A 72,089-nucleotide genomic window follows, 5' to 3' on the forward strand; every position below is an offset into this window, starting at 1 on the left:
CTGCAAAACTTCTGGTATGAGACCAGTGTGTAACACTATTGTTCAATACATGTCACTCATTCACTTGAAGTGAGAAGTAGCACAAGTTTGTGTACTGGTCTACGTAGTTCACCTTTTAGTGTTCTCAACACTACACTTCTCACATGTCCTCGTTTGTCTGATTCAGTTGCAATCACTCGACCCATAGGCCACTGCAGTCTTGGTATGTTTTGGTCCATGATCAGAACAATATCATCTACTTGCATGTTGCGTTTCGATTCATTCCATTTTTGCCGCACTTGTAAGTTCAACAGATATTCTCTCCGCCACCGAGACCAGAATACATTCGCAAGATACTGGATCCTGCGCCATCTCCGCCTCATGTAGACATCGTTGCGCTGAAAATGACCTGGGGGTGGAATAGACACATTTGACTTCATCATCAACAGATGATTAGGTGATAAAGGATTCAGATCATCAGGACTGTCAGATACAGTGGTGAGGGGTCGGGAGTTTATAATAGCTTCAACTTCGCACAATAGTGTCCGATATGACTCATCATTCAAACGTTCACCAAACTCGTTGAGAAGAGGAGAAAGTACTTGTCGCACGGACCTGATGAGTCGCTCCCACACGCCACCCATGTGACTTGCTGATGGAGGATTGAATTTCCATTCAATATTACTTTTCAGCAGATAAGACTGAATGCGTTCCTGACTCATTTCTGCTACTGCCTGTCTCAGTTCTTTAGCTGCACTGGTGAAGTTAGTACTATTGTCACACCAAATGACATGGATAGGTCCTCTTCGAGCTATGAACCGACGTAAAGCATGAAGGAACGAGTCTGTATCAAGAGAATTTGCTGTCTCAATATGGACTCCTCTGCTCACAAGACATGTAAACAATGCCCCGTAACGTTTGGCATATTTCCGTCCTTCCTTGATAACGTGAGGGCCAAAGAAATCTACCCCTGTGTAGGTGAATGGTGGAGTAGGTTTGACTCGAATGGACGGCAGATCAGCCATCTTCTGTTCACAAGCTGGTACTCTCAATTTTCGACATGTGACACAGCGAGACAATATGGTACGAACAGCAGAATTAGCTTTAATGACCCAGTACTTCTCTCTTAGTGCAGATAGGACGTGATTCCGTCCAGCATGCCCAAGTCTCAGATGTATGTCAGTGATGATCAGTGATGTGACAACACTTTTGTATGGTAGTAAAACTGGGTATTTCATCTCCTCTGGAATCTCTGCTCTGCTGAGTCGACCGCCAACTTTGAGTAGTCCATTGTCTAAGAAGAGGTCTAGTCTGTACACTGAGCTACTCTTGGGTACTCGGCACCGTTTGCTACTTGAATCCATTTCCTTGTCGAAATGCTGTAACTGTATGAACTTGAGAATAACATTCTCTGCTCTGTCTAGTTCCTGTACTGTGAAAGGCTGATTGAATCGTCCGCATGAAGACTTGTTAGTTTGCAGTTTTCGACTGTGGAGAATGTCAAATAATCTGTGATATATCACTACAGCTCGCTTCAAACGATACCAACTAGAGTAATGATCCATCAGTTGACACATAGTGTCTTGGGTATTCTTTGATAGTGTTTCTGTTGCAGTGACTACTTCTTCAAAAGTACAATCTTTCAGAACAGCTGGCTGTTGCAAGGACCACTCGGATTCAGGTTTCATAAGAAACTGGGACCTTTGAACCAGTCATTGCACCCAATCAACTGTGAAGGAGTCACGCCACGAGATGCAACATCTGCAGGATTGGTCTTAGAATCAATGTAGTTCCACTGACCAGGCTCTGAAAAATCTCTGATTACTTTCACACGATTGGCAACAAACACTGGGAGCCTTTTCCGTTCACTGTTAATATAGTGCAGAACAGTTGTTGAGTCAGTATAGTAAGTTACACTGTCAGGTTTGGTGTCAAGCTGGAGTTGACCAATGTGTACTGCTACAGTTGCAGCTGTTAACTCTAAGCGAGGAATGGTGACTGTTTTAACTGGTGCAAGTCTGGATTTTCCCATAAGAAATGCTGTATGGATGTTGTCCTTATCATCACAAAGACGAAGGTATGCTACACACCATACCCCATGGTACTTGCATCTGAAAACACATGAAGCTGTTTAGACACTCCAAACAGATTTCCAGCCTCAACACGAGGCACTGGAGTCTCTTAGACATCAGATGAGTTCTGCAGGTATTTTGTTCCAAGCTGCTTGTTAGTACATAGATCTTGTAAGACTTTCTTGGCTGGCAGCATGACAGGAGCCACAATACCTAAGGGATCATATAATGAAGACATTGTTGAGAGTAGTCCTCTTCGAGTAAATGGTTTTTCTTTCAAGTCAACCGTGAACCCAAACATATCTGTATTGATATGCCACTGCATCCCAAGATCTCTTTCAATAAGGAGATCGTAATTCAAGTCATGAGTTTGAATATGTTTTGAGTGATGCTCCGATGGAATCGAATTGAGAACATTTCTGTTATTAGATGTGAACTTGGTCAGCTGAAATCCACCTTCTTCACATGCAGACCTCAAATTGTCAACTAATTTCACAGCAGTGTCCTCAGTGCTGACTGATTTGAGGCAATCATCAACATAGAAATTGTTCCGAATAGTGTCAGCAACAGGGAGTCCATAAACATCCTCCGCTCTGTCAGCTGTAGCCTTCAAAACAAAGTTAGATATACTGGGTGAAGACACTGCTCCAAAGATATGAACTGTCATGCTTTATTCTTGTAGTTCTGTACTTAAATCGCCATTGGGCCACCACAGAAACCTCAGGAGATCATGCTGCTGGGGAGGAACCTTTACTTGATAGAACATGGCTTCGATATCAGCCATGAATGCCACAGGCTTCGCTCTAAATCTGGTCAGCACTCCAATCAGTGAATTTGTGACATCTGGCCCTTGAAGGAGCATATCATTCAGCGATGTCCCGTCATACTTGGCACTACAATCAAATACTACACGTATCTTCGTCGGTTTCTTTGGATGGTAAACACCATGGTGGGGTAAATACCACACCTTCCCTGTTTCTGTTGTCAACTTATTGTTGGGGATCTTATAGGCGTAGCCTTTCAAGATAAGGTTGTCCATGAATGTTGTGTAGTCCTGATGATATTGTTCGTTCTGACACATTTTCTTTTTCTGCCACTTTGCTCTTTTTTTCAGCTTGTTCTCTGTTATTGGAGAATGTTGCATTGGGATCTCTAAGGGGCAATGGTAACTCATAATGGCCATCAACTTGCTTCACGTTGGTCTTTGCAATCTCCATGAACTTCTCATCCTCTCTGGAGTAGCCTTGTTCACCCGGTACTGTTCCAATGTCACGCTCACTAAAGTCCATTTCAAACATCTTCAGAATGGCGTCTCGAGTACGATATTCTTGGACTGCATGGACTTCTTGGAAAATTGCATGATTGCAGGTAAGGGAGTTATCAGATCGGTTGTACTTAATATGGAGTGGTCCACTAACTGTCCATCCATGTTTATAGCGTACCGCAAAGGGGCCATTACCTTGTGATGGAATGACTTCCTGTGGCTGCAGGGCAAGAGGGCAGTTGCTTCCAATTAGCAACCCCTTTATCAAGATCAGGCTGGTACTCTGGTAGCTTGCTTGCCATATCACTAAGATGAGGGAATGTTAACAAAACATCGGGATTAGGTATCTGACTGTGACCAACTGGTATCTCTTCCTTAGTAAATGTCCTTGGTAATAAGACTGCATTTTCCTCAGTTATATCTGACATGATGAGATCCTCCACTGCTAAGGTTTCTACTGTACTAACGCCATGCATCGTTCGAAGCTTGAGCATTGATTTGGTAGACTTTGCTGCAAGTTCATGTTTCAGATCTTCTGTGATGAAGCAACCGGTACTGCCATTGTCCCACAGTGCATATGTCTTTACTGATTTCTCGTTGCCTCTCTGTTGCACAATAACAGGGATGATAGGTTGCAGCACCGTATCCATTGTGTCCGATTTTGTATGACTGCAAGATGTGTTAACAGAGTCAGCTGTGGCATGCGTTGTGCCATGCCCATCTGCCTTTGACATGATGCTACCTGTATCTGTTAATCCCTCCTGTCTATTCCGTACTGGACGAAAGTCGTCATCATCATGTAAAGCTGTTGGATGGCACTTGCCACACCGTTTACAGGTCCGCTTCTTCATACAACCTTTAACAGCATGGTTGTAACCATAGCAACCGTAACACATTTTATTGTCCCTCAGGTATGCTCGCTTATCTGTTAGAGACTTCTGCGCAAATTGTTTGCAGTCATCCATATCATGTTGCTCTTTGCAGAAGTAACAGGCAAGCCTTCTGCCTTTATTGTGACGATCTGTCGAATCTGGGTAGTTGCTACTTATCACAATACTGTTTGACTTGAGTTTGTGGACAGTCTGTTTATCCCTCTTGGCATCTTTGCCTTGCCTTCGTAAGTGGACCTCATTTTTAGACATTGCATCCTTACTGTAAACCGGCTCGTTTGCAGACTTGGATGCAAACTCAATGAACTGTACAATATCCTCAAAGGCAATAACAATATCCCTTTGAAGCCGAGCTTTAGTGACGTGATCTCGCCATTTATTCTGCAGATAGATTGGCAGCTTCAGAACAACAGCTTGCATGTTTGGAGCATGATTCAGCACATTCATGTGAGACATACTTTTCATGGCATGGAGGCATTTGATGAGGAAGTAGGAAAACTGCTTTAATCCATGAGAGTCATCATATTTGATCTCTGGCCAAGCAAGAACCTTGTTGACATAGGCTGTTGATACTGTGTAAGGATTTCCATATTCTGTGATCAACAAATCTCTGGCCTTTTGATAACCATCAGCAGAATTCATATACAGACAACCCGCTATCAAATCTTTAGGTTCTCCTTCCAGCTGTTGATCAAGATAATACAATCTATCTGTATTATTGGTAGTATGGGGAACGACGCGTGCATCAAAGGACATCATGAAAGTACTAAATGCCATGGGATCGCCTTTAAATGTTGGTACCTTTGGTTGTGGCAAAAGCATCGCTGTGGCCATCTGTTTATGCGTTTGAAGAATTAGTTCATTCTGTCTTTGCATAGATGGAGATTATTATGAGCAGGCATCGTGGCATCCTCAGGTGAGGCTAAGTGTGAAGGCTTAAAGTCTTTAACATTGGGATTCAGCTGCCGAGATGAAACATTTTGGTTAAAGCCACTTTCATATGGAATATTCCCTCGTGGTCTACCATTACCTGGATTATCAAGCATGGAAGAATGAACATTGGGGACAGTAGCATTACGAGGCATATTAACTTCAACGCCAAAGCTATCTGGTACCTCATGTACACGGGGTTTAACATCAAATACATCTGAAATTCCAAGGACACTAGGTTTTGCATAAAATTCACCTGGAATTCCAGAAACATTGGGTTTAACATCAGAAATTGGCTCAGGGATGTATCTGTGCCTCAGGGTTGCATCTTCTACATCAGCATATGCCCTTTCTCTTGCTTGCATTTTGGTAATTTCAATGTCAAGCTTAAGTTCCTGAACTTTCTTAGATTGTTCTAGCAAAGATTTCTCAGCATAAAGTTCTGCTAACCTTGCCCGTTCCTTTGCATAAGCAGATCTAGTTGAACGCATGGAGTTCCGAGATGACTGCGAGTTCCTGTGGGATCCATTGTCTCCGATGTCCATCAGTTGATTCTCCACCCGTTTCATCCATTGTTCTACCTCATTTCGGAAATGCAAGATTGAAATTTCTTTATCTTCATGTCGCTTATTCTCAACATCTCTTGTCTGCTGTGAAACAATCTCATCATAATATGAAGTGAAACATTTTTCATACTGTTGGCACAAATCAGTAAAGTCAACATAACTAAATTTCACCAAGTGTAAACTTTCACTAGTACTACTTAACATTAGCCTATAAAGTTCATTTCTCTTCCTTGTGATGGCTCCAAGTACACCTGCTTGTCTATTCTTTAACATTCGTATTCGCTCAGCTTGTCCCTTTTCAGTTTGTGTCCTAGTACGAACTGACCTTGTATTTCCAGCATCAACACCTGACCCCAGTTGCTGTTCACTATCAGGAAACTGCTGGCCTGGTGTTGTATCAGATGTGCTTCTCGTCTCTGTTGCTTCACTGTTACTTTCTGTCAAAGGGTGTCCCTCCGTTTCTGTTACAGGCTGTTCCTCCGTTTCTGTTACAGGCTGTTCCTCCGTTTCTGTTACAGGCTGTTCCTCCGTTTCTGTAACTGTCTGGTCATCTGTTTCTGCAACACTATACTCAGCCAAGTATCTGGATAAAGAATCCTGAGAAGCCATATTACATTCAGCACATAACAGTCAACAGTGTTCCAAGTGTGCTGTCAGTTTCCAGTTAAACACACACAAACTATCTAGTATTGAGAGCCTCCAGTATTCTTCATATGTATGAAGATTTTCTCTGAACTAATGTTGTGGCAAGAAACACATTAGTCTGATACACTCTCACCAAAGTTTATTTCCGTTTTCGTTATGTCTATCGTTGTTGTAGCTTTGCATTAAGTACATACGTTGTATCGTTGTATACAAACAGTTGACGAGAGGTTCAGAGAAACTATAAAGGAGAAACAAAATACGTGTTTAGTATACAATCCAAACCTGAACCTAATAAAGTGTACAAATATTCAAAATCCATATTTTCTAAATAAGCATTAATTGAATCAAATGTATTTTCTCTTAACTCGTTTTGGACATAGAAGCAACATAAATTCAAGAAATAACTCACATCTGTGTTCTGCCATAACTCAATGTGTGCTGCTGTCAACATGGAGGCCTTCTGTCTGACTGAGCCCATGTGCTTCTGATCATGTGATCAGATTGCCAGGATGTGAATTATGTTTTAAATTTGCAAAAGTTTAGGCAGCAACCTGGCTTTGAACTTGCAACCTGTGTGTTCATGAATATTAGCATAAGCGGTTCCAGTGAACAATCCTTTACACCACAAGCACTTGTACAGATGTGTTGACAATTTTAAAATATTAAAGTTAACTTTTACTTTAAATTAAATAAATTAAATTGAGAGGCTAAACTTAGTGTTCTGCACGTACAGAGTATGTGGGGATTTTTTTAATTGGAGATTTAATAATGGAGGTGACCCAGGTTGATTTGTTTGTGTTGATGTTGTGTTGGAAGCTTGAATTTGATATGTTAGTTTTGATGAGTTTTTTTATTTCTGATTTGGATGTGTGGAAATTGAGATTTGGTGATATATGGGATGTGGCGAGTTTGGCTGCGGTGTCTGCGGTGTCGTTTCCTGTGATGTTTGAGTGGCTGGGTATCCAAGTGAATGTGATATTTTTGTTTGAGCGTGCGAGCGAGTCTGTTTGGATTACTATATTGTGTATGAGGTCTGGACGAGATTTAGAGTGCATGTTGTGAAGTTGTTTGATAGAATTGAGTGAATCAGTTAAGATGAGGAAGTTTGTTTGGGGGAGGGTGGGTATTAGGTGAAGTGCAGTGAGGATGGCAGTGAGTTCAGCAGTGTTTATTGTGGTGTGGTTGGTATAGTGGAAATGAGTTGTGATGGGAGGGGTTTGTTGAACATGTATGCCTAGGCCTGTGGTTTTGTTTGTGTTGATTGATGCATCTGTATATATGTGAGTGTGGGTGGGGTAGTTTGTATTTATGTAGTTTTTTTGTGATATTAGTTATGTTGGTTTGATGGGTGTCTTTGGGTAGTTGTTTGAGGATTGTGTCAAGGGACATGTCTGTGGTGGGTGGGGGTTTGTCGTGAATGTAGCTTGTAATGGGAGGTGTGTGTTGAATGGTGTTTAGCTGTTGTGCATGTAGCAGACTGTATAAGTGAGTAAGGCATGATGCTTTAAATGGGTTTGATTTGAACTTTTTAAGTGTAGATTTCTTAATGTTTTTATATTTGTTTGTGATTAGTTTAAATATTGGGTTGTGTTGGGCCCCAGCCCAGTAAGTGAGTGTGGTTTGGTTTATTCTTTGTGTGATTGAAGAGGTGCCTGTGAGTAGAAGTAATGTGTTAAGAGAGGTACCACTCCTCGCGCCGAGAGCTAATTTGAGGGCTTTAAATTGAATGGAATTAAGTTTTTGAAGATTATGGGAGGTGAGGTTGTGGAGAATCGGGGCGGCGTAGTCCAATCTCGATAATATGAGAGTTTTATATATGTTGATGAGGGTATGTTTGTCGGCACCCCAGTTTGTGCCGCTGATGGCTCTCATTAAGTTTAGATCTTTTTGACATGAATTGACCAAGTTATTAATATGGGGTGTCCATGTCAGATGGCGGTCGAAAGTTACTCCTAGAAATTTGGCTTCTTTTTTTAATTCAATTTCTTGGTTATTTAGGTGGAGTTTGGGGGTATAATTTTGCATATACTGTGTTTTGAATAATATGCCCACGGTTTTTTTAACGTTGATGTGAAACCCCCAATTTTGGGCCCAGTTTTGAATGGAGTTTAGCATTTTTTGAATTTTGAGTGATGCCTGTTTAACTGAGGTGGAGGAGGTCCAAAATGAAATATCGTCTGCAAATTTGGCAGTTGTGATTTCTGGCCATTTATCTGGAAAAATGTCATTAATCATGAAGTTGAATAAAGTTGGGGATAATATGCTCCCCTGGGGGGTTCCATTTTCTAGGGGGTATGGGTCCGAGATGGTGTTGTGAGATTTGATTGTTATTTGTCTGTCGTTTAGGAAAGAGTGAATGAAATTTAAAATTCGACCGTGTATGGCATGTTTTTGAAGTTTTTGTAGTAGGCCGTTGTGCCAAACCATGTCGAATGCCTTACTGAAATCAATAAAAATGGCCATAGTGTATTGTTTCTGAGCTTGTGCTACTTTGATATCTTGTTCTAAATGTAGAATGTGGTCTAAAGTTTGTCGATTTGGAGTAAAGTCGCTCTGGTCCTCCTTAAGTAAGTTGTTTGTTAAAATAAGGTGTTTGAGCCTGTTGTTTACAATTGTCTCTAGGGTTTTACAGAGGTGGGAGGTAAGAGAGATGGGGCGGTATGAGTCAGGCTCGCTGTTGGGTTTCCCTGGTTTGAGGATTGGTACCACTCTGGCTGTTTTCCTAGTGTTGGGGATAGTTCCTGTGGTCCAGATATGGTTAAAGAGGGTAAGTGTGAGGTTATGCATGTTGGGGGGTAGTTTATTTAGTATTGTGTATGTAATGGTATCTGGACCTGGGGCTGAGGCTGATTGTTTGTTTTTTAGTGCGGATTTGAGTTCATGTATGTTGATAATTTTATTTATGGGTTGGTCAGTGTGAGGAGGTTGTGGGGTGTAGGGGTGGTGGTTTTTGATAGTGTTTTGGAAGGTGGGTGAGTAGTTGGTGGAGCTGCTTGTAGTCGAGAATTGGGCAGCAAATGCATTTGCTTTATCTTTGTTTGTGGTTAGGTCTTTAAAGTTGGGTGAAATGGGTTTTTTAGAAATGCCCTTTATGGCTTTAAATTTATTCCACATGGTCCTGGGATTTCGATGCGATTGCCTGAGGGTAGAACAGAATTTCCTCCAATGGGTGATTTTTGCTGCCTTGATAATTTGTTTAGTTTTGTTACGTAGTTGTTTAGCTAAATGTAATTTGGAACGGTCCCTTTTTGATTGATTAAGGGCCTTTTTTCTAGCCTTTCTGGCATTTATAATTTCATGGCTCCACCACGGGACTGTTTTTTGTGCGGGGTTAAACCGAAAAGTGGGAATGCATTTATCTGTGATATTTAGGATAGTGTTTGTAAGATTACTGTTAAATGTGTTTATATCGGGGCTGTAGATGGATGAGGTGTTTACTTGGTTGCATAGTATTGTGAATTTTTCCAATCTGCTTTATTAATGTTGTATCTAGTTTCTGTGGGTGTGGGTGGAGGAGTGGTGGTTGGTGAGGTGGGGATGTGTGAAGTTATAGTGATTTTAATGGGGCAGTGGTCGCTGCCCCAGGTGTCGATGTGTACCTCCCATATGCAAGCTTGTGTTAGTTTGGGTGTGGTGAAGGTGAGGTCTATGGCTGTGGGTGAGAGGAGGTGGGAAAGAGGGTAACGGGTGGGCTGGTTGTCATTAAGTGAAGTGAGGTTGTGTTGGCCTAGCCAGTCGGCGAGGCGGGTTCCGTTAATATCTGTGTGGGGTCTTGTGCCCCACAGTGGGTGATGTGCATTGAAGTCTCCGAGTAAAATGGTATTGGGGGCTATGAATGTGGAGAGAATTGCCAAATCTTGGGGAGTGATTTTGATATTAGGCCTTCTGTAGACATTAATAATGGTGATTTCTTTGTCGTTTAGTTTAGTGTTTATAGCCAGGACTTCGAGGTTGGTAACAGGAATTTGCAAAATGGTATAATTAAACTTTTCTGCAATGTAAATGCCCACACACACACACACACACACACACCCCCGCCAGGGGGGCCTGGGTGATTAGGTGGCCGAGGTCTATCCTTCCGAATGAAATTGTAGCCTGGTATTTTGAAGGCGTTTTTGGGTGATAATCTGGTTTCTTGGAGAGCTATAACATCGGGGGAAATTTTGTTATGGGCTATGAGTGCCTTAAGCTCATGCCCATGAACTCGGAGACTATTACAATTCCACTGAATGAGTGCCATGGTAACTGTAATTTGAAATAAAATTTGAATAAATACCATGGTGTGGGGCATGAATTTGGAAAAAAGGGGATTTAGTGCTTTAGTAGAGGTTGTTGGTGTTTAAAAGGTGTTTTGATGGCAATAAGGAGACTGGCTAGGCTTTTTATGGTACAGTTTGGCTTTGTGGGCGAGAGTGTGTAGTTTTTGCTGTGGGTTTGTCCATGAGTGTGGCTGCGGTGATGAATTCCACTATTATCTTGATTTTGGTTTTGTGGTGTGAGTGTTAGTGTGGTGTGAGGGCTGGTGGTGGGTTTGGGGGTGGGGGCTGGGTGTGTTTGGACAGTGGGGAGGGAGGTTGGTGATTTGTGTTTGGATGTGGGGAGTTTGTGTTGGGGAGGGTTGGGGAGGGGGCGCAGTTTTAGGGCGTGTTTGTTTGGGGGCAGTTGGGATGGGTGTGGGGAGGAGGGTTGTTTTGAGGGTTTTGTGGATTGGGGTGGGCGGGTTTGGGTGGGTTGGTGGGCGGTAGGTTTTGCGAGTTGGGGGGCGGTGTTTGTTGGGTTTAGGTGGGGAGGGGTGAATAGAATGACGAGTTGGGGAGGAGGAGGTGTAGGGGAAGATGATGATGCTGAGAGGATGGAGTTGTATGCGAGTATTGGGCGTGCTGGTTTGGGCAGGTCGGTGTTTTTAATGTGTTTGTTGAGCCTGAGTATGTGCTTTTGTTTAATGGGACATGTAGCGGTGTGGCCGGGTGTGTTGCAGTGAATGCAATATTTTTGTTGGCGACATTCATCTAGTGTATGAGTGTCCGACCCGCATTTTGGGCATAACATGGGGAGTTCTGCATGAATCTGAGATGTGTGAATATGAAAAGCAGTATTTACATTGTTGTGGGTTTTTCGTGTTGGGTGAACTTTGTAAGAGAGGCGCCAAATATAATGTGGGTGGGAAGAGTGGTGGTTTCGAATGTAAGAAAGGTTGTTTGTGTGTTAGGGTTATAGGTGGTGGGTTGTCTGTTGTTGATGGCTCTGAAGTTGGTGATTTTTGGTTGGTTGGGGATGGTGTTTGCGATGTCAATGTATTGTTTGATGTCTGTTTCCGTTTCTCTTGTGTCTATGTAGATGACTCCTTGTATAGATGTTTGCCAGCGTGGATATTGCCAATTTATCTGTTTGCCGTCAATCAGGGTGTGTTTAAGTGTGTGTTTTAGTGCTTGTTGGTCAGTGAATGTGATTTTAAAGCCCCAGCCACAATTGTTTATGTTTAGTATCTGTATTGTATGTTGTGCTGTTTGAGGCAAAGGGCGAATTTGTTAATAGAGTATGTGTGATTGAGCGGAGTGTGTGTGTTGGTGGCGAAGGCTAATAGTATGAGCTTGGGTTCTTGGGCTTGGGGTGGGGGTGGCTTGGTCGCATGGTTTTTGTTAGATTGTGTGTGTTTTCAGAGGGGAGAGATGTGTAGGGCTTAGTGGATTTGGTTTTGGGGCTTGAGGGTTGTGGCGCTGGGGTGGTGGTTTTGGATGGTTGTTGAGTTTGAGAAGGGAATCAATATCGACACAGAAATTGATGGGGATAGGGTCGATTTGGTTTGGGAGGTGAGGGTGGGAAGTCTTTGGTGGGAGTAGAGAAAAAGCGAGGCCGAGGGGCTGGGGAGGCCATGGTGAAATGAGGGGGCGGGGAGGGAAAGTGGGCTGGGGTAAAATATACAATACACAAATGATAATACAAACAAATTTAAGAAAGAGAGCATATATACAAAATGAAATGAAAGAAAAGGTATGATATAGTAGCGAGCTACAGTTCGAATGATTTTTTTGAGTCAATGATGGTCAGTATAGCACAAGTAACACTTGCGTGTATTCCAGACCCCGGGGGGCCACGGTGCGGCGACCAGCAGGGAGAGTTGGGTTGATTTGTGGTCAGTGGCTGGTGTCGGTAGAGAGGAGGAGGATAGATAGGGCGAAGCCAGCTTTGTGGTGTGAGTTTGGGATGGCGATCGGTGCGAGGCGTCAGATAAGTCCAGCTCCAAGCGCAGATCAAGAACGAACGATGGGAAGATACATGATGCGATGATTTGGAGTTTAACGTCGGCTTTTGGCTGAGCCAATGTCGCCGACGGGGTAGGTGGTAGGTAAGATAATAATAAATAGGTTTAAAATAGGGAGTAAAGCACCATACCCAAAAAAATATAAATGATGGGGCATTAACCTAAGTGGGAATTTGGAATGAAAAACTTTAAAAACACGAGAAAAAATAAATAAAAAGCCGATGTTAAGGAGGGAATGGGAGAGAAAAAGAAAAAGCAATATAATTGAATTTATTAGTGGTAAGAGATAGGATTATAGCTGAGTAGTAGTGGTAGTGAAAATGTTGGACCTATGGAGTTGGGGTAGTGAGGGGGAGGAGATGAAAAGGAAGTATAGCATAGTGGGGCATGTATAAGACTGCAGGTAAGCTGCATAATTAGTATAGGGGGATTTAATAAAGAAAGAAAAATGGGTTAAGTTGGTGGGGGTGGGGATTGGGGGTGAGGGAGCCAAGAAGGCTGTGGGTGACGGGCCGAGGCTGTAAAATGAAGGTTGGAGGTAAGCTGGCTTGGGTGGATGGCATTGACCTTACGTAAGAGAGGTTGGGCTGGTTTGTTTATGTTTTAGTGGGCTGTGATTGGCTAGGGATGGGCCGGACCTCGCAGCAGATTTAGAAGCACTATTGATGAATGAAATTGACCCCAGGTCTAAATGTGTAGGCTTGTGCTGGTGATAAGTGATAGTATGATTGAATTAAATTTTGACGCCTGGTCTAAAATATATAGGCTGGAAGTGAGTGGAAAAAGAGAGGGTTTGTTCGGGAGGTCCTAAATTTTTTGGAGTAAGTTGGAGTTTACAAGGAAGGTGGCTATGGCTTGGAATATATTGGGCGGGTTGTTGGGGGTTGAGAAGGAGGTGGATGTTATTGTGGTATTTGGTGGGAATGTTGTTATGTAATTGCTTAATGTTTGTTTGTTGCAGCTGGCAGTGTGTGAATATGTGGTTTATGTCTTCTTGTGTGTTGCAGTGAGTGCATAATCCGTCCAGGATGTCTGTTTTGTTTATACAGTGTGTAGTTTAAGTTAGTGATGCCTGTGATTAATTAGTCTGGTAATTGCCCTGTGTCAATGATTTTTGATGTTGGAATATGTGGGAATTTTTCTTATTGGGGATTTGATAATGGATGTGGACCCAGGTTGATTTGTTTGTGTTGATGTTGTGTTGAAAGTTGGTATTTGATATGTTTGTTTTAATGAGTTGTTTTATTTCTGCCTTGGAAGTGTGGAAGTTGAGGTTTGGTGATGTATGGGATGTGGCGAGTTTAGCTGCTGTATCGGCGATGACATTTCCTGTGATGTTTGAGTGACTGGGTATCCATGTGAATGTGATATTTTTGTTTGAGCCGCATGTGAGTGAGTCGGTTTGAATAATTATATTGTGTATGAGGTCTGGGCTGATTTAGAATGCATGTTGTGGAAGTTGTTTGATAGAGTTGAGTGAATCGGATAGAATAAGGAAGTTTGTTTGGGGAGGGAGGGTATTAGGTGTAATGCAGAGAGAATGGCAGTGAGTTCGGCAGTGTTTATTGTGGTGTAGTTGGTATAATGAAAATTTGTTGTGATGGGAGGGGTTTGTTGAACGTGTATGCCTAGGCCTGTGGGTTTGTTAGTGCTGACTGATGCATCTGTATATATATGAGTGTGTTTGGGGTAGTTTGTATTTAAGTAGTTGTTTATGATATTAGTTAAGGTGGATTGTGGGGTGTTTTTAGGTAGTTGTTTGAGGATTGTGTCAAGGGAGATGTCTGTGATGGGTGGGGGTTTGTAAGTGAATGTAGCTTGTAATGGGAGGTGTGTGTTGTATGGTGTTTAGTTGTTGTGCATGTAACAGACTGAATAGGTGGGTAAGGCATGATGCTTTGAGTGGGTTTGATTTGAATTTTTTAAGTGTAGATTTTTTGATGTTTTTATATTTGTTTGTGATTAATTTGAATATGGGGTTGTGTTGGGCCCCAGCCCAGTAGAAGTGAGTGTGGTTTGGCTAATTCTTTGTGTGATTGAAGAGGTGCCTGTAAGAAGAAGTAGTGTGTTCAGAGAGGTATCCTCCCTCGCCAAGGGCTAGTTTAAGGGCTTTATATTGGATAGAATTAAGTTTTTTGAAGGTTATGGGAGAGGAGGTTATGGAGAACCGTCTTAGCGTAGTCCAATCTCGATAATATGAGAGTTTTATAAATATTAATGAGGGTATGTTTGTCGGCACCCCAGTTTGTGCAGCTGATGGCTCGTGATTAGGTTTAGATCTTTTGACATGAATTGACCAAGTTATTAACGTGGGGTGTCCATGTCAAGTGGTGGTCAAAAGTTACTCCTAGAAATTTTGCTTCTTTTTGAATTCAATTTCCTGGTTGTTTAAGAGTAGTTTGGGGGTATAATTTTGCATATGCTGAGTTTTGAATAATATGCCCACGGTTTTAACGTTAATGAGGAACACCCATTTTGGGCCCAGATTTGAATGGAGTTTAGCATTTTTGAATTTTGAGTGATGCTTGTTTAACTGAGGTTGAGGAAGTCCAAAATGAAATATCATCTGAATTTGGCTGTAGTGATTTCAGGCCATTTATTAGGAAAAAAATGTCATTAATCATAAAAGTTGAATAAAGTTAGGGGATAATATGCTCCCTGGGGGTTCCATTTTCTAGAGGGTATGGATCCGAGGTGGTGTTGTGAGATTTGATTGTTATTTGTTCGGTCGTTTAGAAAAAGAGTGAATGAAATTTAGTATTCGACCGTGAATGGCATGATTTTGAAGTTTTTGAAGAAGGCCGTTATGCCAAACCATGTCGAATGCCTTGCTGAAGTCAATGAAAATGGCCATGGTGTATTGTTTCTGTGCTTGTGCTACTTTGATATCTTGTTCTAAATGTAGAATGTGGTCTAAAGTTTGTCGATTTGGAGTAAAGCCGCCTGGTCCTCCTTAAGTAGGTTGTTGGTTAAAATGAGGTGTTTGAGCCTGTTGTTTATAATTGTTCAAGGGTTTTACAGAGGTGGGAGGTAAGTGAGATGGGGCTGTATGAAGTCAGGCTCGTTATTGGGTTTCCTGGTTTGAGGATTGGTACCACTCTGGCTGATTTTCCAGTCCCAGTGTTGGGATAGTTCCTGAGGTCCAGATATGGTTGAAGAGTGTATGTGTGTGATGTTAAGCATGTTGGGAGGTAATTTGTTTAATATTGTGTATGTGATGGTATCTGGACCTGGGGCTGAGGCTGTTTGTTTGTTTTGAGTGCAGATTTGAGTTCGTGAATGTTGATTATTTTATTTATGGGTTTGTCTGTGTGGGGAGGTTGTGGGGTGTAGGGGGTTTTTTATAGTGTTTTGGAAGGTGGGTGGGTAGTTGGTGGAGCTGCTTGTGGGTCGAGAAGTGGGCAGCAAATGCATTTGCTTTATCTTTATTTGTGGTTTGGTCCGGGAAATTAGGTGAAATGGTTTTTAGAATGCCCTTTATGGCTTTGAATTTATTCCACATGTTCCGAGGATTCGATGAGATTGCCTGAGGGTTGAACAAAAATTTCTCCAGTGGGTGATTTTGCCTGCCTTGATAATTTGTTTAGTTTTGTTTTCACGTAGTTGTTTAGCTAAATGTAATTTTGATCGGTCCCTTTTGATTGGTTAAGGGCCTTTTTTCTAGCCTTTCTGGCATTAGTAATTTCTTGGCTCCACCACGGGACTTTTTAGTCTTGGGTTGGGCGAAAAGTAGGAATGCATTTGTCTGAGATATTAAGAATATGTTTGTAAGATTACTGTTAAATGTGTTTATGTCGGGGCTGTAGATGGTTGAGGTATTTACTTGTTTGCATAATGTTGAGAATTTTTTCCAGTCTGCTTTGTTAATATTGTATCTGGCTTCTGTGGGTGTGGGTGGGGAGAGGTGGTTGCACGGTGGGAATGTGTGAGGTAATGGTGATTTTGATGGGGCAGTGGTCACTGCCCCAGGTGTCTGTGTACCTCCCAGATACAAGCTTGAGTTAGGTTGGGGTGGTGAATGTGAGGTCTATGGCTGTGGGGGTTTGAAGGTGGGAGAGGGGTAACGTGTGGGTTGATTTCATCGTTGGAGGCAAGTTAGGGAGTGTTGGTCTAGCCAGTCGGTGGAATGGTACGTTAATGTCAGTGTGGGGTCTTGTGCCCCACAGTGGGTGATGTGCTAAAGTCTCCGAGTAAAATGGTGCTGGGAGCTATGAATTTAGACAGTATTTCCAAATCTTGGGGGTGATTTTGATAGCGGGGCTTCTGTAGAGCGTTAATAATTGTGATTTCTTTGTTATTTAGTTTGGTGTTGATAGCCAGGACTTCTAAGTTGGTTACAGGAATTTGCAAGATGGTATAGTTTAACTTTTCTGAGATATAGATGCCCACTTACGCCGGGGCCAGGGTAATTATGTGGCGAGGTCTATCTTTCCGAATGTAATTGTAGCCTGGTATTTTGAAGGCGAATTTTGGTGATAGTCTAGTTTCTTGCAGAGTTATAATGTCGGGGCAATTTTGTTATGGGCTTATGAGTGCCTTGAGCTCATGCCCATGCCGGAAACTGTTGCAATTCCACTGTATAAGTGCCATGGTTACTGTAATTTGAAATAAGAGTGTACTAAATGCCATGTAAGCGTGGGGCATGAATTTGGAAGAGAAGTAGATTTGGTGCTTTAGTGGTTTAGTGATTGGTGTTTAAAAAGGGTTTTGATGGCTATGAGAAGACTGGCTAGACTTTTGCGGTATAGTTTGGATTTGTGTGCTAGTGTATGTAGTTTTTGCTGTGGGTTTGTCCATGAGTGTGGCCATGATGATAAATTCCACTAACTTGTTTAGGTTATGGTTGAGTTTTTGTATGGAGTGTTAGTGTGGGATTATGGGCTGGTGATGTGTTTTTTATTGCCGGGGTTGTGTTTTGTTTGTGGGAAGTGGGATTGGTGGCTTGTGTTGGGAGGGGGTTTGGGGTGGGGAGGGTTGGTGGGTTTGGATGGGGGTGCAGTTTTTGGGGGCGTGTTTGTTTGGGTGGGGCAGTTGGGATGGGTGTGGGGAGGAGGGTTGTTTGGGCAGGAGGGGTTTAGGGCGGATTGGGGTGGGTATGGTTTGTGTGGGTTGGTGGAGCCGAGTAGGTTTGGTGGTTGGTTGGGGGGGTGTTTGCTGGGTTTAGGTGAGGGTGGGGGTGAGTAGAGTGATGAGTTGGGGGTAGAGGAAGTGTAGGGCGATGATGAGGAAGCTGAGAGGAGGGAGTGGTATGCGAGTTGGGGGAGCTGGTTTGGGCAGGTCGGTGTTTTAATATGTTTGTTTAGCCTGAGAATGTGTTTTTGTTTGATAGGGCATGTGTTTTGTGTAGCGGTGTGTCCGGGTGTGTTGCAGTGAATGCAGTATTACTGTTGTCGACATTCGATCTATTGTGTGAGTGTCCGACCCGCATTTGGGGCATAGCATGGGGAGTTTACAGTGGACGACATACATATTTTTTCCCTCTGTTTTATATGATAGCATTTGTGTTAAATTAACAAGCATTTTTTCCAATTGATCTTATTCCGATTTTACTTGTCATGTGACCATAATGGCGGCCTGCTTCATGTCATTGACAATGTAAACTGGATAAACTCACTGTCATTGCTGATTGGTCTCTGTTACTCCCAAGCTACATAAAACAATGAACAACTTATCAGGGCTGGCCTCCAGTTGTCAGTGTATTGTCAACTGCATGCTGCCAGCGAGCTGAAAGTAGGATGTTTGTTTGACTGGAGACTGACACGTGCCCCTCATGTCGGATTATGTGGTGATCGCTAATTTAGTTATCCGGTCTCTTTTGTTAAGGAATTTACTTCCAGGGATTGTGAAAAAACCTTTAGTTAAGCGGTATTGTTTACTTATCCGAAGTTTAGTTAACCGGACCCTAATAATGATAATTAATGAAGAAATTTGCGGGACCAAAGAATAGTGTTTACTTATCCGGTATGTTTAGTTAAGCGGTCTTTACTTAGCGGTTTCACTGTATATATAAATAAATATACAGTCCCGATATGACATAGGTGGCCACTTATAACGCTCTTCAGGTTCCAACTATATCTACATATTTTACTCTCGTACACGTATTCAGTATTGTAAAATTGACAATGATTCTATTCATGGTAACATCAGCTTTAACATCTGGAACATTTTGTTTAATGCAAAAGTCGCTGTGGCTGAACGGGTTAGGCGACTGACTTTTGTGTGGCTGGCGATTAGGTGCCTGAGGGTGTGGTTCGAACTTACTATAATCTGTAACAGATGTCACATTTAATCACTTTCTAAATGGCATTGTGTAATCAATTAAGTGTTTTAGCCGAGTATCAAAACCAGGCTAGCAGAAGAAAAAGGATTTATTCCCCACATTGTATTTGTTTTGACATTTGAATTAGAAAGACGATCTGTTGTTCTGCGCATGATGTTTCTCTCTCGCCGTCTTCTCATCATTCCCTGTCATGCAAGTACAGCTCCTCCCATTTTCTTTCTCAACAATAGTGATAAACCCCCGTCAAAACCAGCCGGCGGCCGAAGATCCCACGTTGATCTTGATAACCTTCGTAAGCCTCCAATCTTTGCTGTGTGTCATATAAAAGCATTATCAAATTTTGTAAAAATACTTTTACATAATTACACATCATGCATTATCAGAAATGTCTTAGCCATAAAAGCATGTTAAATTAAGTACACTCCGAAAGAAATGGTAATATTTATCTAACAGTGAATAATACACCACAGATTAGATATAATCGATTTAGATTAATGAAGGCAAATTATGGATGATGGATGTTTTGATCATAACAGAATAAGACGTCGACATACATATAAGTATCTTCCCTTAACAGATTATATATGATACAAAATAGAATTTAAGAGTCGCTATATAACATATTCACTACTTTTATACATTAGGAGTAATTAAAACTGGTTAATAAAATGGAACATTTAATGACATCGGCATGGTGAATGTCCAAAAGTTCCACCAGTTGAGAAATGTGAATCAAAAGTATTTCTGTTTGCTGCTTAGGACCAGTCAGTTCCTATTCGTAACGCCAATGTGTGATTTTACATCAAACTGTAATTCTGATTGTGTAGTGAATTTAATTAGACGTGGATGTCCAGCTTTGGCACAGACACATGATGCTCGGTTGTTTTATTATCGCTTTCGTCTTTCTTGTGTCCACACTTCCTAGATTTTAGTGTTCACCCCGCTAGTGCATGCTCATGTCGCACTACATGTACAGTGACGAGGAAGGACGAAAAATCTATGCCGAGTGAATTGAACTTTGTGAACTCACGAGGGACAGATAATCCGGTCCTTCCTCGACGCAGTACATTTAGTTTATTGCTTTTATGAACCATCGTCAAATTAAAACATGAGAGGCTAAAACGATCTTAACACAAATCCTTTATGTGAAAGGCGAAAGCGTATTTTGCCATTTTTCTAAGCGCGTGAAATAGCAAAATTTCGAGGAATGTCAGCTGAGCACAGAGCAACTACAAAGTGATTCTAGGATAGTCAAATTGATCAATTGGAACGCATTGATTTCTAAGAATATGAGAAACAGTTTTCCAATTTAAGGATTCAGCATTAATTTGGTATCAAAATTAAATGTTTGGAAGTAAAGGATACAGGGTATCTGGTAAGTAGTCAGACATGTTAAAATTGTTCACTGGCCAATTTAGCCATTGCCATTGCACCAGGTTAGATTGTTTGAAAAAATGCTGAAAAATTAGCAAGTACACAAAATTACACAACGTCAACCAAACGTAATGGCACAAGCTGATTAGAGAAGTGGAACTGATTGACAGATGATGTAAATACTGGTAGTGGAAGGGTTAGACAGATGATGACAGAATACTGGTAGTGGAAGGGTTAGACAGATGATGACAGAATACTGGTAGTGGAAGGGCTAGACAGATGATGATAGAATACTGGTAGTGGAAGGGCTAGACAGATGATGACAAAATACTAGTAGTGGAAGGGCTAGACAGATGATGACAGAATACTGGTAGTGGCAGGGTTAGACAGATGATGACAGAATACTGGTAGTGGAAGGGCTAGACAGATGATGACAGAATACTGGTAGTGGAAGGGCTAGACAGATGATGACAGAATACTGGTAGTGGAAGGGTTGACAGATGATGACAGAATACTGGTAGTGGAAGGGCTAGACAGATGATGACAGAATACTGGTAGTGGAAGGGCTAGACAGATGATGACAGAATACTGGTAGTGGAAGGGGTTGACAGAATACTGGTAGTGGAAGGGTTTGACAGATGATTTGAAATACAGGTACCGGAAGGGTTAGAGACGGTTTGGAAGACTGGTAGTGGAAGGGCGAGACAGGTGATTCGTAATACATAAAGTGGAAGGGTTAACGGTAGTGGCAGGGCTAGACAGATGTTTGGGGATACTGGGAGTGGAAGCGCTTGAGAAATGTTTGATAGTGGCTGTGGAAATCTTAAACAGATGGTTGGGAATTCTATCAGAGGATGGGCCAATCCGACGATTGGGAAGGGGTGAACGATGCTAGCCTTATTAGCCAGATTTTCAGTGTCGCTTACCAGGCCGTTCCGTTCTGCCATGTCTCCTTCGTGCAGTGACAGATTGAGCGGTCAACAGGCCGACTGAAATTGAACAATATCAAGCCTATAAGCGATACTAAATACTGCAGTTCAATACTAAACGCCTGTGTCACGGCCGCTTGTGTCAGTCACGTTAAGTTCGAATCCCCACATGGGCACAATGTGTGAAGCCCATTTCTGGTGTCCCCGCCGTGATGTTGCTGGAATATTGCTAAAAGCGGCGTAAAACCAAACTCAGTCAGTCAGTCAGTCAGTCAGTCACGTTACACCCAAATACACCTAATATACTACTGCCTTAAAGTTACCATGCACGTGTTGAGAACGCATGAAAAACGTATGTGATACGCGTGCTAACGGGGTTGCACACGAAGTGATCATCCATTGAACATGCGTGTGCCACGGATGTTGGGCTTGGCTGTAAATGCAGCAATAGTGCCCTAGTGTTTCCGGAGCACCTTGCGGTCGTTTCACTCTGTGAAACAAGAGAAAGGGGGACGCCTTGGAGTATTAAAGTCTCTGTGTCTGAGTGGGGTTGACATTTTAAAGGGCAAGTTTACACGAAAATATACCATTTTGACTTCATTTTGTCAACAATAAAAGCATTTTTCTAGTGGGTTCAAAGCCAAAAGAGTATAGATATCATGAGTAACAAATTTAGTTTCTACATTATATCGATTCAAAGCTCTATTTTACACATATTTTCATGCTATTAATTTCACTATGTATTTCTCTGGCATTGGAACTAGGCACGAGACCAATCTGAATCATTTGGGACCAATTACGTCATAATCTAAGGGGTAACTCTGACCTTTTTAGCCTGAAAGCAAAAGCTTCATAATGGCATAACATTTCAACACGTCAGCGTATTTCAACTTTCAACATTTCAGTGTATAGCTTCTAACATTGATAGTAATTACATGTAATTCTAAAATTCCCTATGATTTCACACAGGAAAAGGAGTTATTTTTCGTGTACACTTCCCCTTTATCTTGCGGCATGGAATCATCATTGGCTGGCACTAAACAGAGAGTATATACACCTACGAGAGATGAGATATAAGGCATGTAAAACCACCGTGATCATGATCAACAGTATGAAATTGATTTTTGTTAAATCAGTTGCCTCCTTCAGTTGTTCGGTTTGGACCCTATGACATAATTTCTATTGTCATGACATGCTCAAATCTGCTGCAAAGGCCAACAGACTAAATCAAATAGATGCGTATCGCACAATGATACCACTGTACTAGACACTGCACTGTACACATATATACAAAAGTCTTAGTACTTACCCAGAACCATCACAAGAAACAACTTCATGTTTGTCAACGAGATGTCGCAAACCAAATCTACAATCCGGCTGGAAGTGATTGCTGTGTAACAACCTCGCACTAAATATCCATTCCAGTTACAGAGGATGTTTGAATGGTAGCAGCTTTAATTCGTATAAAGGAGATTTATTTTCATATTATTTTTTCCATAATGGAAACTGTATTCGGATTTCTTAATAAACTGATTCACACTTTATCATGTTACATGTTATTACACTGTATAATAAGGTTGAGTGAGACATCGGCTTGTCAACTCACAATTCTACCATGGCTACATGAAATGCTCGAATTTGATTGGTCAAGCCATAAAATCAGACGGTATCAATTTGGACTGAAAATGCGTCTGATTTCACGGCGCTTCACTGCGCACGTATACAACACTGCCGCACTACTTCAGCTTGGCGACCAACATGACTAATATCAACACAACAGACATGATGGAAATGCTGATGAAACATTTATTAAAACTCGAAAAATACAATTATACGATTTCTCCTCCACGATTATTAGGGAACCTCACTATCATAATTATTACCTTCTATTATAAAAATATTCAAACTCAATTACAATATACACAGCCCCAAACATAAACAAACAATATCTAACATATAAATCAGAAAACCTTGTAAAAATACATCCCTGTCTATCCCTATTTGTGCGGCAAAACGTTCGTAAACATTTACCTACCTGGTAAATGGTATATTTGTTTCCGTTTAGAATGGGAAATTCGAAAGATAACCGTCAGGCGAAACAACATTTGCCACTCATACTCCATCATGTTCCGTTGCATCGTTCAAAAATGTCAAAAACTAAACCATGAGAATTCAGTTCTCTGCCAACTTCCCTGAAGGCTGTCACTGCTATGTTCGTACACTTTGAAAAGCTTGGCCACAATCCAGTCCAAAATGATGAGAACAATGTTCCAAGGAATCCCAAGTTAGTCACATGTACATAAAGCAGCACTGTCACTCTTTTGTCGCATGTCATGATCGACACTCGCCGGTCATAAAAATCAAGTCTTTGATGAGTTACAGGTCATAGGTCGATCAGAAAAGGATCTATTCCTCGATTCTGCAGGGTTCAGGTCTGACAGTCAGTCAAGTATTTTCCACTGTCACTTCGAATTTCAACCTTTCGCAAAATGTAAATACTGGCTTAATTACAAAGACGCTTCAGATATAGTATCAGGGTCCTTTTGTTATATTCATTTAAGATAATGGTTAGGTTATACCCAGCATTTGCACTCTGTATAATTGGACGGATTCCAAATAATCTAACATATGTGTTTTATATACATATAGATTGGGAAGTTAAGTATGTCTGTTACTGAGAAGGTTCAGTTAACCACAAAATTACCACAATGCAAAGCTGTACTTACAAAAACGAATCCACACATAAAATGTCTAGGGGATGTGCATGTAAGTTAGTTAGTTCTTATCACGAAGACCGGGATTCAATACATACCACGTTGATATGATAAATATTTTAAAGAAAATAATCAGTGATAACCTACTTGAAATGAAAGTTTTGACAAAACATATAGACCATACTCACTTAAAGTGTGTACTCATGGTGCCACGTGCAGAAACAACTGGCTTCATCAGAACACCCTAATCGTAACGTTTAACGTTTAATCACATACAATTAGTTGCAGCAGAGTTGTAAGAAATGGAAATTGTCCTACTCCAAGTCGTAGGCGTGCGACCAATTAAATCGCTCAGATCCACCTCACCGCAGGCCCGCAACCAATTAAATCGCTTAGATCCACCTCACTGTAGGCCCACGACCAATTAAATTGCTAAGATACACCTCACCATAGGCTCGCGACCATTTAAATGGCTTAGATCCACCTCACCATAGGCCCGCGACCAATTAAATCGCTTAGATCCACCTCACCGTAGGCCTGCGACCAATTAAATCGCTTTGATCCACCTCACCGTAGGCCCGCGACCAATTAAATCACTTAGATCCACCTCACCATAGGCCCGCGACCAATTAAATCGCTAAGATCCACCTCACCATAGGCCCGCGACCAATTAAATCGCTCAGATCCACCTCACCGCAGGCCCACGACCAATTAAATCACTAAGATCCATCTCAAAGTCACGTCCCTTTGTTTGTGTCCACATGATGTCGGAGACGTGCCTGAAGAAGAAGAAACTGCACGGGGTTCGCCTGAGGATCTAGCTGCGAACCCAGTTTAGGCTTTCTTTTTTCCTTTTGTAGTGACTGTGATGTGTGTGCTGTCATTACGCCAACGTATTTTCTTCATTTGACAAATCCATGTAGACAAGTCAGGGAAGACAATACTGCAAGATGCGAGTTGTATGCGACTTAAAACTACTCAAAAAACAAATTCGATACGATATTTATTGTCACTATAAGTCTTGTTGCTAGAGTGAGTGAGTGAGTTAATATTTAACGTCACATCGGCAATATCTCAGCCATATCATCTTGTTGCTAGAACTTTTAAAGTGCAGCTTAAATAAGTCCCCACTTTAGTACAAACCTGACATTGTTGCGAAAGACTTCGTTCTGTGATCTTAACAATGTACATGACTGTTTGAATATAAAACAAATTCAAGCATTTAAAATTGACTTCATCATTTGTGGCACGCAACTGAAACTTGTCTAGAAGTGATTGTCATGAACACAAGTCATTTGCGCAAGTTGTTCTGTGTATGTGCGAAAGTAGTTTTTTCTTTACCTGAAACTTCTCATAGACAAGATTGGGGTCTCACAAAGGATTACATATGTATTTACAATAATGATAATACTAAAATGTACATAGAGGTAAATCCAATAGTACTATTACCACTATTTGCCAACTCAAACCTGAAATCATAAACACCACGCCAAACGTGTCAACGTATTCTCCAAGGATATCCAATTTGCCCACCGTAACCGTTCGCTGAGAGTACAAACACCACAACTATCACAAGCAGGACGTGAAACATCGCTTTGTGAAACACCTTTGTCATCGATGACTTACAGCATTTCTTTTCATATAATGTCCACCTCCGCTTGCCCTTTACTTCCAATGGAATCTTTCCATTGTTAAAACAAGACTAAACATACTCTGGCGTTGACGTTCAAACTTACAAAATTCAATGCTTCAGTTTTGAAGCTGAAGTCTTTGTGTTTCATTAAAACCCATCAGTGGCATTATCTAAGCTGTAGGAACTGGCAACAGTGGTCATTGATAAACTGAAACTCCCCTCCCAACGTCATATAAAAAGAATATGTGTCTTGTATTCCAGTTCTAAGTAGCAAAACTCTTACAAAGAAGACGTAATTAAAAAATAATATATTTGCCATTGTCACGAATACCCGGGGTCATCGTAAATGTTCAATAGTCCGTACATATCATATCCGACGCTATTTTATCTTTAGCGGTCCGTACATATATATCTACCGCTATTTTATCCTTAGCGGTCCGTACATATCATATCTACCGGTATTTTATCTTTAGCGGTCAGTACAGATCATATCAACAGCTATTTTATCTTCAGCGGTCCGTACATATCATATCCACCGCTATTTTATCTTTGCACTCAATGAAACCTGGAATTTTATTTGTGGGCGTTCAGGATAACGATTCACATGTTCTTCTTTGAAGTATGAGTTTAAATCTGAGGAAATTTCAAACACTTCAAATTTGTCACTACGAGGCCCTTTGTTAAATATCTTAAATTAGGATCAAATGAATTTCCAATGTCCCTAACTTTATGTTACCTGCAAACCCTTCGAAAATACCAAAGTAATAAAGAAATGGTCACATGTATAACCCAGTAGACATATAACAATCTGAAGTGGGATTGATGTGACTGAGACATTAAACCTGACCACAACTTTGATGTAAAACAAATCTATTTCCGAAATGCGTTAGTAAAAGCAAAGGAATATCTGAGTGAGTGAGTTAATATTTAACGTCACATCGGTAATGTTATCCACGTTTCAGACATATTTTAGTCGTTGATAAAGAATCTGTGCATATTATAAAATCTGTCGTCAAAGGACAGTAAAACAACTAGATTATCCCACTTAGAATTAAAAACAACTAAACTAAAAAACAAATGACATTTTTTTAGACAATACAATATAAAAACAGGCTAAAGATTGCCAACAAGCGAAGGTAGATCACAATAAGGAATGTCTGAACTTCTATGCACCAGTCATTATTCATAATTCAAACAAGTGGCTTTTTTGGTTCATCGAAGACTTTGATGGTCTGGTTTATAACAGTGGCGATGTGGGTAACCTTGCAGTTAAAGCGTTTTCTCGACCCAAGTTCAAATCCCCTACATGGGTGAAAAGTGTAAGGTCCATTTATGGTGTCCTCCGCCGTGGCAAAGTTGGAATGTTGGTTAAAGCGGCTAAAAACATACTCACGCACTGGGTTGTCCATAGACCGTCGTCGTAATGGCAGGAGTACTGCTGTAAGGCGTCAGATTGTAAACACTTACATATCTTCGTGAATGAATGTCATGAATGAAGGGTGCTACCAGCATGGCCGGACATGCTTACCTCTTTATACGGACACATGGTGTCACCACCCATGTTCAGTGGACCATCCATATGATTTTCTACAGTTATATTCCCATTCACACCAAAATAGATTTGTTTAAGGATAGTCGAAAAATGGGCATTTTTTAAACTGACTATGTATATTTTCAACACCAGAGAAACATATAGCGTCGTTTGTTGTCTTGGAGTTTTTTTCGTCGGGTAATTTTTAATATTCTTGAACAAGTCCCTCCATATATGACGATTCGTCATGTTTCTTAAATTATACTCTTCACTATTTAGGGTTGTTTATATTTTGTTAATTTAAAAGATCGATTTGAGGCGAAGGAACCAACTTCCAGTCCCTGCAAATGAGTGTAACTCCATTGTCACAGTCCTTAATATTGCTGTATTGTGTGTTTTAAAAGGCACTGCCATCTGTATAATAACTGTATACATTACATAGGACCTTCAATAGTTGATTATTTTACATTGTATTTTCTTTTGTCTTATCCACTTTGTACCGAAGTGGTTTCAAAATTATTGTTATGTGGAATGGCCACTCCTTTGCATTAGCTTATTTCGGGCAAATATACTTTGCGATCCCCTACATTAACGACATCTGTTTTGCAAATTTCATTATTTTGTTTCTGATTACAAAACCTTTACAGTATCCAATGTCACAATTTCAATTTGTAATCTGTTGTGTACGGTATGGGGTTCTAGCGTCTAAACATAATCTATATTGGTTTTGGCTCTCTTTGACTCTCTAACGAGAATTATCTCACTATTTCCCAGATAATTATATTTGTTTTGGTATGCTTCCAGTGTATATGAGTTATACATGAGTATGCAGTAAATACGTACGTCCGTTCTTGGCCATGAAAAGATGTGGAAAATAAAGAGCCACGTGTAAATAAGCCAGCTGTCAGAGTGCGTCATCGACACCTTTTACCGCCTACAGCAGCAAAATGTTTTATCGATATTCTAGCAGTTGGTGAGTCAATAATAAAGCATACATCTCAAATGATAACGCGCTTAGCGTGATACAGGTGCAAGAATCTAAAATTGTGTGTTGAAGATGACATTTTACTAGGGTTTGTGTACATCCCACTTAGTGAGTGAGGAGTGAGTTATTATTTAACGTATTTGACATTGAAATGGAATATATGGTATATTATAAAAACGTGTCGACGAAGGACAGTAAAACAACTAGAATATCCCAATTAGAATTAACACTAGCGTCGAAAGTTAAAACTAATAGCACTATTTGGACAATACAATATAAAACAGGCTATAGATCGCCAACAACTGAAGGTAGATCACCAAACTAGGAACCATGGGGACTTACATTACTTTGCTACCTGCATACATCCCACTTAGATATGCACCCATTTGTGATGACAATGCTAATACTAACGGCATAATTGTTTTGGAAGAAACTCTTTGGATATTTTACAGCAGCTTAAATCAGTCCCCTCAACTATATTATGTGGTGACTTCAACTCAGGGACTGGTAACCTACCGGATTATATTGAACCAAACAGACATGTGGATGGAGATGATATTTTCTATGATGGATTTTAACACCGAGAACTAATCAGGACAATCATGTCAACCAGGGCTCCTTTCACGAAGCAACCTTTACTAAGGTTAGCCTTAACTCCCATTCTTTAACATTGCACTAAGGTTAACTTAGTGACTTACGATCACCTTAGTGCTTTGTGAAAGGAGGCCCAGGTTGGTAATTCTCTTTGAGCTGTGCCAATATCTAAATATATCCACTCTGACTGGTCGGGTATCTTCCCCGGTTATTCATTTCACTCGATTATATGACGGCGCTGGTAGTGGGTCAGCTAATACTGACATCCTTGTAGAGAATCGCGGGTTTAGTTTAGATACGGTGATAGTGATGACTAGTGTGAGCGGCTTGATTGTCCTATAGTTAAGGATGAGGTCATTCAGTCCTTGACTCGCTTGAAGTTGGGTAAATCAGCAAGTATTGATAAACTTTGGCGGAAATATTTTATATGGTAATCCATTTCTCATTGATAATATGGTTAAGCTGTTCAATACTATATATGAATCGTGTTTTTCCTTCACAGTGGTCAGAAGGTATCATATTCCCGTCGCACAAAAGGTAGACATTGTGTTTGTCCAGAGAATTATAGAGGCATAACACTGTTGTCAATCTTTTAGTAAAGTATGTATTGGTATTCTTAACAGTAGAATAATAAACTGGGTTTAATGATGAATCGCCTATTTCGCAGTTTCAGGCTGGGTTCAGAGACAGATATTCTACGGCTAATAATCTTTTACTTTGGGCACATTGTAAAAAATATCTACCAAAGCGGGAAAAGTGAGTGAGTGAGTTATTATTTAACGTCACATCGGCAATATTTCAGCCATATCGTGACGAGAACATAATATGTGACATTGAAATGGAATATATGTATATTATAAAACCTGTCGACGAAGGACAGTAAAACAACTAGAATATCACAGATATGTATGTAAAACTAGTAATTAAATCTAAAACGTTTTAACTATAGGGGAAAACAATACAGTATAAAATGGGCTGTAAATCGCCAATAACTGAAGGTAGATCATCATACCAGGGACCATGGGGACTGACATTACTTAAACCTACCCATAAACCATATCGTGACGAGAACATATGTGACATTGAAATGGAATATATGTACGTTATAAACACCTATCGACGAAGGACAGTAAAACAACTAGAATATCACAATTACAACAACTTAAGCTAGCGTGGAAACTTAAAACTGGTAGCACTATTTGGACAATACAATATAAAACAGGCTATAGATCGCCAACAACTGAAGGTAGATCACCATACCAGGGACCATGGGGACTTACAGTACCTTTGCTACCTGCATGGGCCCTAGTTGGATTTACACCATCCCTTCAGCTGTTGGCGATTGTAAATAAAAATTTAGCCAAAATTAATATAACAAGAATATTACGTTTAAAATTCCTGGTAAGTTTGAATTGACTTACCCTCTTAGGAGGACAATAATTTTACGCTACTTCAACCCTTTGAGGATAGAGCCACTAACAATCTAAGTTGATAATCTGAACTACCAATTATAAAACTTTATCTATTTACAACACATATATGAAAAATTCATTTAACAAATCTATCTCTTTTAAAAATCAATGATTAAATGATAATTAACTTTATTAAAAAAGTTCATTTACAGTAATTGATATTGAAATATTTATCCCTAATGATGCAGAGATTCAACGCAGTCAAGCAGGACATGCTTGACCGTGGTCTCTTAATCAAACGAGGAGGAAAAGTAAAATTTATGTTGTCTTTGTTGATTTTTAAAAGGCGTTTCATAGTGTCAATAGAAATAAGACGTTGTTGCTTCTTACAGTACAACCAGAAATTATTGAGAATTAAAGATTGTAATTTTTTAAAAAATTTCACTCATTACTCACGTATAAAATGTGAATATTAGCAGAACATAACTCCAGATTCAAAGACAGGTGAACAGTTAGTATTTTGTCAAGTCACCATGGGCAGCAATGCAGGCTTCAATGCGGCATGCAAGTCGTGGTCCATGCTGTCCAAATATCGGACCACCTCTTCTTTCATTTCAGCAATATTTGTCAGATTTTTCTTATTGACACTTTCCTTCATAAGTCCCCAAACCTTTCTATTGGATGTAGGTCAGGGCTATAGCTTTGGCCAATTTAATAATGTCATATTTTGGTTCCGAAACCAGGCATGTGAATGCTTTGAACGATGTTTTGGTCGTTGTCCTGCTGGAAAATCAAAAATTTCCATACAACGCGTGAGCAGATGGAAGTAAATGTCCCTCGAGAATATCTGTGTACCGCTCACAGTTTATATTCCCTTCAAATACACAGAGGGCGTTGTCCCTAACACAGATATGCCACCCAACACGTTAAATTTCGACTGTACTTTGGGCGCTGCTACAAAGGTTTTTCAGTTTGTTTGGTCCAGAATTTCAGTGTATTAGGAAACAGCCACACAGAACTTTCATCTGGAGAAAAATCACATTGTCCCAGTCAAACTTTCTATGCTGTAAGCACTAGTTCAACCTTCACTCCTTTGTTCAGGTTTCATGATCGGTGATGGAATTCCTCGACTTTTCTGCCAACCCATTGCATGCAGCTCAGTTCTAATTGTCTCCTTACAGACAGCCACAGTTCCTCTATCAATCATATCCAGCCTTAAGTTTTCTAAACTCCTTCGTTTGTTTTAGAAACAAGAATACCAAGCCACCTCCTGTCACCGACAGTCAATTGTCTGGGCCTACCTCCGCCTCCCTGGTGCTCAATGCCATATCCATTTGCAGTATTTTTCAAAACACGATAAACAGTGGACAAAGGTGCCTGTTCCCATTTTGAAATCACTTTAGCTGATCTGATGTCCTACTCTTAAAATCAACATCCTCTTCTCTATATCATCGATACTGAGGATCACTGAAAATGTCGTCTACTAGCAAGTAAACGAAGGGGGTAACTCTTCACAAACTAATGAAAAGGATTAACGGAGTTGTCTCCGTACATACCATATCAACCGCTATTTTATCTTTAGCGCCTCAAGGGAACCTGGAATTCTATTTGTTAGCGTTCACGATAACGATTCACATGTTCTTCTTTGAAGTGTGAGTTTAAATTTGAGGGCATTTCAAATAACTCTCGCTTGTTACCACGAGGCCCGTGTGAAATATCTTAAATTAGACCAAATGGAAATGTTTTCAATTGTGTTGAATTCCCATTGTCCCTTTATCGTTAGGCTAACTGCAAACTCTTCGAAATACCAAAGTAATAAAGAAATGGTCAGCATGTTTAACCCAGTAGATTTACAACATTCTGAAGTTGATTGATGTGTTTGAGACATTAAACCTGCCCACAACTTTGATGTAAAACAAATAAATTTCCTTAAAATGTATTTCTTTACCTGTTAAGGCAAAGGAATGTCTGAACTCAACTGGATTTGGGGTTCTTCGAAGACTTGATGGTCTGGTTTATGATCTGTTTGATTGGCATTTTAGAAGTTGATGGATAATAGAAAAAGTATTATACTTTATGGACAACTTCTTTATTTGTTATGATGTGAAGTGAGGGAGGAAGCCATTATATTGTATTATTGCCCCATCTGCTATGTATACCTTTTCCGCCTCCTCAATATTGGCTTCCTCTCATTGTTATTGTATTATTACCTACCCCATCTGCTATGTATACCCTTGTTCTGCCTCCCTCAACCTTGGCTTCCCCCATTGCTATTGTATATAACCTACCCAATCTGTAATGTATACCTTGTTCCGCCTCCTCAATCATTGGCTTCCTCCTATTGTTATTGTATTATTACCTACCCCATCTGCTATGTATACCTTGTTCTGCCTCCTCAACCTTGGCTTCCTCCCATTGCTCTTTGTATTATTACCTACCCAATCTGTTATGTATACCTTGTTCCGCCTCCCTCAACATTGGCCTCCTCCCATTGTTATAGTATTATTACTTCCATCCCATTGTTGTTGTTGTTAATCTCTTTGATGTATTCCCTTATGTTGTCTTACTTAATCCTTGTTACATGTATATAAGTCGGTTCTGTGCTGTATTACTTTGCTCTTGCTGGACAACGATATAAGACGCTATACCGAAATGACCCATCATAACAAATAAAGAAGTTGTTATCCATAAAGTATTATACTTTTCTATCGGTCTGGTTTATAACAGCGGCGATGGGGTAAACTAGCGGTTAAAGCGTTTTCTGACCCAAGTTCAAATCCCTACATAAGCGAAAAAGTGTGAGGTCCATTTATGGTGCCCTCCGTCGTGATATTGTTGCTAAAGCGACATAAAATCATACTTCACTCATTTGTTTGACCATAGGCCGTCGCCGCATGGCAGGGGTACTGCTGTGAGGCCTCGGGTTGTAAATTCGTGCAAATATATACTACCCATTAAAAGTTAAGAGTCGCTTTAATCAATCGCTATAAGTTATGTATGTACATATGGTTACAACGAAGATGAATTTCTCCACTAACTTGGGGAAATATCTACAAACCTCATGCAGATTAATTGCACGAGGACCATGCATCAAATTGCTGAAAAGCATGTGCATGTGAACCGCTGCGTTTTGGTGTAAAGTTTTGATAAAAACGCCATTTTTCACCCAGTTTCATTTATTGAACACATGACAATAAACTTTTCAACGTTACGAATTTGTTTTACAATACACCAGCTCATGTATAAACAGTACCCTTTAAACTGTATGGATTATTTTACAAAGTCTAGTTCAGGGGCTCCTTTCACGAAGCAACCTTTACTAAGGTTTACCTTTTAACTCCTATTCTTTTTTTAACATTGCACTAATGTTACCTTAGTGACTTACGATCACCTTAGTGCTTTGTGAAAGGAGGCCCAGAACAGTTGACTGAAGTAAGTGGCTTCATTTGGCTACACTAGTGAGTCTAAACTGTTGATGGGGAGTATACTTTGCGACACCCACATTAACGACATCTTTTATGCAAATTTCATTATTTGTTTCTATTACCAAACTTCTACAGTATCCAATGTCAAATTTTCAGTTTGTCACCTGTTATGTTGTATACGGATATAGGTTCCTAGCGTTAAAATATAGTCAATATTGGTTTTGGCCCTACCTGAATCTAATGAGTGCCGAGCGAGACATATTTACCCTTTCAAATACTTGTAATCTGTTTTGTATACTTCAGCGAATATGTTTTACACATGCGTAGGCTGTAAATATGTACCACCGTCCGTCCGAATCAAGGATGGAAAAATGGAGATGCGCGTGTATATAAACCAGCTGTCATTGCGTGCGGCATCGACACTTCGGGGTTTTGACGCCTACAGCATAAACTTGTTTTATCGTCCTTCCAGCAGTTGGTGAAGCATGTACAACTCGATGGTCAACACACTTATCTTGATACCGGTGGAAGAATCTACATCGAAACGTCTTTCTATGCAATAAAGAGGAAGTTGTTATCCATTACAGATTAGAAGCTCTGAGTAAATGAAGCCTCGTTCAGGAGTCTGTGAAAACAGAACAAAAGCTAATGCAATCACTTTCATAGACCACAATTAATTAAATATTAATGCTACTGTATGCCAGACAGCCATTGGAGTTTTCTCACACTGAATTTGTACTGATGCTCCTTGTTGTAATAGACTGCCTGCGTGGCGTAGTGGTTAGAACGTCCTCTCGGTGAGCGGAAGGTCGCAGGTTCGATCCCCGGCGCTGTCATTCCAAAAGATGTTAAATATGGTATGTGTTTGTCCCTGCTTGGCTCTCGGCATTAATGGATATAAGGCTCGGAGTCAGTATGAGGTGTTTGAGTGGGATATCCATGCTTAAGTGCAGCATGGCATCTCAGTGAGATAGCACCATCGGACCAGCTGAAGTCTGGGCTAGTAAAAGCGGCCACACACACACACCCATGTATGTCGTTATATGAGCGACATATTCTTTAAGTTCGACACTAAACCCCATTTAACCTCACCTAAAATCACCTTGTTCTAATGCTTTTGTTATTGGTTTGTGGCAGTTCGGATTGATTTGTAAACTCAGTTTATTTTATAATGCAATTGTTAATTGTATAACATTTCTTTGTCCTCATTGGTTTCACAGCGATTCTTTTGACTACAGAATTGAAGTAAACTTGCATATAATGTAGGAAACTGTATATCAGAACAAGTGTTGCAGAACAAAAATGATTTATTGCTCATTTTGTTTTGATGCACATTAGAATCGTAGCGCACGTGTTCCTTCCATCTCACCATTCCGTGCCAGAACGTGATACACTTCTGCCTTTTCAGACTGCCTACGAAACCAGACCAACCACGACGATCTGGTATGGATCTTGTGAACCGTGCTCTTGCATAGACTGTTTTTGCAAAGGAAAACAGAAGCAAAATGTAATTTATTAGACAATTGGAAAAATCCCTTTCATGGTTGCATATCATTCCACTATAACAATAACAATTTATGAAATATACAAAATATTCCACATACATGTCAAATACTTTAACTTGACATAATCACAATTCATTTTCAAGACCAATTCAGTTTTGATATACAATGGACAAATTACTGATACTAAGAGCGATTAAAATAGGTTTACAAAGTGTTCTATAACACTGTCATTTGATTCTGAATGTACAGAATTTTGATCTAGTAGGAATTTGACAAAGGAAGAAAGCATGCCATTGTGACTATCTTAGAAGTACAGTGGACTCCTTCTAAACCGACATCTCTCTATCCGACATTCCCAGAAAACCGACATATATAGTTGGTTCCGAATTTGTCCCTATATAATATCATATAAGAAACTCCCTCTCATCGGACCTCTCTATCCCGAATTCCGACACTCAGATCCCGTCCGAAAACATGTTTTTAGTGCAAATTGACACTCTCTATTTCTTTGTACCTGAAGTCAGTATGGCAAAACAATACAAAACATGAACTTGACAACTGTAGCCGCGAGGTTAATATCATAACTGTCTTTCTTTGCTGTCCACAATATTGTATTTGTACTGCCTCTGAACTTGTACAACTACTCCATTTTGAGCTGCTATTGTAATCCCTTTGTAGTGAGATGTCGTGCTTTGTAAACTTCCTTATGTTTATGCAATTGCGGATTGTACATCCAGATTCTCGGTTAACTTATTGGTTTTGTCTTCGACTTACTGGTTGGGGCCAACTTGATTTTTTGCCTTTCTGCAACAACACATTCTGCAGTCAACAGAGTGGCTGAAAAAGAACAAAGTAAGCCTAAAATTCAACTCTAATATCCTATCTACGCATCTGTGTAACACTGTAGCCAGTACGATCACACCCAAAACACACAATAGTATCTGTCCGAGTGTAAGCAATGATTAGCCTTAGGTCCAGTACTTTTATCATTAATATAGATGCTTAGGCTTCTACATTCAGATAATTGAATCGCATCGAATAATACTTGTATATGGAGCTTCGGGTCTACATATTTCTTTAAATGACTTGATATATTGCAACAAAAGATAAAAGTTTTCAATGTCTTCTCACATTGAGGTTGTGAAATTAGTTATGTTAAGCAACGAACAGAGGATGAAGCTCAAAGGAAGTAGCAGTATGTTACATATCTGGCCAAGACGAAACATGTAAAGAGTATATCACAAGATATGGTGTGTGGTTTTGCTTTGCCTGGCGATCGGCATTTAGGTTATACACCTAGGACGGGATGCATTGGAGTCCGTACAATGTGTCCGATTAGGATATCCTTTTTGCGCTGCGGCATGGTATCTCACTATGTTAGTATGAAGAGAGATTGTCAATCTGTAGGGCATTTGCAGCGGTATCATGATTAATGGTGGGTGGTCTGTGTAGATTTGACTTTGAACTCAATGTTTAATTAAGTGTCTAAATCTTTCAGAACCCTGTTACCTTTATCTATCATGACATACTACATCATGAACACATCAAAGCAAATGTACATTGTACCAATTCTTAAAGTCTCGGCATTATACTGTGTTGATGTAAACAGAAGTGTAAGTATACATACCAAGAACCATCAGGAGAAACAGCTTCATGTTCGTTGATGAGATGTCGCAAAAAGATCTACAGCAAGCATGGAAGTGATGCTCCTGGTCTCAACCACGACTTTAAATATGTTTTCCACACGCAGAGAAAGTGTTTATTGGTTGCAGCTGGTACTCAGTTTAATCATCATTATTTTCACATGATTATTTTACTGTTTACCTTAATTAAATACTGATGCAGGTTACATCATAGCAAATAATGCTAAACTTGCTCCTTGTTAACTCCAATATGGTGAGTTCAGGTGATTTTTCCGTGTGCTGTAAACGCAAATACATGTAATTGAAAACTAGACAAAATCATAAATTCGAAATTGGGCAGTTGTACGGAAAGACATATGTACATGGCAGTTTTGAAATGTGAATGTCAGTTGATGTATATGCAATGATCTTCAAATGATATATGATGAATCTAGAAAACCATATTTGTGGTAAAATTACGAAGATCAAACTTATTATATACATGTAAATACAAGAGAGGGGGCAAAGTTACCAAATTGATATAGATGTATATGCAATTATTTTAATCAAGATGATTACCTAAACCTACAATTTACATAAGAACATACATCTACATGTGTATACAATTAATTTATACAAGAAACTTCCGAAAGTGGACATACATCATTATAAATCTGCAGAGATCAATCAGTGTAACATTGTAGGAGATGTCGTCTTATTCGGTAAACGTATAAAGAAACACTTTCACCTTTAAATGGAAAAGAGAGCATATCGAGTTCATCCTGTGATTCAAAGGCAACATGGGTTTCCACATCAAGAATGTCAATCATAAACAAACAAAATCGTTTCTCTCAGTGTGAAGTTGTTCATAATGTAGGAGTATATGAAAATCATAATGATAAGTATATTTTTCACACAGGTTACATTCTTTAGATATTTTGCCACGTGATGAGATTTTAATACATATTTGGAGGGCAGATTTATATTTGGGATGTAAGTATGCCAATTGCCAGAGGATATGATAGTTTAACTTGCAATTGTCCCGTGCATAAAGCGTCATGTTTGTATTAATTGAGGTTTGCATAACCCATCTGTGTTCTTCATAGCTATGTACAGATGTATTTACAATTTTTCGCCGTTCGTACTTTGGAGGGAATACACCTTCTTTAATATATTTTTCTATATGTACATGTAAATTATATTTGTAGAGTACTGATAGTAGATCGTTGACCTTATCAAAATATTTTGCAACTACATATATAATTATTATTGTCCACAGTTATAAATCATTATCTATGCATTCCATAACTTCTTATTTTATGACAATCGGTCATTCCAAATCAAAGTTATTGAATTAAACGATCCAGTTATCGGTTAAACTATTACTGCAACTGAAATGAAATGTTGCACCTTAAAAGGGCCCCTGTGCGGTAATCACGCACTGGTAATTGATGTCAACCGGCCTAAAATCAAAGCTAAATCATTCCTGATTGTGAAAAATCACACACAATTCGGTTGCTAGAACTGCACCACGTTTTCTCCATTTTGGTGTTCTGTCTTCTTGATCATGGGCCGTATTTATCAAACAACTTAAGTCATTAAAAAACTGAAGTCTGTTAAAAAACTTAGTTTTTTCGACTTCAGTTTTGTGGTAAAACTTAAGTCATATTTATAAACAGACTTAGACTTAAGTTTTGTCATTTTTTTACTTAACTATTAATACTCGTTTTGACTTAAGTCATGTGAAACAAAATGGCTGCCACACGTATTCCAAGAGTATTTAATGAAAGAAGAGACGTTCTGCATACATTAGATGTTAATGAACTGTTACAAAGGTACAGATTTGACAGAAACAGTATTGTTTACATTTGTGATTCACTCGAACACGAACTACAAGTAAGTCCCGTAACACATCGGAGTTGTGCCGTGTCCTGTGTTACCAAAGTGCTCGTCACTTTGAGGTACCTTTGCAACAGGCACATTTCAGATGCTACTTAGCTAACCCACCACCCAACCCACGTACAAACGCTCGAAGAGTCATCCTACAAACGCTACGAATCGCTCAGTAGAAGTCAACGCATAGTACTCCGTAAGTTTTGCCACCTTTCCCACGTCAACGCATGGTCCGTAATAAGACGACGCTTCCCACGCGTCGATTTTATCACAGCGTCAACTTTATCACACCAGGTGTAGTAGGTGTAATTGATGGCACTCACATTCAAATTCAGGCCCCATCGGTTAATGAGAATGAATTCATTAACAAGCATCACTACCACAGTATTAATACACAGATAGTGATTGACAGCGACGACCGGATCATGGTAGCACGTTGGCCTGGTTCAACACACGACTCCCGTATCTTGACAACAAGCGGGTTATGTCGGATGTTTGAGGGGAACCAGTTACCCGTAAGTTGTCATCTGCTTGGCGACAGCGGCTACCCATGTCGGAGGTGGATTGTAACACCATTTTTGCGTCCCCACCCTTGACCACAGACAAAGTACAACAGGTATTATATTATTATTTCTTCGAGTCAGCTTCGAGTACTAACCACAAGAGTGATTTCCCTTGGCTATGTGAAATACAATCTCCAACATAAAAACGAAATGGAAGAGTTACATATCTTTGCTAAATGCATAACTCGGGTAACGTGTCGTACACTGTCTACTTCTTTTGTCGTAAATGCATCTTAGGTGACTTATCAAACAATACGTGTGGACAAATTATGTGCATCATCATATCTCCATTTTGATGTCATACCGCCCATGTTTTTTATATGATGATCCAGTGATTCCAGTTGTATTTATTATTGCAAATTTTCAGATCCAATAAGAAAACTAGAAACTGTGTGGAAAAAGGGATTGGGCAACTGAAGCGGCGGTTTCATGTACAGTATGTACTACATGGGGAAATCAGACTTTCCCCACAGAAGGCTTGCAAGGTATTGCATTACAAAAATGTTTTCTGTGACTTCTTTGAAGTAACAAAAATCATAATTTTTATAAAATTTAAATACACATACATGTTTCCCAATAATTCCCCCAGGAGTAAATATGCATCAGGTACATAAAGAAACCAAAACAATAAATAAGATTAACAATTCCTTTTATTTAATGAAGATATTAACATTTCTCAAACATAAATGTAAAAATGTCTACACTTTTTCAGTCAGTCCTAACATAAACAAGATGGACAAGTCAGAAATATGTGATCTTACTGTCAATAGGACCTCAGTCAATATTGACAGATAGTTATTGTTATCTAAAGTTCAACTATAAAATAAATTAGTTATCTCAAAAATCATATTTAAGAAGAATCATCTTTATGAAGTTTAGACAGCAAATATGAGTATACTTGTACTGTGACCCTAGGTTTACGAACCTTAGAGAGGAACATTTACATGAAATGTTTAGTGAAATTAAAAAAATATATGTATTCAAATATCTGAATAGTGGCATTTTCTGTACAGCTACTAAATTAAAGTATAGAGATTGCCAGTATCAAATACTCTTAGAGTCAGATTAGTAAGGGTAGGGATTTTACCAACAAAGTATTAGATGTGCACATTCGTGGAAAGATAATGATGCCAGAAATATAAGTGTAGAAAAATAACCTTTCTTAGATAAAGGCCTCATTAATTGATGAATACCAGTGGTTAGGTATTAAACTAAAATAAGGTCCATGGAAGATTTTCTCACTAACATTACATAATACTGTTATTTGATGAGAAATGAACATCTGTTCAAATAGAGTATCAAAACTAAAAATACATGTCAAAATACGCCCTCTACATCATACTTTATAATTAAATTGACAGAAATTTATTGACCAGTATACATCATGTTTTTTTACCAAGGTAATAATTGCCTGTGCAGTGCTGCACAACATCAGCAAGGACAGGATTGTCCCAATGCCAGCTCCAAGTGGAAGCAACAGTCAACCTGGACAGCTGAGGGCACAGATTCAAGGTCTGCCAGCTATTGCTCCCACAGCAACAGGAACCAGATATAGGGAGCAGTTTGCGATCAGCTTCTTTTAATGTACGTATTTCTAAAGTCATGGTATCATTGTAGACTGAGAAATTGAATTGATTATTAATTTCATTTTCCTAAGTGCAAGACATCTCATAATTGCAGTGTTAATTCAGATCACCCTATACTGTTGCCTGTAAATCAATTCTTCTTGTTTATTAATTCTTTTTGTAAGATACTCTCTTTTCAATTTCAAACATTCAATCTCTAATTCCAGTTTTTCTTTCTGTAATGCCTGCACAGAAGGCTGACGCTGGCACTGGCAGGCTGTCTGGCAGGTGGTATGCATTTACCATGTCCTGGACCTCGTCGCTGACCATGATTGGGCTACAACGGACGAAGCATGATTTGTAGAATATGTAACAGAATGAAATACATGTATATATAATTTCCATACCCTGAGCCTTTTGTTTTATGTTCATACAGAGTCATGGCAGTCATTTCAAACCAAGTGACCCTGACAGGCAGATTGGGAAAGAATGAATTTTAATCACAAATTACAATTTCCCCAAAACTTTAGGACATCATGTAATTCATGCAGGGCAAGATGAAGTACTAAGTGACACATGTTCAGTGTTGTTTGCTTAACAAAAGTGGAGGCCTGAGTAAGTTCAGTATTTTCAGATAGCTGAACCTTACTAATTGGGGCCTAATTCTTACCTGTGATCAGTGTACTGATTGACCTCACACAAGCTACATTTAATGTGGAAAGTCAGTATTTGATTTATTAAATGTGAGGTGAGTGAATGAGTGAGTGAGTTAAAATTTATCGTCACATCGGCAATATTTCAACCATATCGTGACGAGAAGAATTAATTTTATACATAGTAATTAATGGCAAATTGTAAAAACCTATCAACGAAGGACAGTAAAATAACCAGATTATCACAGATTCGAATTTAAAACTAGTAATTTAATCTAAAACAGTTTAACTATAGATGACAATACAAGGTAAAAACAGGCTATATATTGCCAATAACTGAAGGTAGATCACCATACTAGGGACCACGGGGACTTATATTAAATGTGAGGTCATTCTGAGAAAAAATATTGCAGTCTTTTTAGTGCTGTATAGAACAGATTAACATTAAAATGTATATCGCATGTACCTTTCTCTTGAAGTGATGTCATCAAGCAGTTGAAGGGCAGTGGAATCATATGAGTCAGAGATACCTGTAAGACTTAAGTTGTCCCTCCCAATGGCCTCAACAACAGCATCTGTTACTGGACTGACTGGAGTTGGAGGTCCGCCTCCTGTAAATGCAAAAATAAAACATAGATTAATTGCTTCAATATGATTATTTTATGTAGAAACATATCACAAACCCAGGAGGTAAGTACTCACTTTATCCTGAAACACTGGAATAGAGTAGGTTTATGTTGTAACATATGTTATGTTTGGGATTACACTTTCTTAGTAAAGTACAGATTCAAGTACTTTTGTTGGGTTTCAGTGTCCCATCCGGGATTCGAACCAAAACCCTCAGAGTGAGGCACCTAATCGCCAGCACACAAAGTCAGCCGCCTGACCCGCTCAGCTGGCGTTTGGGTGCCTGACTCTTAGGGCGTGGGTTCGAGTCTCGGATGGAACTCAACCCAACTAAAGTACTAGAATCCACTTTACTAAGAAAGTGTAATCCCAAATATAACATATGTTACATTTGACAACTTTCTCAATGGCATTGTGTAATCATAGGTTTATGTTGCTAGAAAATATACAGTATATACAAGAACTTACAATGTAGGTCTGAAAATATTGTGTGTGAAACTAATTTTTTCCACTTTCTGACATTTATCACATCATTTATGTAACCTTTTATGATACTTATATTTTGATAACCAATAATAATAATACTGTAACCATAATCATGTTTACCAGTGGCAATTGTTTGCTGCCTGAACTTGGAATAAGTCTCCTTGGATGAACTCTTTAAGTTCTTCCAATTTTTTCCCAACTCATCCCTGGTCCTCTTGAGGGTCAGACTTCAATTGAGGGTGTCTGTAATCATCTACAATGTAAACAGAATAAATCAAATGGGGAAAATTCCCTTCAAAATTACATTAAGATATTTATCAGTGTATAAAAATTTGACCTTTTACATGTGAACTAGTTATCAAGTGCATGTATGCTCATATTTACACAATAACTGAAAAAAAGAAGATGGGTATCCATTTCCAAAATATTTCATTCTTTCCTGATAATTTTAGTATGCCACAATTGCCAGTAAAATTACGTATAGGAATTAGTACCAAACTAAAACACAACAGATGACCACGACATGTGTATGTAAATATAATTTTACCAGCCAGGTAAAGTCAAGGGAATTTGTTAGAACACTCATATCACTACCGCAAAACTAAAACACGTACCTGCCACGCCTCCTGTCGCTTCATGCAGGTGATGCCAGGCCCCAACCTGCCCTCAAGCACCACTCTGTTGGCTGCAACTAGCTCAGCTAGCAACAGAGACTCTTCTTTCGTAAAATTAGGCCGCCCCTTTTTCGTTTCGTCCGCCATGGTATCTATTCGATGCTGTTCGTGTATCGTCTGCGCTGTCCGGGAATTTCCCCCGATGATGTTTTTCTGTCTCTCAGTAAAAAATAATTCCACTGGTAGGCTAAAAATAACCTGGATAGTCCCTAGCGACCACGTGATTGCGTTCGGCGAAATCGACTTAGTTTTTGCCGGCGGACTTATCTAAGTTTCAGACTAAGCCCCTTTGTGAATACCAACTTTTGACTTGGCCAAGGCTATTTGTAGAAACTTAAGTTTTTTCTTAAGTCAAAACTTAGTTGTTTGATAAATACGCCCCCATGTCTTAGCTACACTTTTGACGGCGATTAAGTTGGACTTGCATTAATCTTTTGAACACCTCCAGTAGATTTTCTCTCCCTTCTTGCTTCCAACACAAATCTTGCACCCATCGAAATATAAATTAATACTAACACGGTTTGGTGGTAGTACCCTTATGTATCAAGTGTTTTACTTAAATATGGTGACAATGGAATAATAAAGGAGGATGTGCAATTACTGCGTACTAATTAACCCTTTTCTTAATATACTAGCCTTATATAAATATTTACCTAAATTACATAATATTCTAATATTGTTAATACTAAAGGTGAGTGAGTGAGTTCAGTTCTACGCCGCACTCAGCAATATTCTAGATATATGGTGGCTGTCTGTAAATACTCGAGTCTGGACCAGACAATCCAGTGATCAACAGCATGAACATCGTTCTACGCAATTGGGATACTAAGAAGTTGAATAAGCTTAAACACTGATTTATAATAATATGCTTTAATATACATTATTCAATAATTAACATACGATGGGCATTTTGATATTAAATTTAATTCATCTTCAATGTCATCTTTACACATTAAACATTTACGATCAGCAATGTTTTCGTATCTGCCAGTTTCTATCGCAAAGTTATGTCAGCTGAGTCGGAAGTTTGATAAATACTAGTATTTGGAATAGATTTACGTAAATAATATTCAAGCGAACATTGATTGACAACATTTTTATTAATTACGCAACCTCAACGTTTAATTTATAGTTGCAATGAAACACGCAATTGAATAATTCAAAACTCCCAGATAAAATGAAAACACAAACTCAACGTTTAATGATAAATGTTATGTGTAAACACAACATATGTTGCGATTTATAACCAGTTCAGCGATTGAATTATGTGTTTTACTTAGAAATGAAAACATAAAGTCGAACCAGTATTTTTATTACTGTAACCAGTTCAGCGTTAACTGCATTAACACGTATTTTAAATATGTGTTTTACTTTGAAATGAAACCACAAAGTGGAACCAATGTTGTTGTTACCTTAACCAGTCCAGCGTGAATTTTCAAGCATGCAATTGAATTATTCACTACTGATAAGTAAAATATGTATCAGAACTAGTATAGCAGAACAAGAATGATTTATTGCGCATTTTTGGTTTTGATGCACATTGCGCGTTCCTCACCATCTCATCATTCAGTGCCAGAACTTGATACACTTCGCCTCCTCAGACCGCTTGCGAAACCAAACTTATGAGAATCTGTTACTGATGCTGTTGCATACACTGTGTCAAACAGAAAATAGAAGCAAGGTGTAATTTGTTAGACAATTGGAAAGGGAAAAAGTCACTTTCATAATTACTTATCATGTGTGATCAGAAACAATATTCCACTATGACAATTAAAATATATGAAGTATATTCCAATACAAAATGACACCATGACTACAATGATACAACATATTTAACATATATGTCAAACACTTAACATATTCACAGTTTATTTTAAAGCTAAATTCAATCTCGATATACATTGGTAAATGATGTCAGATTCAAAACACATGTATGGATGCAATAGTGGCTGAATGTACAGAATTTGGATTTGGTAGGAAAAGTAAACTATGAAAAAGCATGTCACTGCGACTATTGTGACTATCGGGAAAGTATTTCTTTGCACCTGAAGTCATTATGGCAAGTAAATACAAATCATGAACTTGACAACTGTAGCCGCAAAGGTAATCGCTGTCTTCCATTGATGTCAGCAATATTGTATTTGTACTGTCTCTGAACTTGTACTGCTATTCTATTTTGGGCTGCTATCGTAATTAATTTGTAGTGAGATGTCGTGCTTTGTAAAGTTCCTTATGTTCCTTGTGTGATTGCTGATTGTATAAAATCCCTTTCTTTGTCGATATCACACCGAATTCCCTTACATCCAGAGTTTGGGTTAACCTAAAAGTTTAACATGGGAATCGACACGTTACACCATCAACATTTGCCTTCGACTTACCGGTAGGGGCCAGATTCATATTTCCCAAGTTTGCAACGACACATTCTGTAGTCAACAGAGTGACTGAAAAAGAAGAAATTCAGCATATAAGCGAAACGGAATTCAATTCTGATATCTTATCTAAGCATCCGTGTTACACTATAACCTTTAAAGGTCACATGCAACGTAAAACACAACTCGCAGATTCTGTATGGACGTACCGAAACAAATCATCAAAAATGCAAATTCAATTATAAAGATGAAAAATAACGCGATGAAAAAAACCGCGCGAAATCGTAGTTCAAACGATTCACTAATTTTCCCCCAGCGCTTGGGGGAATTCAAGTGGTTTCAACAGCTGGGCTGCGCTCATAGCACATGCGCAGTGAAATAAGTTCGCGGAGCTTGGAAGCGGGTTGTCCGGTGAATACTCGGTGAAGGCTTTGGTGTGAGCTATTTTCTAATGTTTTGTTGATATTTCGCCGGCGCGAGCTTTTTATGTGTTATTACAGTAGATTACCGATTTAACTGTTTATATAATTTCATTTGTCTATTTCACCACACGTTCTTCTTACCGAGTCACTTTCTCAGTTCAATACTTAAAAGCAATGTCATTATTTAGCGTTGACAGAATTTCTAATTGTGATATAGATATGTCGTTGTCACAGACAAAACTTAATGTCTGTTTTATTGACACCGATGTGTCTGCCTGCCCGTCTGCTAATGACAATATACAATACACAACTTCGATCACTGACCACATGCAATTTGAACTTAACACCTATCAGGCTATACACCATAAACAAACGCATTGATTTATGGCCCGAGTTAGGTCTCTGTCACATTATGTAATCACACAGACAGGCAGGTGTGATACTTGTACACATGACATGTTATGATGTCTGTTGATTACAAAATGTTATAAACAAAAAATGAGCATGTATTTACAAAACCCAACATCTCTACATATACACACACAATGAGCCGTGAGCGCTTCTGCAAATGAACCAGCCGTTACACTTGAGTGCACATCCACCCGCTCTGACTGGGTTCGGTATTCCGGCTGCTTCGTTTCTTGGGAAGTAAACCCAAGTACAAAATATTGCACTTTTGATTTGCGATTGTACGGTTGCAATTTTGTTGATATGTTTTTTCATAACCAGCAATGTATATTATATGTCATGAATAAGTGATAATTGTGTTTTAATTATGTTTGATTTTTTGGTTGCATGTGACCTTTAAGATCACATCCAAAAACACAGTATTGCCTGTCCGAGTAATAGCCATAATTATCAGGAAGTCAAATTACTTACAGTTGATAGAGATGCTCGGGCTTCTACATGCAGATAGTTTAATCGCATAGAATAACACATATACACATGTACGTATATGGATCTTCGGATCTACATGTTTCTTTAAATGAATCAATGTTAGGCAACAAAAGATAAAAGTCACCAATGTCTTCTCATATTGAGGTTATCAATTTAGGTATGTTAAGCAACAAATAGAGGATGAAGCTCAAATGAAGTAGCAGTCTTTTACATCTCTGGCCAGGCCGAAACATGTGAAGTGTATACCATAAGATTGTGCGTGGTGTTCTCCCGCCTGGTGCTCGGCATTTAGGTGATGTACTAGAGACTGGATGCTTTGGAGTCGGTATAATGTGTCTGAGTAGGCTATCTGTGTAGCGTCGTCACGATATGGCTGAGATATTGCCGATGTGATGTTAAATATTAACTCACTCACTATCTGTGTAGCGCCGCGGCATGGTATCTCACTATGTTAGCGCGGAACAGAGAATGCTTTCTGTAGGGTATTTTCAGCAGTATCATGAGTAATGTGGTCTCTGCGCACTGTAGATTTGACTTTGAACCGAAACTAAGACTCAGTCCAAAGAACCATGTTACTTTCATCAACTGTGCGTGCAGAAGCCAAACAACCCAAATCAAATGCATGCACATTTTACTGCTACCAATACTCTCGGCATTACACTGTACTACTGTGAACACAAGTGTAAGTATACATACCAAGAACAATCAGGAGAAACAGCTTCATGTTCGTTGATGAGATGCCGCAACAAAATCTACAGCAAGGGTGGAAATGTTGCTCCTGGTCTCTACCATGGCTTTAAATATGTTTTCCACCCACCGAGAAATTGTATATTGGTTTTCAGAGGGATTGTTTTACTGTTTGCCATAATTACATACCGATTCAGCTTTCACCATAAAATTAATCATTTGGGAGTTTTAGTGTGGTAGCTCATTAGGAAAAGCATTGATTCGCCATTGCTCACGTCAAGCACATGTCGTGTTCGCTGTTTTAGGTTGGGGATATTGCTAAACCTGGTCCTCAACAGCTCAATATAAATCATTCATTTTTGCCGACTCTTTCAAACGCGAACATCCATTATTGCAAACTGTACAAAAGACTAAATATATATATACTCGAAATTTCTGCTGAAATACACATGACATTTCCGTAATGCAAATGTGAAGTATTTTAGCTTATGCTTACAATGAATGACAGGTGAAGGTTAAATCGTGTTTTTATCGTATTCATTTCAGTTATTTTATAGAGCATAAACGTGCTAATAAAAAAAGATTAATGCTTTTATGCTGATATCTAGGAAAACATATGGGGAGGTTTATTGGCTTGTCTAATATTTCGAAGCTTCGATTACCAAGTCGTACGAGCAGCAATTTAACAAAATGCATTCATAATAGGTTTATGTCTTTTGTATGATTATTAGAGCTAAAATTTGAATTGTGACTCAAAAGTATATAACTGAATATCTGACGTCAAATACGACCCTCTGCATGATATATTGTTATGTAACAAGTTTATGCAACCAGGAAGAGTGTTTATAGTTTAGTATGGTGTTTCTATTGACAGTTAGGAGGGGTTAGTGCTGTGCCATATCTAGACTTGTGCTGCATGTAGATCTTTGGAGGTACCACGTAGTACTACAATCGACCATCCCAGCATAGACCATCCCAGCATAGTCTTACCAAAATTATTATGGATGGAGAGATCCCGAACGGCTACGCAATATGTAAGAGGTTTTCTTCTGCCTTCTTCATATCTCATTACACCACGCAAATACCAAATTCATTTACGGACTGAAAATCAGAGGAATTTGATACTAACTGAGGGCTGTTGCCGGAGTCGACAAACAATGATGAAAGCTCTTGTCATTAACTCACTCAACACGCCTGTATTATTCCGTGAGGAGATACCATCTTCAACAAAAGTAATTTACAAGAAATAAAGTGGTGAATATAAGTCACAGCACTCCTTTCACATCCAGAGGAAAGCGATTAGATATACTTAATGCATCTTGCATGTGACATATTTTTACATGCGAACTGCAGGGACAAGCTGTATTTTTATATTACTGCATCTGACGCGTGAAGAGATACATTTTTAAAAGTTGGGATCATGTTTAAAGTATTTCTATTCGCCATCCTCGGCAGTCGACCAGGAACAAATTCTATATATCAATATAACTTCACTCATCTGCATCCTTCTTGTTCTATGAGTCAAACATTGATATTGACTGTTATATTTACCGCAAGTATTGCTAGCATTTTCAAAAAAAAATACGGTTTTAAGTGTATGTTTCAGTTGAACATTATCCACAAAAGCGCAAATATGTTTTCTTTTTTCCCCTGTCACTGTCCGTATGAATACAAATTACATACGCCCACTTTACATGATTAAAAAGTTTACCAGACACACTGAGGGTTTATTATATGTCATAAAAGTGAACCCTGCCAGGGCATAATATGCCTATTGTAGTAGTAGAATACATTCTCTAATTAACACCTGCCACAAGGGCCATTCCTTTTCAGTTTGTCATGCAGTTGGTGTATTCACGAAAACTTCATGAACTTGTCAACAGGCAATTGGTTGTGTTGTCCAAACACGGGCGGATTGAGGCAATTAATACATAAATTCCCTGTTTAATAAATCATAGGGTGACTAGATTAATTTGATCATTTACAAGAAGTAAGTGACAGAATTCTTTAAGTCATCATCATTTTAGATCACGTTAAATCATTTCTAGAGAAACCAGTACACAAGCCCACACCATAGATGTTTCCATAAAGATACATATGAACGATTCCAGTCTAACAAAAGCATTAAATCCCTAATAAGCAAGTCGACGTGATCTCTAATGCCCAGGATTTATAACCACTTATTATCACAATAGTTTAGGAAAAATGTTCAAATCTGGAGTCACCTGCTATTTACTGAGGGTCTCAAAAGGCTTGAAACGACGTCTGCACATTTATCTCTGTATGTATCAATATGAAATGTGTCTGTCACTGTTGTGACACCCGACATTAAGGAAATTATATGTTAAGAAAATACTAAAACCTGTATTGAGAACAAGACGCCAATTGTAACCCAATGCTTGTTTGGTCGGCATTCTTGAAGTACGACTTTACATATACCAATTTACTGTTGACGTATAGAGGGGCGTTCCCGTGTATATTCTTACATCATTATCAGGCACAGTGAAAGAACCCCAAAAGGGGCGAATAACCACATCCACATTTTTAATAAGTTTTGATCCCTTGATGACATGGATGTGTCCGAGAAAAGCCATGGTAGGACTCATAGCTTGTCGCCATCAAGGATGGCCAAACATTCTTCCTCATCTAATTATGTACCTGAATTCCAAAAATATCAAAAACAGCAAGAAAAGAAAGCTATTAATTTCAAATCAGATATTAGGGAAGACTACAATGAAACCTTTTCGATGCATGAGCTTCATACGTCTCTAGATCAGGCTCATGATATTGCATCAGGAGCTGATAACATACATTATCAACTCCTGAAGCACTTACCAGAATCATCTTTTGAGACGCTCTTACATATTTTTTTATGACATTTGGACATCTGGAAACTTTCCTTCGTCGTGGCGTGATGCTATAATTGTTCCCATCCCTAAACCTCGACGTGATCATACTGATCCTTCCAATTATAGGCCAATTTCACTTACTAGCTGCGTTTGCAAGACCATGGAACGCATGATAAATAATCCACTTGTTTGGTACTTGGAAACCAATAACCTAATATCAGATATATAATGTGGTATCCGCAAAAACAGAAGTACCATCGATCATTTAGTGCGTTTGGAATCTTTTGTTAAGAATGCCATAATTATTAAACAACATGCAGTGTCGATCTTTTTCGATCTAGAAAAAGCATATGACACCACATGGAAACGAATCTGCAAAAACCACCCGGACAAAATCCACCCGGACAAAATCCACCCCAAAATTGCAACCTAGGACAAAATCCACCCGGAAAAAAACCCCCGGACAAAATCCACCCTATGAAAAAAAAACTAATGACATGTTTAGTCACAGAAATGAATTATATTCATATCAGTCATTCATAATCGATAACAAACACAACCAAAATATATATGTAAGCACATTTTTGCATTTATAAATATGACAAGATCACATTTTCACATTTCACATTTATGAATTATTCATGCATCAATACATATATAAATATGAGAACAGCATATATTTTCACACATTCAGACATATCTATGACTTAACATCTTGCCACATTTCAACAACGCATTTCAACAACGCTCTAACTTCTGCTGGATGGGAAGTAGCGGAGTCTAGAAGAACCTGGTTTGGTGTCTCTCGGGATGTACTGGCCTTCTGCTTCATTTCTGATCAAAGTGTGAGACTACTTAATGATACATGAAAGAGGATTAAGTAGTGATCAAAATGTGACAAATGGAGAAACCTTTAATGTTTGAAACAACATCTAGGAACAACAGCCAATTAGGAAAATGCTATCAAAACAATGCTTGCAATGCTTGAGAAAAACAACTTGATCAAAGATCAGGACACACTAAAACTTTTAACAATAGCAATTTGAGAAGGGTGGATTTTGTCCATTTTTTTGTTAAGAAGAGGTGGATTTTGTCCGGGGTGGCAATTTTGGGGTGGATTTTGTCCGGGTGGATTTTGTCCGGTCACCCATGGAAACATGGTATTTTAAAAGACTTACATGACTTTGGATTACGAGGCCGTTTGCCTCAATTTATATCCAACTCTTTAAATGACAGACAATTTCAAGTCCGAGTTGGTTCAACCCTGTCTGATCATTACAATCAGGATCAGGGTGTAGCACAAGGCAGTATTTTGTCTGTCACTTTGTTTAGCATCAAGATCAACAGTTTATCCAAGGTGTTAAATGATTCAATTGATGGATCACTTTTTGTGGATCATTTTAATATTTCTTGTCGTGGTAAAAATATGCATACTATTGAACGGCAACTGCAATTGTGTTTAAACAAAATAAATAAATGCATATGGTGTCTTGAAAACGGCTTTAAATTTTCTAAATCAAAAACTTATTGTATACATATCTGCCGTACGTACCCACCTCATAAACTATTTATTAAATGGCACTCCCATCAAAGTCGTCAAGGAGGCGAAGTTCTTGGGTCTAATTTTTGACTCCCATTTAACGTTTCTGCCATATGTTAAATCCCTTAAAGCTAAATGTCTGAAGGCACTTGACTTATTAAAAGTCGTTTCCAATTCTAAGTGGGGAAGGGATCAAACTGCTCTCCTACACCTGTATCGATCACTGGTCCGTTACAAACTTGATTATAGCTCCATCGTTTATGGTGGAGCCTGCAAAAGCAACCTTAAACTATTAGATTCTGTCCACCACCAAGGTCTGAGACTTTGTATTCGGTCATTCAGAACTTCTCCTGTTGACATTCTCTACGTCGAGGTCGATGAGCCGTCTCTTACACAACGCCATATCAAATTATCTTTACAATATATTACCCAACTATATTCTAACGAGTCTAACCCTGCATTCAACTGTGTTTTCAACCCTCTTTACGAGGATCTGTACAACAAAAAGTCTTCTCTTGCTCCGCCTCTGGGACTAAGAGTCAAACCTTTCCTTTCTGCTACTGGCATTGAGCTACAAAATATAGCTCCTTCCCGTCTTCTTTCTCCTCCTCCTTGGCAATTAGTGAGGCCACAAGTTGACCTAACACTGACAACATTTAAAAAATCAGAAACTAATGAATTACAATATTAACACGAATATAACTAATTAAAAACTAAATATAATACATACAAATCATTATTTACACATGGGTCCAAGGATGGTGGCGCTGTTTGTTGTGCCACTGTCATTGGATCCAGAGCAATATCTTCTCGACTACCAGATAACGGTTCTATTTTCACAGCAGAAGCAAATGCCATATTAACAGATTTAAAATATATTCAAGAACACCCTAAAAATAAACAATATATAAACTATTCGTGCCTTCAGGCTATAAAAATCTTTCTTGCAAACATCCACTTTTAATTCAAATTATAGAATTATGTAATGATCTTGCTACTGGCCAATACGACATCATCCTCTGTTGGTTACCCAGCCACGTTGGTATTTCTGGGAACACAAAGGCCGATCTTGCTACTAAGGCAGCACTCAACAAATCTGTGACACCACTTCTTATTCCATACTCTGATTATAAAGCTGTCATCAAATCTTATATCCGTGATCTAATGCAGAAGAAGTGGGACACCCAAGTAGGTATCAATAAATTACATGCAATAAAACCTTATATTTTGGTTATACCTACTTGGGTTGTCAGTCCAGATTTGAAGAAGTCATCATACGACGATGTCGTATTGGCCACACAAGATATACTCATGAATACCTACTGAGGATCCTAGATGAGGATCCTCCGTTTTACATCCCTTGTGATGAAAGAATCACGGTCAAGCTGTCTTGCTTGACTGTGTTGAATATTCCATCAAAAGTGATAACTATTTCAAATCACGAACTACGAAGGATCATTTTAATAATATCAGTTCTCAGTTAATTATTGCATTTTTGAAAGAATTAGATTTGTTAACTTATTTGTAAATAGAATATTATTTTATGATTGGGAGTTTAAATTAGTAACCCAGATTTTTAGTGGCTGTATCCTCAAAAAAGGGTTTAAGTACTGTAAAATTATTGTCCCCCCGAGAGGGTACGTAAGTCCACAAGCATTCAAAGTAAATTAGAACTCTCCACTATTTTTAATCGTAGAATATGTGTACTCTTAAATGTATGGCTAGATCTGTCTTAGTTGCTAATGGCTGAAGGGATGGTATAAATCCAGCTAGGGTCCATGTAGGAAGCAAATGTACTGTAAGTCCCCATGGTCCCTGGTATGGTGATCTAACTTCAGTTGTTGGCAAGATATACCCTGTTTTTACACTTGTCATTTATAGTTAACATGTTTTAGATTTAATTACTGGTTTTAAATTTATATTTGTGATAAACTAGTAGTTTTACTGTTCTTCGTCAACACTGTTATTTCTAATTTTATTGATCAATAATATAATTATTAATTGTTCTCGTCACGATATGGCTGAAATATTGCCGATGGGACGATATATATTAACTCACTCACTGACTCAAAAGCGGTTTCAAAATTATTGTCAATATGTGGAATAGCCACTCCTTTGCACTAGGTTATTTGGGCAAACATCCCAACATTAACTTCCATTTCTGCAAATTCCATTATTTGTTCCGATTACCAAACCTCTACAGTATCTAATGTCACTATTTCAATGTGTAATCTGTTATGTGGTATACGGTAGGCATTTCTAGTGTTAAACAAAATCAACTGTTTTGGGCCATATTTGACTCCAATGAGTTGCGAGAATTATTCACTTTTTCAAATAATTGTATACTTCAGGTACCACAGTCCACCTGAATCAAAGACTTAAAAATAGAGATGCGTGTATATAAACCAGCTGTTAAATGTGCGGCTTCATCACTTCAGGGTTTTACCGCCTACAGCAGACATTGTTTTATCGCCATTCTAGCAGTGAGTCAATAATGAAGAACACAACTTGATGGATAGCTTCATACCGGTGTAAGAATCGACACCAAAACGTCTTTCTATGCAATATACAAGGAGTTATCATCCATTACAGAATAAAAGCTCTTAGTAAATGATGAGTCTGTGGAAGCAGAACAAAAACTATTACAATCATTTTCACAGCACAAATAAATAAATGTTAATGCGACAGCGTGTCACACGGTCTTTGTACTCTCATTTGATTTGTACTGACGCTTCTTGTCATGCTTTTGTTATTAATCTGTAGCAGTTCGGATTGATATGTAAATCTAGTTTATATTATAATGCAATTGTTGATGATATAACATTTCTTTGTCCTCATTGGTTTCACAGAGATTCCTTTACCTACAGAATTGAAGACAACTGAAGACACCGACAAGTAAAACATGTATCAGAACTAGTGTTGCAGAACAAAATTGATTTATTGCTCATTTCGTTCTGATGCACATTGGGATCTTAGTGAACGCGTTCCTCTCCATCTCATCTTTCAGTGCCAGAACTTGACACACTTCGCCTTCTCAGACCGCCGGCGAAACCAAACCGACGACGATAATTTGTAATTGATCTTGTGAACCGTGCTCTTGCATACCCTGTTTTGAAAAAGGAAAATAGAAGAATGATGTAATTTGTTAGACAATTGGAAAAGCCCCTTTCATGGTGACTTATCATTCCACCATAACAATCACATTATATGAAGTAAATTCCAATGCCAAATGACACCATGACCATAAAATGTAGAATATAACAGATTAAATAAATATACAAAATATTCAACATATATATCAAATACTTTAACTGAACATTATTCTTCACAATATATTTTAAAAGTCAATTCAGTTTTGACATGCATTAGACAGATTAATCATAATAATAGTGATTAAAAGTGGTTCTCAATCCCTGTAAACTGACAGATATATTTGGTCCCGAAGTTGTCCCTATGTAATATCATATTAGAAACTGTCCCCCTCTTCCGACATCTCTCTATTCCGAATTCCGGTACTCAGATCAGGTTCCAAAGCATGTTTTTTAGTGCAAATTGACTCTCTCTATTTCTTTGTACCTGAACTCATAATAGCAGGACAATACAAAACATGAACTTGACAGCTGTAGCCGCGCGGTTGATTAATATCTTGTCTTTCATTGCTGTCAGCAATATTGTATTTGCCTTGCCCTTGAACTTGAACAACTACTCTGTTTTGAGCTGATATTGTAATTCCTTTGTAATGAGATGTCGTGCTTTTTATTCTTCATAATGTTTATGTGATTCTCTAGTATTTTTACTGTCCATCGTCGACATGTTTTAATCTTCCAAATGATTTCACTTTTTATTGTATAAATTGTTTTCGTCACTATATGGCTGAGATATTGCCAATGTGACGTTAAATATTAACTCACTCACTCCTAATGTTTATGTAATCGCTGATTGTACAGAACTTTTTTTTTGTCGGTTTTACATGGAATTACCGTATTTCCAGATTCTGGGTTAACTTATTGGGTTCACTATTGGATAACTTCAGAATCGACACCTAACACAATCAACATTTGACTTCGACTTACTAGTTGGGACCAGCTTGATTTGTTGCCGTTCTGCAACAACACATTCTTCAGTCAACAGTGTGGCTGCAAAAAGAACAAAGTACGCCTAAAGTGAAATTCAACTCTGATATCCTATCAAAAAATATGTGTAACACCAAAGCCAGTAAGATCACATCCAAAACACACAATAGTATCTGTCCGCGTGTTAGCCATGATTAGCAGGAAGTCCAATATTTTCATCATTGTGATAGATGCTTAGGCTTCTACATTCAGATAACTGAATCGCAAGGAATAACACTTAAGTGTCCCAATCTTTCAGAACCATCTTTTCTTTATCTACCATGACCTACTAGATCATAAACAGATACAAGCAAATTATGTACATTGTACCAGTTCTTATAGTTTCGGTATTATACTGTGCTGGTGTAAACACAAGTGTAACTATACATACCAAGAACCATCAGGAGAAGCAGCTTCATGTTCGTTAATAATATGTCGCAACACAATCTACAGCAAGGATAGAAGTGATGCTACTTGTCGCAACAATGACTATAAATATGTTTTCCACCCCCAGAGAAATTGTTCATTGGTTGCAGCTGGTACTCAAGTAGATCATAATTATTTTCACATTAATTAATTAAATACTGATTCAGGTTACATCATAACAAATGTGGTGTAGCCCAGTATGGCATTGATTCGTTATAACTCATGTGGGTTCTGTTTCTGGTTCTCTCTCACAAGTCAGGGATAATGCTAAACTTGATCCTTAACTCAATATCCAATATGGATCATTCAGATGATATTTTTCCCTGTGCTGTAAACGCAAATATATGTAATTGCAAAATGGACAAAATCATAATTTCGAAATTGTGTTTTTAATTCGAAAATGGGCATTTGTATGGTAGTACATATGTGCATGCCAGCTTTTTAATGTAAATGGCAATTGGCTTAAAAAACGTAATTCTAAATTGGCCTAGTAATGATAATCTGAGAACTGATTGCATTCTGGTAGAGCGAGAGTGTTTAATCCTAAGGAAAGACAAAAGTGTTCAGAGAAGTGTGAGTAGACTCGAATAACAAACACACACACAGACACACACATACACGTACACATATATACATAATTCCTGATGTTCAAGAAACAACATTATACATATTTACTGAAATCATTTGAATGACTGAAATATTGATATTACTCTTAAAGTCAGTCTGGTTTTCATAGATATGTCTTCATTTTAGGAACAAGGTACAGCACATTGATTTTCATGAATTTTATTGGATTGTGTTCATGAATTTTTATTTGAACATGGGAGTGTTCAGTGACACCTAGAACTACATTGAATCGTTGCCTTGTAACACTTGCAGCGATTGATCTGACAACACTTTGAGCCAGCATTGTTGCATTTAGTGAAACCTTGTCCACTACACTACAGTAAGAGTGTTGGTGAACAGCTTGCCGAAGGGAAATGGTTTTCTCAATGTTGAAGTCATCTGCAGAGTACAGTCTCGTAACACACATGTCGAATTGGTTACGAGCATACTTCCTATCGAGCTCACCACTTTTCACTGCCATAGTACACATTTCGATGTCACTGCACTCAATCACAACACCTGAATGGTTTCTTGGTTGGATGAAATGACATCTAGTTGACTGTTCTCTTCAGGAGTCTTCAGGATGTCAGTCGGCAAGCTAGTTGATTTCAATCCAGTGCGAGCGTCAGACCCTAACAGCGCCGCAAATGGAGATCTCCTGACTTTAGTCCCACAATCCAATTACTTGTATCATTATCACCAATCCAAGCAATAAGCATATCCTTGATGTCACAATTTGCCCTTTCTACTGAACCTTCACTTTGGCGGTATCTTGGTTTTCCATGTACCATCACCAAAAATCTTCAGCTCAGAAATAACCTGGGCAGTAAATCCAGATCCATTATCACTTTGAAGAACGGATGGGGCACCTAGGAGGAGGAAGATGTCAAGAAGCTGATACGCCACTTCTACTGCGCGTTTAGAACTCAGTGGCCGCAATACACAAAACTTAGTCAGATGGTCTGGATACGCCATGATCCATTTGAACTGTCCTTGAGTTATGGATTGCATGTCGATAAGATCGACTTGTGCTCTGGAGTCTTTGGAGATGATTGGCTTTACTACGGTCCCTTTTGTTGTAGCTCTCTTACGCTTCCGCTGACATTCAACACACAAGTTCTTGAAAAGGGGTCAATGCTTCAATGGTTATGTCTGCGTAGTTCTTGGCCAGTTCATGAACCATTTTGTCCCGTCCCCCATGGCCCGTCGCAACGTGACCCTGTTTGACAACTTCATAGGTCTCTTCTATGGAAATGAAGTACAGGGGTGTTTCTTCTTCATGCTGACGTCTTCTTATCAGTCTGTTAATGTCACCACACTGGAGAACTTCATACTTCTTAAGAAGATAATACTGATGAGGAGTCTTCTTGGAGGTCTTGGATGCTTCTGGGAGGTCGCTGATGATTTTATAGTATTCTTCCATTGGTATCAGAACACGTTTGTTCGTCTCATAAATCTTGAAAAGTCCTTCTTTGTTGTGACTGAACTACACTAAGCCTTTGATCCTGCTGTATTTTATATACCATAAGAAGATATATCTATGAAAATCTGACTGACTTTCAATGTAATATCAGTATTTCAGTAATTGAAATGATTTCAGGAAATATGTATAATTTTGTTTCTTAACTTTCAGGAATTATGTATAATTACTAAAAATTTCAGTAAATATGCCTAATTCCTGAGTGAATCAGACATTATATATAATTACTGAAATTTTCAGAAATTATACATATTTACTGATTTTACATATTTCTTGTAACATATACACGTACACGTACACGTACACTTGCACTTACACACACACACACATATGCACATATGGAAGAGATCCTTTAGGGAATCATAAATGAACTTCTACATACATGTCATAATGAATTTTGTTTACAGAAAACCAACAGAACTGCGTTGGGCTTTTTAAGATCATAGACCAAAGGTCCCTTGAATACTCAGTGCAAGTTCTTTTCTGGTTAGGGACATCATAGACTGAAAGTTCCTACACCAATAATTTTCAAATTTAGTTTACGTATGACAAATAAATGGGACGAAGTTGTCAGCGAGTTTTGTCGTATACATTTCAGGGTCATTTTACGGAGTATTAACATGTTAATAATTACGCCGATGCTTTTATGATGATATCTGAGACAAACTGAGGACTAGATTTATTAGCTTGTCTATTATTTCGAAGCTTCGATTACCATGTCGTACTAGCAGCAACTTCATCAAATGCAATCATAATCAGTTTATGTCTTTTGCATGATTACTTGGGTAAAATTGTGATTTTGATTCAAAAGTACATACTTGAATACCTGACCTCAAAATCGACTCTCAGCACAATATATCGTTGTGTGGCAAGTTTATTCAACCAGGAAGAGTGTTCATAATGCAATATGCTGTTTCTGTTGACAGTCGGGATGGGGTAATGATATACCATATCTCGACTTGTGCTACGTTTGGATGGAGAGTTCGTGGAGGTACCATGTAGTACTGAAAGTGCATGGACAATCCCAACATTTCCTTACCAAGGTTATTATGGATGGAGAGATCCCGAACATCAAGGCAATATATAAGGGGCGTTCTTCTGCCTTGTTCATATCAAATTCCATCACGCAAATACGAATATTTGTTTTCCGGATTGAAAATCAGGGATATTTAACTGATAAATTTGGGAACCAACGTCTGGCAATATCTAAATGATACTGAAGTCAAGTCAAGGTTCGACAACCGACGTTGAAAGCTGTTGTCTTATAAACTCACTCAACACGCCTGTATTATTCCGTGAGGGGATACCATTTTCAAGAAAAGTATTTTACATGAAATAAAAGCTATTGTAGAATTCCGACTATATCATGGGCACATGTATCATTACCTTCCACCGATATAGACTGTTAATCTAGCAGGATCAGATACCTTACATCGTCTTAATCCAAGCAAACTGATTTAAAAAATCTATCCAAAAAGATCCTTCCATGAAACTGGGATGACAAGGATCACTTCAGGTTTTGCTGAGGAATACTTAGATTTTAAAATCCATCAGAACCTTTTGATATGATTATTGAAGAGAGCGTCATGCGTCGAATGTTAAAAAAAAGGTTACTGGTTACTGCACTTAAAGGAAGGTTCGGCTTACGTTTGCAAGTCGCCCATGTGACGTTTAATACTCAGTAACTCTATCACTCACGCCATCACGCACACACTCACATTTGCAAAAGTCAGTGACTGGTACCACTGGCTCATTATCCCCCGTCGCGCAAAGCGGGGGACAAAGTATTAAGTTTCGTCCGTCCGTCCGTGCAAATTGGAATATCTTAAGAACCGTTGACTAGAATCTGTCCATACTTGGTACCTAAGTTCATCAGTGAGTGAGTGAGTTAAAATTTAACGTCACATCGGCAATATTTCAGCCATATCGTGACGAAAACCCATGTTTTGTGAGTGAGTGCCTAAGTTCATCAGACAACCTGCTGTCAATTGATACGTTGGCTGGATTCCCTGTTTCAGTGTCAATCCATTGGACCCTCAATTCTAGTAAAGGCATTGTCAGAGATAGAGATCATCTTTTAGAGGACATGACAGAACGTGAAACGATTTACGAGGCGTCAGAACTCAGAAGTGGTTCCAAACAACACGTACCTGTTCTCATTTGTGTCTCCATCGGCACCAAGATCAATAAAAGCAGGATATTGTAATCTTCAAGTTGAACTGTATATAATCCGTTGTAAATCCAAAAGTTTGGTCGGATAAATTCATGCTCAAACCTCAATAAAAGCAGGAGCAATTGCCACAGAATCTGTACAAGCAACTTTAAAAACGTGTCAACTGTTTGGGTATTCTTCATCGTCCCTAATCCGTTGGAAAAGGAAATCGAGGAATAACATTTACATCAGTTATGCCTAAAAAGTTGTGAATCTTATGGATAAATTCATGACCACAACGTGGACCTAATACATCTCCTGTACTTGCTCACTGCCAGTGTGAGGTACGAGGAGCAATCTGCTACACGACTGCTGACGTGTTACCTGCTACTATGAGATGTCTTCTCACAAAACGGTACAAAACAACTTTAAAAAGACCCGTGTCAACCTCAGTTTAAACAAATTGTGGAAGGAAAACCAAAACAAAACTCGCTAATTCTTCATCGTCCTTAAGATTGACCCAGTTTGGAATAGCTTCTCACCCTCAAGGAAATCGAGGGTGACATCCGCGGAAACATAATGTCTTTGCCCATAATTCAATGGAAAGACATCAGGACTACTTTTAAAGCTAAGAAACATTGTACCAACTCCACCCAATCTTAATCCGTCAGTTCAAGAAACCAATCTAAAGCAGACGGGTAATTTTGACCTACGTCAGTTTAATGCATACCACTATTTTTCTCCCCCAGGTGACAGGGCTACTGGTGGATCATCTTTCCTGGTGTGGAATAATGTTATCCATAACCTAGTCACACTCAAAACAAATCTCCCAAGCCGTGACAGTGCGACTTACATTACAAGCTGCATTTACTCTCTGTTCATTGTATCTTCCACCTTCATCTGCTATCCAGTTAACTGATCTACAAGCTCTTTATGATCAACTACCTAAACCCTGATTGATCGTGGGGATTTAAATGGCCACAACCCACCCTGGCGTGGTACTAATACAAACACCAAAGGTAAATTACTGGAGGATTTCATCTCAAATAATGATCAATGCATTTATAATAACGGTTCAAAGACATATTTACATCCTGGCACAGAAACATATTCAGCTCTTGATTTGTCAATTAATGACTCCAACCTATTGAGTGAATGGTCAGTCCACGATGACCTCTGTGGAATTGACCATTTCCCGACGATATTAAAACCCGTGAACCCATCTGATGTTCCTCCATCGTCAAGATGGAATTTTAAAAAGGCTAACTGGACTTTATATGTGTATGCTGTACTGACAAACGTTTTATTAATGTTCCTGATGCTATATAAGATTTATCTGACATATTAAACACCATAGCTGATGAGTGTATCCTAACGTCCTCTACAATTCCACAAATACGGAAACCATGGTTTAATGCTGTTTGCAAACAGGCTAGGAAGGCACGGGAAAAAGCTGAAGATTATTTCCGTCGTCATCCTATGGTCCACAATTTGAACAAATTTAAAATCTTAAACGCTAAAGCACGGAGTACATTCGCACAAATTAACGCCAATCTTGGCGAAACTATGTATCTAATATCAATTCCCGAACGCCTATTTCTAAGGTATAGAATATGATCCAGAAAATGAAAGGTAAGGGCTCTAGATCCAGCATTCACCATCTCAAAGACGGAAACCAGTTATTAACTATTAAATATGATATTGCTCATAAACGTGGCAAAACACTGGCACAATATTCTTCTTCCTCAAATGATGTATCTCAGTTCCAAAAGTATCAAAAACAGCAAGAAAAGAAATCTATTAATTTTACTTTACAAGTCGACCCATGAGCTCCATACTGCTCTTGACCAGGCCCACGATACTGTTACAGGAGCTGATAACATCCATTATCAACTTCTTAAGCATTTAGAGGAATCATGTTTAGAGACCCTATTGAATACTTGTGATGCTGTTTGGACATCTGGAATCGACTTGTGTGCTACTTGGAAACTAATAACAGATATATTCAATGTGGTTTCTTAACTGAAACTTGGTTTAGAGACGGCGATGTGGATCACATCGCCAAGAACAGGATTGTACCATCTGGTTACAAGCTTATCAACGCTCCGAGAAAAGGCAAGCGGGGAGGTGGTTGTGCCCTTGTGGTAAGAGACACTATTAACTGCTCAACTAGTGCTAAGAATAGATTTGAAGCACATTTGTTTGAACATTTGGCAGTCGAACCTTTATCCAAAACAAGAACATATTCATAAACATTGTCTACAGACCTCCCTATGCAACTTATTAGCAGACACTCTGTGAGTTCAAAGATTTCCTTGACAACCTCAACAGCAGTGGAGGACATTTGTTACTCTGCGGACATTTATATATATATATATGGATAACCTGAACAACAGAAGTGCATGACAGCTCTATTCGATTCTCTCTTTGCGGAGTCTCATTCAACATGTTTTATATCCAACTCATCAATGTGGCCATATCCTAGATTTACTTATCACAAGATCAGATGAACTTAAATTCAGAAGCTTTGTCTTCGATCACAGCATCAAATCAGATCACTTTGCAGTTGTATGCTCAGTAAACATTGATAAGCCAAATATAACCAAACAAAACATTACCTGTCGCAAATGGAAAAACATTGATGTAAATGGGTTCAAAAATGACATCAAGCAAGACTTTACTTCCTTTGGAGAGATCAGCGACATCAGTGCTGCTGTGCAGGAATACAACACAGTTCTCAGTAAGACATTAGACAAACACGCCTCAGCAAAGGTTGTAACTGTAAGTGTTCACCCCTGTACACCCTGGTATGATGAGAATATTCAACAAGCAAAGAAACAGCGCCGGCAGCTTGAAAAGATGAGGAAATCTGGTCTTACAATAGATCGGGACATTCATTCTGCCTAGCGCAACCTTGTCAACAAGCTTGTAGACGAAGCCAAACAATCCTATTATAACAACGTCATTACTGACGCCAAGACTCAAAAGGAAGTTTTCAAGGCTTGCAATGAACTATTATTTACAACAAAGAACTGCAAATTTCCACCTCATCAGTCCTGTGAGAAACTGGCTGATTCGTTTTTGTCCTTTTTCAACGACAAAATACTGTCTATACGATCCCGATTGGAGGATTTCCGATCAATGTTACACCAGGACAATAGTTTTCTTAATCGACAGCCATCTTGTCACACTTTCACTCGCTGTATTTCCAGCCAACTACCTGTGAAGAAATATCACAAATTCTTTTGAAATATCCAACGAAGTCATGCTCATTAGACCCCTTGCCAACATGGTTGTTAAAATCAGCGGCAAATGTGACTATTCCTGTTTTAACCAAAGTGGTAAACCTCTCACTGAACTGCTGTGAAGTTCCTTTATCTCTCAAGGAAGCACTTATCACTCCAATCCTAAAAAAAGTCAAATCAAGACTCTGACTGTTTGAAGAACTACAGACCTGTTTCCAACTTGACTTTCCTCTCTAAGCTTATTGATCGAGTAGTTGCATCACGTCTTCGAGACTATCTTGTGGGGGCACAGCTGCAGGAGACCATGCAATTCGCATACAAGTTAGACCACAATACAGAATCCGCCCTTCTGAGAGTGCAAAATGATCTGCTCATGGCTGTTGACTCTGATGGCGCGGCTGCACTGGTAATGCTGGACCTCTCAGCAGCATTTGACACAATAGACCATTCGATCCAGCTGTAATTGCTGGAAGACCGAGTTGGACTAACTGACCAGGTTTGGTCATGGTTCAAATCATATCTTAGCAACAGATGTCAAACAGTTATCATTGAAGGTAAACAGTCAAAAAAGAAGGAGCTACTTAATGGGCTACCGCAAGGTTCTGTTTTGGGCCCCATACTGTTTACCCTGTACACTTTACCTGTCAGTGACATAGTTAGGAAGTACAATCTTGGATTTCATTTGTACGATGACGACTCTCAGATCTATATGGGATTCAAACCGAAGGTCGCTTAATGGTGATAAGTCAGAGCTTCTCCTATTTGGATCGAAGTCTACACTGTCATCATTCCAATTCCAGCCACTGAAAGTAGGTGAAAGTGATATCAGACCAAGTTCACACGCTAAAAACCTTTGAGTTATATTCGAGTCCTCTCTGGCTCTTGACCGTCACTCTGATGCTGTATGCAGGACGGCCTACTTTCATATAAGAAACATCAGCCTTATCAAAAGGTACATTCGAGAGAAAGCAGTTAAAACACTCGTCCATGCTTTTGTTTCATCACGCTTAGACTATTGCAATAGTCTCGTTTACGGTTCATCAGCGAAAGCACTAGACAAATTACAGTCCAGAACTGTGCTGCTCGCCTCATTACTGGGACCAAACGCACAGAACACATCAGTCCAGTACTTAAGACTCTCCACTGGCTCCCGATCAGATACAGAATCATGTTTAAGATTCTCATCTTTGTGTTCAACTCTCTCCACCTTCTGGCACCAGTATATATCAGTGATTTGATTTCACTTTACAACCCCAGAAAAGCACTGAGACCCAACTCCCCCCGAGTGCTAGAGATTCCACTGACAAGAAAATAGAATTTTGATGACAGAGCTTTTTCTAAAGCAGGACCGTGTCTGTGGAATAACTTGCCACCAAACAGCCAGAACATTGAAGAACTTGAACAATTTAAACGTGTCTTGAAAACTCACTTTTTTTTACAGTGCCTTTGCCTAAGCGACTCTGAGCAAAGTTGTTGGAAAAGGCGCTATATAAATACTAACTTTATTATGTTTTACAGATTAAAGATGAAAATGCAGCTGAGAGGGTTCGGGTGATCCTGGCACAGTCAGGCTGGGAAGGCTCATCATCAGCTCAGGGCCCTCGCCCCCTCTACACGCAGCCCAGACAGCGAATGGGACTTCTCCCAGGAAACACTGCCTAGTCGAACCCACCAAAAAACTTTCCGGAGAATATGAAGGCTCCCCAACACTGCAGCCTTCTGCATTACCCAGAGTGTCAGAAGGGCTGTGCTCCCGATGGAGAACCCGGGCACTCTCCTGATCTGCGCCAAGAGATCAGAAGGTACCAAACCAAGGGCACCGAGAACAATGGGGAGCCTGACGACAGTGTACTTCGGTTGCAAGCGAAACATTTCAAAGGCAATGTCGGCATACTTATCATGCTTTTCCTGAGTCTTGTCAATCACATTGCTGTCAACAGGGACAGAAAATTCAATGATATAAATAAATTTATTGGTTTTATCAAAAAGGACAAGATCAGGTTTGTTGGCAGGGATTCTTCTGAGGCTGTATATGGGCCTATTCCAGAGAAGTTTGAAAGCATCATTTTCCATGACGCCCTGGACATGTTCAGGGTCGAACCATGGATGGACCTCAGAGTCAAAGCCACAGGCATGGCGAGGACGATAGTAGAAACAATGAGCCATGCCATCATGTCGTCTAAGGTATGCTGTTTGTGCCAAAGAAGGGCATCCACTGACAAGGTGTTGGACAGTCTTTGTAAATTCATTACACAGTCGACATTTCATATTGATATTTTCTTTTAGAATCACATTTTGGCGATTAAGAGTGCTAAGTGACTGGTCCTGAGCTGGACCAGACGGTCAAGACTCTGGATGTCTTGTTTTGTCCAATCAACTACTCCAAGGAATAGGAAAGGACTGGCACAGCAGAAGTATTGGTGGCTTTGACCTTGTTTCGAGCATTTAGCTCTGAGCTCCAGATTTTCTTTAAGCGAGATTTATACTCGGCCTGAAGTTTTTCGTGAATCTGGGCTTTTTGGAGCTTGTCACGAACTCGCATTCCAAGATAGGTGTAGGCCTGATCTTCCACAACATGCCAACACCACCCCCCACCCCGAAATAACTTGATCCATCATTAACTACCTTACCACGTTTCAAATGAAGAGTATTAAATTTGTCGAGCCCAAATGTCATGCCAATAACATTTGAAGAGGACTCGACAAGGAGAACCTGCTCTTTCAAATTGCTATCTCCTTTCGCAAGGAGCTCGATGTCATCCATGTAAAGGAGATGAGTAAGTGGTGTTGGGGATCTGTGCTGAGGAGGTCCGTGATGGTAACCCTCCTCTTTATTGAGCAAAAAGCTCAAAGGATTTAGAGACAAACAAAAAAAGCAAAGGACTGAAGGAGTCCCCCTGTAAAATTCCCCTTCTGATTAGAATAGATTCCGAAGTCTGCACCTGCCCTTGCGAGTACATCTCAAGATGAGTCGACCAGCAACTCATTAAAGACTTGAGTAAATTAAGTAGTCGCTCCGGGAGGCCAATACAACGCAGAGACTTCAGAATCCATTCGTGAGGGACAGAGTCGTATGCTTTTTTGTAGTCAATCCAGCACATGGAGAGGTTGCGGTGATAGGTTTTAGCCTCTTCCAAAATCATTTTCTGTACAAGAAGTTGATCCTTGCATCCCCAACATCCCTTTCTCGCTCCCTTCTGCTCTCTGTAAATTATATCATTGGAAGAGCAGTAAGATGACACGAGGTTTGTCAAACACCCTGTGAATATTTTGTATTGTGTATTCAAACATGTGAAGTTTTTTGGGATCAGTCAAGTCTCCTTTCTTGGGGAGAAGTATTGTGCGACCTTTGCAGAACCATGGAGGAACATCACCTGTGTCCACGAGAGTATTGAAACAGTGTAGTAATGGTGTTTGGACACAGGGGAACAGTTTCAAATACCGGTTTCGAATGCCATCAGGCCCTGGAGCTGTATTAGATTTGGACTTTTTGATAACACTTTTCTGGCAATCTAGTGAGATGTAACAGACAAACGACCTAGTTAGTTTCTCATGCATTGCATGGTCATAATCACGGACCCACGGAGCCTCAAGGTTACAGTCGCCGGGTACAGACCACAACTGTTTCCAGAACCTTTCATTTATCATGCTCACCATCACCGCTTGTTTTAAGTTGCCTGTAGAAGTGCTTTTCGTTATTTCTAAAAAGTGTATTTTGTTTGATGAATTTGTTTTTCTTTTCCCATTTTTTCTTTATTTCAGTCCAAACTTTTATTTTTGCCTTAAGAGAATCGACAATTTGGAGAAATACCTTTTCTTTTGCTGTCTTGTACTGTAATTTTAAATTTCTCCAAATTGACTTTTGCCGTTTTGACATTGGACTTCCTGATGATCTTATTTTCAGGCACAACTCTATCCAGGAAATGTATTTTCTAGTTTCCGTTAGTTTTACTTGAAACCGTTTTTCCTTTTGTGTAGTCTTCTTAGTATTAGATGATTTTTCTTTGGAAACTCTGTGAAGTTCATCCAAGGTTCGAGCAGCAGCGTAGGCACAACAATTAACTTCATGTAATGAACAGTCCGCAGAAAGTTTCATAGAAATATTGTCATTTAATAAATTAATTTCATGTTTGGGAAAAGATACATTTGTTTGTTGAACTGGCCTCCGTTTTTCTAAAGGTATATCAGATATTTCATCATAAATAGAATGAAACAAAATATACACAGGATTTTTTGAAAGATCTGCAACTGAAGAAGAGGAAGAGTGAGGGTCCGACATTTCGGGGCCAATTGGCTCTATGCCAGAAGAGTTTCCAGAAAGAGGAAAGAGGTTGACACGGACATCCATTAGAAGTTTTGGGTCTGCTGCCACTTGAGCATTCTGCTCATGCAAAGGTTCCTGACGGGCGCCAGTTGTGGGTTGAACTGGCTCACGGCGTATGAGAGTTTTAAGACGCCGGAATTGGTCGCGGAGATTTTGCTCCATCAGGTAAGCATACATGTACATGGCATTGTCCCAGTGCAGCTTAAGCGACTTGCCATTGATGCAAGGATTATCAGGCCACCCTGTCGCTTTCGCACACTCAAGTAGTGTGGATTTGAGATGGATCCCTTTTTGTGGATGCTTTTAATGTTTTTTGTCGTGGTAAACCTATGCGAACTATTGAGAGCCAATTACAAATTTGTCTCAACAAAATTCATAGATGGTGTCTGGAAAACATTTTTGTAGGAAATACAAACCCCATAAAGACCCTGAACTATCATTAAATGGCATACCCATCAAAGTTGTCAAGGAAGCTAAATTCCTTGGTCTCGTCTTTGACTCGCATTTAACCTTTCTACCACATATCAAACATCTAAAAGCCAAATGCCTGAAGGCACTCGACTTATTGAAAGTCGTTTCAAATGCAAAGTGGGGAAGGGACCCTCCTTCATTTGCTTAGATCATTGGTCCGATCGAAACTTGATTACGGTTCCATCGTATATGGTGGGACCTTCAAAAGCAAACTCAAACTACTCGATTCTGTTCATCACCAAGCGCTAAGACTTTGTCTTGAGACACTATTATGTTATTGTATAGATTTTTCCATCGCAAGGGATAACTATTTTAGTGTCCAAAAAATTTGTGATCTTTTTAATAATGTTTAATATCATTAATAATTGTTTGTTAAAAAGAAATATAATTATTGGATAAATTTTGAACAATATGTTTTGTAAATAGATAAATCTTATTTTATAAATGGTAGTATAAATTAGCAACTGCGATTGTTAGTGGCTGTATCCGCAAAGGGGGTTAAAGCATCGTAAAATTATTGTCCTCCTGAGAGGGTACGTAAGTCCCAAAAACTTTCAAAGTAAAATTTTCACGTCCTATGTTTTAAACGTAGTATTCTTGTCATTTTAATTTGTGGCCAAACTTTCCTACTTTTCGCCAACAGCTGAAGGGATGGTGCAAATCCAGCTAGGGTCCATGCAGGTAGCAAAAGTAACGTAAGTCCCCATGGTTCCTAGTATGGTGATCTACCTTCAGTCCATTTTGCTGAACCATACTTTTTAATCGCAGTATGTTTGTTCTTTTAAATTTCTGCTAAATCTTCCAACCTTCGCCTAAAGGGATGGTGTAAAACCTCCCAGATTGTATCATCTATTTCAGCCCGGCTCCTTCGGGAGCTGCATAAATCGCCATACACGCGCATGCTGCGTGTCTTTGGATAGCTGGATCCTGGAGCTACACCGAGAATGTTTCCGTTTGTTTTTATGCAAATTAATAGCCGAGCAATTATGGTTTCTGTGATTTTAAGCTGTGTGTTTTTCTTCCACGTAGGTCCCGGTGGAAGAAGTTTGTTCCACCCAGCCTCCGGTGGAAATCTCCTGCGCCATTGCATTTTGCAAGCATTCTACTTTGTCATATCTATGCATGTTATACATTGTTGGAAACCTGAGCAAACGCTCGATCCAAATATGTAAACGTGAATATTATGCTGCCCCTGGTAACCAGTCCAGATTGAAACTCCGACGTGATGTTTTGTGTATTTTACTGAAGTTCAATTCTTCTGTGATATAGCAATTTTTCGCCAACATCATGCAGTCATGATATAACGGCTACTACTCTTACACATCACCTCAGAAAATACATTTCTCTAGTGCGTTTGAAAGCCATTTAAGGCGTGTTTTAGACAATGTATAATACGCACATGTTGCACTTTCAGTGGTGGAGCTATATAAGTATTAATCAGCGAACTGCAAAATACATGGGACGTGATATAGATTGGAGGAAATTTAGATGAATCTGTACACCGGCTATACCGGCGGCGTTATTATTTACATCTATAGTACATGTGCAAGATCTTCCATGTGGGATTCTGGAAATATGTAATATGTTGTTGTGCAACATTAGATAGTTGAGCTATACAGGAATGAATATGCTTGACAGCACTAAAAAGTACAATAGTTTGGAATCTAACCATAACAGCAATACCTGTAGTGTTAATATTTATACTTTTAGTGTGTCGGAAAGCCCTTTAAAGTGCGCTTCTAACGACGTATAACACGTACATGTGCAATATCTTGCAAAGGTGCTACACACATCTGAAATGCCGCTCCTGTGTCCGATGCCTCCGCCATCAGCGCATGAAGTGTTCGGCTATAATTTCTATACCCGTCCTTCGATCCTTCATTTCTATATAGCATATGAAAGCCCTTTAAAATGCCCTTCTAACGGCGTATAACACGTACATGTTCAATATTTTGCAAAGGTGCTACACACATCTGAAAATGCCGCCGCTTCTGGTGTCCGTGTCACCTGCGCCATGAGCGCATGTTCAGTTCCGCTATAATTTCTATACCTGTCGTTCGATCCTTCATTTCTTTAATGCATATGAAAGCCCTTTAAAGCGCCTTTCTAACGACGTATAACACGTGTTGCAAAGGTGCTACACACATCTGAAAATGCCGCCGCTTCTGGTGTCCATGGTCACCTCATAGGCGGATGTTCACTTCGGCTATATTTTCTATGTACATGGTCCGATTTTCAATATGTCTAATGCAATCGAAAGTACGCTTCTAACAACGTATAACACGGACATGTGCGATGTTGTGCTTATACGGTGCTTAGCTTGTGTAACGGCGCGCGACGTTGCTCATGCTATTCATCATTCGTTCTCCCGAAAATGCTCGATGTACAGACGGCCATGGTGTAGCAGAACTGAAACAGATTGAGTCTTGACAGGTGGCTCAGAGGCGACTTGGCAGTAAGCAAGCGCAAACGGTGGTGATTTTCTGCTTGAAGCCGGACGAAATGCTTGTGTTGCATAGTGGGTGAAGGGGCGACTCTTAGAGGAGAGGCGAGGATGGGAAAACGGTAGCTGGCGCACCCAAACCAGTTCGAGTCTCGGCAGTGGCTCAGAGGCGATTTGGCGGTAACTGTGCATGATTTGCCGTGTCAAATCTTGCAATTCCCTAAGGTGTGTCATATGGGAAAGGAGAGGTATATTGCTGTAGTGTCTACAGCTAAATATGTGAGGCACCCAATTGATGGGTAGACGCGAGGGCATGACATGCCAGACGGACATTGACGTTTTCTGACGTTTGTTATGCATGTTGATGTAAAGTGTAGTATGTGTTTTTCATCACATGTAGCAGCTCCATTGCCATTATCAACAGTACCTGAAGAAATCAGGGAGATCTGATCTACCACAACGACCTTCCTACGTAGACTCAACTGCGCCTTCACAGCAATCAGACTTTGAAATCAAAGTTGTATCCTTCCAGGTTTCATGTTTCGTATTATTTATTTGTGCTGACATGTTTGAATTATCTGTCCATTATGTTATTGGGTATTTGATTCGTGAGCTATGGTATCCATGTGGGTATATGACTGTGTTGCACAAATGCTTCGTCCTTATCAGTTGGTCATACAAATGGGGAATGCAAAACAAAAGTACAAGTTAACACCGTCTCTTTCTAAACTAAAACACTAACCCCAAACCGATATAACATAAAATTAACGTGAAAGGCAGTAAGTCTTTTCTCTCTAATCTAAATCACTAACCCAAACCGCAATAACATAAATTTAAAGCTAAAAAGCATTAATACAAAGAAGGTTAAAACGTAAAATAAACAATAACTACACGAAACAAAGAACGAATAATACTAGTAAAATAAAGGGGGCAAACATCGAGGTAAAGTCGGGCACGTGAAACTGAAATATAATCCTTGGCTCAAGTGATTTTC

At 39.2% G+C, this 72,089-nt stretch overlaps 4 protein-coding genes and 4 long non-coding RNA genes across 8 annotated transcripts; all 8 read right to left on the reverse strand.

Moving 5' to 3' along the window:
* Positions 1 to 56: 56 nt before the first annotated feature.
* LOC124269568 lies at positions 57 to 1,556 on the reverse strand. The gene has a single exon (XM_046704597.1). The coding sequence runs from the start codon at positions 1,554 to 1,556 to the stop codon at positions 57 to 59; it is 1,500 nt and encodes a 499-aa protein (XP_046560553.1).
* A 1,950-nt stretch (positions 1,557 to 3,506) lies between these two features.
* LOC124269575 lies at positions 3,507 to 4,961 on the reverse strand. The gene has a single exon (XM_046704598.1). The coding sequence runs from the start codon at positions 4,959 to 4,961 to the stop codon at positions 3,507 to 3,509; it is 1,455 nt and encodes a 484-aa protein (XP_046560554.1).
* A 14,143-nt stretch (positions 4,962 to 19,104) lies between these two features.
* Positions 19,105 to 22,605, reverse strand: LOC124269569. The gene is made up of 3 exons (XR_006896541.1): positions 22,501 to 22,605; positions 21,189 to 21,251; positions 19,105 to 19,198 (listed from the first exon to the last, which is right to left on the reverse strand). It is a non-coding gene; the product is annotated as an uncharacterized LOC124269569 (long non-coding RNA).
* A 12,238-nt stretch (positions 22,606 to 34,843) lies between these two features.
* LOC124269570 lies at positions 34,844 to 36,727 on the reverse strand. Its single transcript, XR_006896542.1, has 3 exons — positions 36,618 to 36,727; positions 35,765 to 35,827; positions 34,844 to 34,961 (listed from the first exon to the last, which is right to left on the reverse strand). It is a non-coding gene; the product is annotated as an uncharacterized LOC124269570 (long non-coding RNA).
* A 5,003-nt stretch (positions 36,728 to 41,730) lies between these two features.
* Positions 41,731 to 43,160, reverse strand: LOC124269576. The gene is made up of 3 exons (XM_046704599.1): positions 43,014 to 43,160; positions 42,520 to 42,613; positions 41,731 to 41,897 (listed from the first exon to the last, which is right to left on the reverse strand). The coding sequence occupies exons 1-3, from the start codon at positions 43,158 to 43,160 to the stop codon at positions 41,731 to 41,733; spliced, it is 408 nt and encodes a 135-aa protein (XP_046560555.1).
* A 1,408-nt stretch (positions 43,161 to 44,568) lies between these two features.
* Positions 44,569 to 47,542, reverse strand: LOC124269574. The gene is made up of 3 exons (XR_006896545.1): positions 47,458 to 47,542; positions 45,452 to 45,514; positions 44,569 to 44,727 (listed from the first exon to the last, which is right to left on the reverse strand). It is a non-coding gene; the product is annotated as an uncharacterized LOC124269574 (long non-coding RNA).
* Positions 47,543 to 54,732: 7,190 nt separating this feature from the next.
* Positions 54,733 to 56,397, reverse strand: LOC124269571. The gene is made up of 3 exons (XR_006896543.1): positions 56,341 to 56,397; positions 55,911 to 55,973; positions 54,733 to 54,943 (listed from the first exon to the last, which is right to left on the reverse strand). It is a non-coding gene; the product is annotated as an uncharacterized LOC124269571 (long non-coding RNA).
* Positions 56,398 to 57,737: 1,340 nt separating this feature from the next.
* LOC124269577 (KRAB-A domain-containing protein 2-like) lies at positions 57,738 to 58,404 on the reverse strand. Its single transcript, XM_046704602.1, has 2 exons — positions 58,162 to 58,404; positions 57,738 to 58,079 (listed from the first exon to the last, which is right to left on the reverse strand). Exons 1-2 carry the CDS (start codon positions 58,402 to 58,404, stop codon positions 57,738 to 57,740), a joined length of 585 nt encoding a protein of 194 aa, XP_046560558.1.
* Positions 58,405 to 72,089: the final 13,685 nt, after the last annotated feature.

The sequence above is a fragment of the Haliotis rubra genome, unplaced genomic scaffold (genome assembly GCF_003918875.1).
Source record: "Haliotis rubra isolate DU_JTF1 unplaced genomic scaffold, ASM391887v1 Scf1457, whole genome shotgun sequence".
NCBI classification, from domain to species: Eukaryota; Metazoa; Mollusca; class Gastropoda; order Lepetellida; family Haliotidae; genus Haliotis; species Haliotis rubra.

Coding starts and splice junctions, on each gene's coding strand:
- LOC124269568 (XM_046704597.1), bottom strand. CDS start 1,556: ATGTGTCAACTGATGGATCATTACTCTAGTTGGTATCGTTTGAAGCGA.
- LOC124269575 (XM_046704598.1), bottom strand. CDS start 4,961: ATGTCCTTTGATGCACGCGTCGTTCCCCATACTACCAATAATACAGAT.
- LOC124269576 (XM_046704599.1), bottom strand. CDS start 43,160: ATGGCGGACGAAACGAAAAAGGGGCGGCCTAATTTTACGAAAGAAGAG. Junction 42,614..43,013: donor AGCGACAGGAGGCGTGGCAG/GTACGTGTTTTA, acceptor CTGACCCTCAAG/AGGACCAGGGATGAGTTGGG. Junction 41,898..42,519: donor GCAGCAAACAATTGCCACTG/GTAAACATGATT, acceptor TTGCATTTACAG/GAGGCGGACCTCCAACTCCA.
- LOC124269577 (XM_046704602.1), bottom strand. CDS start 58,404: ATGGAAGAATACTATAAAATCATCAGCGACCTCCCAGAAGCATCCAAG. Junction 58,080..58,161: donor ATGGGGGACGGGACAAAATG/GTTCATGAACTG, acceptor GTTGAATGTCAG/CGGAAGCGTAAGAGAGCTAC.